We start from the raw sequence: 72,089 nt of genomic DNA, 5'->3' as shown, positions 1-72,089 counted from the left end.
TGGGCCCCAGCAGCAGCACGCCCCTGGTTGTTTCAAGTTAAGCACAAGAACATTTTGTAAGGGGACACAGCTCCTTTTTATACACCAAATCCTTTGTTCTCAAAGTTGCAGGGAAGGGGCGAACCAGATACAACTGGTTCCTGAGCACTTTGTTTTGCTCAGCCCCTCTCCCTATTCACAGCACAGGCCAGGGTCATCAGTCGCACCACAGGGGGTGGAGCCAGCATTGTGTGGGGAAAGCCCAGCCCTATTCAGGACCCAGGTGTACACCTCCCACCCATCTAGCTGCTGATCTCCCTATTCACCACTGGGTGACTCCTCCTGACTCTGGGGATTCCCTAGCCCGTCACCTGACCTCAGCCAGCCAATCACCAGACAAGGCACTCATTTCACACTGCACACAGAACTGCCCACTTCTAGAAGTGGCACTTCCACACTAGACACATGCACGCCGCACACATCATCGCGCAGCATTTTATCACACGAGTCCGTACATACCAAACTCGCACCTGCACTCCCCATGCATCAGGAACTACCAGGGAAACATACATTCCTCCATGCATTCCTATGGGAGGGCAGGCCAACCTCACTACTCGCACGCACTTTACCCTGGGACACAGTGGTAAAGTGCACAGAAACCAAAAATCACTAACACAAGTCACAGTTAAAAAGCAAAAAGTTTCAGGGGTGAACCTGCCAGAAGGGCCAAGTCCAACAATCGTCGATAGGGTGAATGCTGTTGCACCCATCAGAAGGACCAGGACTGAATGCCAAGCCAGGTGGTACGATCTGCGGAGAGCGGTAAAGCGCAAAATGAATGATGACTACACCCAGAGCAACATTACTGGAGGTGGTGGGCCCCGCAGACCAGTACATTTCCATCCCTGGGAGGAGAAGGTGATGGCCCTGCTTCCGCCGGTGGGAGTACATGGACTGCAAGGAGTTCCAGAGCCTGGTGAGTACACAAACAACTTAGGTAACATGGGGGTAATGGCATCCACACCCCAACTACACCAAATGCATGCACGCAACTACCCCCAAGCCCTCACCGGCCAGAACCACAGTAAAAAATAACGCTAATGCCACTAAAATGTGTATGCCCCATTGAGAAATCAAGGCCATGCTATGTCACATGCTACACGAAGCACCAACCCAAGAATGGATGTCTGGTATGCTGGGAGGGTGGGTGGCACAAAACACATTGTTGAACTCCTAATCAGACACAATTGCCCTCATCCCATATGGCCCAAGTACATACCCATGCACCATGCGCAATGCACAGGGATTGGGAAAGTACTGACAAGATACCTCACACTCGGCCCGGGTGTAGGCAGCACAAGGCTCTCCTGTGACCAGTGCAAACACAAACACCAAGACAACAAGGTCAGATATCTAGGACAGGAACTCCCACTCACTGTCATGGCAGCATGCTCCTTGGGGGGACAGCTACATCACCTGGGAGCCCCAGGGCCAAATTACACTACACACACCAGCAGGCCCTGCCACACACACCCCTTACACAAGCAGACACCCCCGGGACAGGCAATGGATTTACCCACTGTCACAATGGACATGTAACACAGCAAGACCAATACATAGCCGAAGAAGCATCCAAGACAAAAATCTACATGTCAAAGACTCAGGAGAACATATCAATCTGTCCCCCACAACATACCCATCCACAAGTGAACATTGAGGAGAATGCTAGGCACATACAACTACCTGGAGGAACAGTGCTAACTTGAAAGTGTATGAAACATGCATGTTTCATGAAACAGCATTAACATTGTCTGTCTCTCACACACAGGGCAACGTGATGAATCTCCCCCCAACAATGGGGGGGAAGAATCACAGTCCCAGGCTCAGGAGGAACCTGATCCCACCGGCAGCGACGCCTCTCAACACTCCGTGGATGACCCCGACCGACCTGGACCCTCTGGTGTCCAAGCCCCTGCAGATCCTGGTTCAGGAACATCTGTGCCAACCACCGCCCCCATTCCTGCCACATCCCAGGAGACACCGAGGAGCCCTGCCCTTAGTGAACAACTGAGCCAGTCTGACCAGGGGGGACAAGTTCGGCGGGCACCCAGGAGCAGGCAGACAACACCGCCACTGCCATCCCTCAGGGGTCCCGTAGACCCGATGTGCCCACAATGGCAGGCCAGGCTCGTGTGGGCAGGGGTGGTGGGAGTGGAGGCAAGCGGAGGCAAGCGGAGGCGAGAACCTGACCAGCCAGCTGAAGGGACCGGTATGTCACACATACACAACATCATGCATGCGTGACACCAGGGAGTTCAGCCAGGTAGTGGTGACCCTCACAGAGATCAAGAACCAGCAGGCCCAGCAACACTCCAGTCAACAAGAACACCAAGGACGGATGGAGGCAAGACTGGTTGAGCTCCTGGCGGTGCAAAGGGACATAAGCCATTCACTCCGTCGGATCGCCGACAACATGGGCAACCCTCCCTGTGCCACCAGGCGAAGACCACCACCAGCCACAGGGAGGGAGGAGGAGGAGGATTCGTCCGACGGAGCGTCCCAAGCATCGTCAAGGCCTGCATCAGGGTCCCCCGAGGAAGGTGGGTCGTCCACGGAAAAGACTGTGAGAGGCAGCGGCACATCCACTTCTCCCAGGTCACCTGGCCTGGCACCTGGCCTTCATGTGCAACAGCATCACCTCATTGACTGACATCATCTGCCACATGGACTTGCTGGTCACCAATTATGCCAAACACTGTGGTCTGGACTCTGATGACTTCAAATGCCAAGGATCCCATCTCCCCCTGTGAACTTTGGATTCTATGGACCCTGCATTGCACCTTTTTCTGTGCACAAATCATGCCCCAGAGCTATAAATTAAAAATTAATACATGAAATTTTATGTTGCAGTCATTTAGCATGAGTCCACAACATACGTGTGGGGATATGTCAAAGTATGCCTCAGTGTGGAACTAACTCCAGCCATCCATACACTTGGATCTGAGTCCGGACGAGGACACACATGGGTCACAATGTATCACAAAATACAGACATGGAGCCCAATACTCACCCGTGATGGGCTCAAGCTGCTGAGGGGGGGCTTGCAATACTGCTCAGACAGACCAATTTGGAATAGTATCATTAACGTGTAGAGGTCATGGGTCATGTTGAGGTGCCCGGGGAGAGAGTCCCAGGTCTGTTTGGCGAAGTGGGAGAACTATCTCCTGCATGCAGTTTTTATGTGGATGTGATGAATGGTGGCCAGGGCAAGGTGGGCTGCATGGAGTTGGGCCAACATGGTTGTTGGATGCCAGACGTCCAAGGTAGGTGTTGGGTCTGGGGTTGTGGACTGCCTCCTGAGTGTGGTTGAGGAGTCTGAAGGTGATCCTGCAGCAGACAGTGAGCCATTGTAGCTATCTCAGGTGGACGGTGATGTGGCTGGGGCGGGGGATGTTGAAGATGAGGTGTGCGGATGCACCCTGTTTGTGGACAAGTTCTCCTGCAGTTTTGCGGTTGTTCTCCGTAGAGGCCGGTGCTGTAGTTGAGCCGGCTGGTGTCGTGGACCTGGGGGACGGTCTGTCTTGCTTGGAGTGGATCTATCTGTGGATCATTTGCAGTATGTGGAGGTTTTTGCAGCATGAGGTACAGATGGTGGTGAGTTGCATGGTAATTGTGAGCGATGGGTCCATGATGAACACCAGCTTGCGTGCATGGCCACTGGGTGCTGGTGCCGTGCCCAGACCAGTGGGACACAAGGAGTTTACCCAGCCGTAAGGGGACAATCCTCAGATGATGACCTCAGTCCTGTCTAAGTCCAGCCTCAGGTGGCTGATGTTCAGCCATTCATAAACGGATCTCATGCCTTCTTGAAGTTTGTATCTGGGATTGGCTGGGTCTTTGGTGAGTTTGAGGAGCAGCTGGGTGTCAATGGCATACGAGATGATGATGAGGTCGTGTGCGCATGTGATGGTGGAGAGGGGGGTCATGGAGACATTGAAGATGGTCACGCTGAGAGAACAGCCCTTGGGCATGTGCCAGATGACCCCAGTGTACTACATGCTGCAGGGTGGAGGTAGACTCCCTGGGCCTTGCTGGTGAGCTACTTTCTGATTTAATCCTGGGCCTCCTCTGGATACCAGTGTTGGAGATGTGTGAGCTGACAGTGTGTTAGCACATAGTGTAGAATGATGTGGAGTGGTCAAGGGGGGTGGTCTCACCATTGTTGAGCAGGGCAAAGTTGTCGTTGGTGGTGGCAATGATGACGGTTGCAGTGGTGTGAATACTGTGGAAGATGGTCTGGTGACGGTTGCCTGGAGCTGGTCGCGTGGAGGAAATTTGTCAGTTGCTTGTTGAGTGTCTTCCTGATGAAATTTGCTGGGTAGGGAAGCAGGGTGATGTACCAGAATATCCTGCTGTACTGCCGTCCATTATTTAAGAAGGGCCTGGGTCTCTGCATGCCTCTAGCACCCATGGAATGTGGCAAACTCTAAGGAGACATTCATGACGTGCTGGACGTGGGCTTCAAGGATGGGGAATGATGTGGTTGAGATGTTGTGTGGGAAGGGGCCTGATGGAGAGCCAGAGTGGATGGTGCACATCAACAGGTTGTGTAGTTGCTGCTGACGGGAGTCCAGAACCTGAGGGGGGGTTTGTCCTGCGGATAATAGTGCTGTCTGCCTCTGTGTGCCAAGGCTGTTGTGTATGGCCATGAGCTTGCAGTGGTACAAAGTTGCAAGGGATGTGATCTGCCTTGCAAGGGTGGGGTGTCTTGGATGGAGATCTGCTGTCAGTTCACTCACAATGCTGATGAGCTCATTGATGTCGTGTGTTTTGTTGTCTCGGCACTATCTGAAGGATCTCCACTTGTCCTTGCAGATTATATGGTGAAGGCTGGGGGCCCGATTCACACAATTAACTTAAGACAAAATCCTAAACTTACTACTTTTGGTATTCACAGAATGCACTTACTACTTTTGGTATTCACAGAATGGATTTACGACTACTAACTTTACGTCTGCACTCGGGCGGCCTGGAGGCGGAGCTTCCGGCCTGGAGGCGGAGCTTACGGCCCGGGGGCGGAACTTCCGGACCAGAGGCGGAGCTTCCGGCCCAGAGGTGGAGATTTCGGCCATGGCTAAATCTTCGCCACCGGCCGGAATCCCCACCTCCGGCCCGGAACATCTGCCCCTGGGCTGGAAGCTCCGCCTCCGGGCCAGAAACTCCGCCTCTGGGCCAGAAACTCCGCCTCCGGGCCGGAAGCTCCGCCTCCGGGCCAGAATTTCCGGCCCGAGTGCAGACGTAAAGTTAGTAGTCGTAAATCCCTTCTGTGAATACCAAAAGTAGTAAGTGCATTCTGTGAATACCAAAAGTAGTAAGTGCATTCTGTGAATACCAAAATAGTAAGTTTAGGATTTCGTCTTAAGTTAATTCTGTGAATCGGGCCCTGTGTGTGGTGTTTTCCAGGGCTGTAAGGTAAATAATGGCTCTTTGTGTTGCAAGGTTTGCACAAGAGTCCAGCTAGGTCTGCCTTGTCCCAGGTGCCTTAACTGTTGTTGTGCTTCACATGAAAGTCCGTCAATGTGGCAAGATTGTTGGATCAGTTGCTGATCCAGTGCGTGAGGGTGCAGGGTGTGGCGGTGGTGTTGTTTTGAGTGTCCCACACAGCTTGTCTATGGTGACTTACATCAAGCATCTTTGGGGGATCGGTAGCGGGGGTGGGGCAGTGTGTTGCTTGATGGAGACGTGGATTCAAATGTTGATGGACCAATGATGGATGATGGTGTGGTTCTCCTCCAGCAAGAAGTTACTGGCCCCCAGCAACATGTAGCCTGTGGAGGTGAGGGTGTGCGTGAAGATGTACGTGATGATGGCTTGGCGGAATTGTGGATGTAGGCCGGGAGAACTGTAGATGAGTGTTACTCTGAGGGTTGCCACGGAGTTGCTGCAAACCCGGAATTGTGACTCTGAGGGTGTACCTGTGATTAAATTGCAAATCATCCTCCGTGATTGTTGTTGCCGTCCCTGCGGGTGATCTTGTATCCATCTGAGATGGCAATGAAGAAGTCGTGTGCTGAGGATCCCTTTGTCCAGTTTACTGTCATGAAGGTGATGTGTGGGGCTGTTGTGTTGATGAGGTAACAGAGTCCAATGTCGTGCTGGTGGACGGAGCGGGTGTGGAGTAGGAGGCACATGACCTGGTTGTTCTGACAGGATCTGGTAGGCTGGGCAGCGCTGTGCAGGCAGTTGGAGGTGCACACTCAGCATGCGAAGGTGTCGTGTGTGCGCTTAGGGGTTGCCTGATAGCAGGTGGATGATTGTCTGGAGGACAGTGCTTGGAGGTTGGCTGCAGCATGAGCCTGTTGTGTGACGTGGGTAATGCAAAGACCAGAGGGTCGGGCACTATGCACGTTGCAGGCGCAGATGGTCCTGCCTTTGGCCTGGCGTTGGCTCAACAGTGGCACCGAAAAGCTGCTGGCTGCATTTGGAATGGGTGGTGGGGGAAGGGCTGAGCATTTTGGAGGCGTGTGGGGTGCAGAATCAGGGCACTCGGTGGGGCGGTGCCGCAGGTGAGGCAGCATCAGGTGGAAGGGCTGAGAAATTAGGCAAAAAGTAGCACACAAAGACAAGGAGGTCAGAAAGGCACAGTGCAACAGGGGTATGGAAAGGAAGGAGTGTCAGGTTACTCATGGGTCACTCCGAGAAAATGCATGAACAATCACCAAAAATGACAGCCACAGGATCAGGCAACAAAATGCGGAGCTGCGCACAGGAGACACACCATCAGCATGCGTTCACGTCCCATTGTGGGGAGCAACCTGCACAAATACATACACAACCAGGTACTTCATGCACAATAGATATTATTAGCCATGAAGAACTGCATGCATGTTGCCGAAGTACACATACACACATATGCTCAATATTTGACAATTATGCCATAGATGACGCATGCAAACTGAGAGAGCTGCAGTGACAGAGATGAGGCACTTTGGATTGTGCTGAACACCTTTATTCCACATACACACACAAAGGTAAATGCATCCATATGAACAGACTCACAGGTCAGTTGACAGAACATGTGGGACATACGCTGGACCCCCCCTTCACAACACGGATGATGTCAATCCCAATGAACTGGCACACAAGTTAAGGGTATAAGCCAAACACATCCTGCTGCACACGGAGAGGCTGCAATTCCCCATTGAGCCTGTTGTTGTGATGTCCCACACTATGTCCACCCGTAGCATCCGCAATGTTTCAGAGGCAAGGTTTACACACATTGATGCCTTCATCAGACCCCACACTCCACTACAGATGACTGTCAAGAAGGGTGACTATCATGTCATGGGAGTGATGCTACATGTCATATGCTCCATGTTGAGAAGACATGTATGCATGTTACCACAACATGCACAGAAGCAGGCCAACACATTCCCAACCTGTACCACCACCAAAAAGCCTTGCTGCAATCCTTACCCAAACTTACATTTCCACATGTCCATGCATGGAACGCTGATTCAGCACACGTTGCAATCCTCATGAGGAATAGCAGGAGGACAACGATGACACGAGCAGACAACAGGCGCAAAAACTTGGGAATGACAGACACACAAGAAGTCACCTAAAACAATGCTCGCCGCACACATGGACATTTACAAAACATGAACAATGTTGGACACATGTAAATTTCTAAGAAAGTCTCTCCGCAAAACTGTGTGGAATGACATCATCACTCGAGTGACACATCAGAAGTTGAACACACATCAAAGTCACTTTGCATTCAGTCAGCTGGACACACACATTGCAACACATGCCACTCAATGCTACAAACTTGCAAACTCATACCCAGTGACTCACCATTATGAGAAGAAGTTGCATATGAGCTGACTCCGGATATCTCCTCCTTCTCCTCCTCATCACTAGCCTCGTGACCAAGCCCTTGATCCTCCACGGGTGGATGTTCCTGCTCATCCTGATCCAGGAGTGTGGACTGCCTTCTTAACTGCCATGTTGTGCAGCATGCAGCACACGAGGAAGATTTGGCAGACCTTCTCCGGGGCATAAGGGAGGGACCCGCCTGTCTTGTCCAGGCACCGGAATCGGCTCTTCAGGAGTCCAAACGTCCTCTCAATCACTCGCCTGGTCTACCTGTGTGCATTGTTGTACCGGTGATCTGCAGCTGTTCTTGGGTTGCGGAGAGGTGTCAGCAGCCATGGCATGTTGGGATAGCCAGAGTCCCCTACATGGAAACATCATGTAAATAAGTGGGTCAGGAGATGCCGTAAGAGCCAAAGATACCGCAACACACAGGACAAACAGAGTATACCCACCAACAAGACATGCTCTTTCGTTGTGCAGCCGCAGCATCATTTGTGGCACCCTGCTTCGCCTCATGATGTAGGCATTGTGTGTTGATCCTGGAAAACGTGCACAGACATGGGAAATCAGCATGTTTTTTTTTTTTTGTTTTTTTTTTGGTTCCTCATCTCACCACTGACGAATGCAACTTTTCTCCTGTGGCACAATCTTATCCTGGGTGACCCGGGCCGGAGTTCTTGCTATCGCCTGGGGCCAACCTGGCCTGCCTTTTTATACCAAGGCATGGTGTTAATCATTGGACCATGTATTATAACAACCTCATTGCAGTTCGCCATTCAAAAAAAGGTTCCCAAATAGTACTATTCCTTCTGTGGATTAAAAGTGTTTCTAAGCGTGCAATTCTCAGTGTGGCTCTCAACCAGTTATCATATGACGGGGGGTTAGGATCCTTCCACATCTTACAAACTTCTCTACGAGCGATCAAAATGAAACAAAAAAATAATGCGACGTGTGATTCTCCAAATTCAGCAATAAGTTCTACTTCCAACCCAAACATGACTCTAGCTATGTTCAAACAGAGTTTTGATTTGAGAATACTCTCTATAGCCCGTTCCACTCTACTCCAAAAGGGGCCTATTATCAAGCATTCATAAAATATATGGATTATCATCCGCTTCTATCAGCCCACATCTTGGACAGGAAGGGGGTGGATTTACAAACCTCGCAAGTTTTTTTGGTGTATAATATAATCTATTTAGAGTAAAAAAATGATTCTTTTTTAGAGATACAGTTCTCACATGTTTATATAGTATTTTTAAAGAATAGTCATATAGAGTAGCTGAGTCTACCTCAAGTTTCGTTGAGTTCCATACCCTATTTGGTGCAGGAGAGTGCATTTCCTCTACTTCCAGCATCTTCCTATACCAGAACCCAACTTCTCTCTTCCTGGGCCCTGGAAATAAAAGTGCACTCTCAATTTCCCAGTTTCCTCCGATGTTCTCTTCTTTGGCCTTAAACCAAGAGCAAAGTTGGATGTATTTAAACTTAGAGAGGGAGTCCCCAATCCTGGACTTCAGTACCTCCCACGGGAGAACTCCATCCGAAGTTATCAGATCTGAACAAATATTTATTCCTGCTCTCCTAATAGGGAGGGACAAACTGTCCCTTAAACATAGAGGTTGGCCTGGGGATTCCCAAATTGGGGCAAACTCAGAGTAATACTTAATCCCCCATCTCTCTTTAGCTTTGATCCAAACTCTAAGGGCCGATTTTAATACCTTTAAACATACTTTTTTGTAAAATTTGACCGCTCCAAATTTGTACAGGAACCCAAACTCTCCGCCCTCTAGATCTACCATTAAGTTCAAGATTCTCCCCCAATTAGAATCATCAGGGCATGACAGTAAGCACCTGAAATTTTTTAGCTGGAAGGATAAAGCATACCAATTTATGTCTGGGAGTGCAAGCCCGCCTTTTAATAGTCTTCTTTTTAACTTTTTCCATGATAACCTGGATTTTTTTCTCGCCCATATAAAGCTACCAATCTTCCCCTGAATGTTTGCTAGAGTTTTATCAGAGAATGAAAGGGGGATTGAATTAAACAAATAGGTCAATTTAGGCAAAATAACCATTTTGACCAAATTAACTCTACCATAAATTGTGAGGGGAAGGTTCTGCCATCTAGAAAAAAGCTGATCAATATCCTTACTTACTTTCTTAATAGTGAGTTGAACTAAATTGTTGATATCTGGAGTAATGATAATTCCTAGATATCTAAACTGACTACTACAAGGACCTACCCAATTATCAATCCCCCAACACATGATTTCTGTTTTTGAATTATTTATTTGATGCATCCCATTGCGCCTTAATTTTTTGATCTAGTAGACCTCTATAATCTAATCTAAGGAGTTCCAGCTCTTCAGATACTTGAGTTAAATTTGATTGTTGCTTTCCCAATAGAACATTCTCTAACAAGATTATTTTATTCTCTAAAGTTTTAAACTTCCTAGCCTCCTCCTTATTTTCAGAGCATATTAGGCTATGGAGATAACCCCTAATATTTGCTTTCCAAGCGTCCCATACGTAATCAGGAAAAGTTGAACCATCATTGTCAGTGAAGTAATTGTCTATAGATGATCTAATGGAGGTGACTATATTTTGGTTAGATAGTGCAGACCTTTTTAACGTCCATCTAGGACGTGCCATTTTTGAATTCCCATTAACGGCTACCGAAAACATAATAGGAGCATGATCTGATATAATAATAGGTAAAACTCTCACATCTTCCAGAATCTCTAGACACTGCCTGTCTACTAGGATATAGTCCAGTCTCGATGCATGGCCATGTTTTTTACTAAAATAAGTGTATCCAGGAGCTGCCCCCCCTTTAGCCTTCCACACATCGATAAGCCCAATCTCATTCATCATGTTGACCATGACACGCCTGGACCGAATTGCAGTGACATGCTGAGAGTGATTAGAGCGATCCTGTCTTGGATCCAGAAGGATATTAAAATCCCCCCCCATGATAATAGGTGAACTAACCTCAACCAAATTAAGTTGCACTTTGAGTAGGTGGGTAGGATCGTCTGTGTTTGGCCCATAATATGAGACAATAATATGCTTTTCCCCATTAAGATCTACCTCAGCCACAATCCATCTTCCCGTATGATCTGTTGTTGTCGATCTAATAATACCACCTACACCAAACTTTATCAAGATTGCTACCCCCTTACTTGCAACTGACTGCCCAGAGCAACAAAACGCCTCAACCCATCCAAGTTTGCGAAATAACTCATTGCCCTCACTAAAACTTAGATGGGTTTCTTGAAGAAGAAACATTTTAGCTTGAGATTGCTCTATATACTTCAACACTAGCCTTCTTCTTCGCGGGCAGCGTAACCCGTTGATGTTCCAGGAGATAAATAAAACCTTATAACTAGTCATAAACTAGGCCCCTTACCCAGTATCCATACCCCCCTATAACTGTTAGATAATTCCGCCATAGGAGAACATGGTAAATATGATGAGGATTCAAACTTTTATTTTTTTTTACCCCTCCCAACCCTCCCCCACCCCACCCCCCCCCATCAACCTACACCCCCCCAAACCCCACATGCTCCACTTTCTTCCCTGGAGGACCCTCCCAATCTTCCTGGGCATAAGCCCTTAGACGGGCCCCCCCCCCCACTCGTGCATGGTGATGAAGAAATACCGAAAAAAGAAAGAAACTAAGTTAAATCCTCACTAGTGAATGTGCTCTAAACTAAATACTATTAATTATGTAGTAAGATATGCTAATATATATTTTCCAACCATATGTTGATAACAGCCTTAGCTTACTTCCCGACTACTTCCGATACTTCCGATGCTCTAAATTTCCACTACTTTCTTCCCTCGCTGCCTGCCCTTATGCTATCAATCAGGATATCTGCATCCTCCACCTGGTGTATAATATGCATGTGGTTACTCCACATCACACGTAGTGAAGCAGGAAACTTCAGCTGAGCGCGGGCCCCCAATGAGTTGAATATTGCCACTCGCTTGCCCAATTCCCATTGTCTAACAGCTGTTATAGATGATACATCTGAGCGTATCGTGAATGAGAATGGACTGGCGAAAGAAGATGATTTTAAGTGGCCTGCTTTAAGAGCCAGTGTTAGAATCTTTTCTTTGACGGCATATGTTAAAAAGTTAACCAATATCTTTCTTGGATGATCTTTGCCCGGTCTCCTCCTGTAAGGATCACGATGGACCCGCTGAATGTCTGCTGATAGATCCAAGTCTGCTTCCGAAGGTTCATTTAGCACCGTTGTTTTGAGAAGGGTTATTATAAATGTCTTGATATCGCTACCTTCAATATCCTCAGGTACATTCATAATTTTTAAGTTATTCCTTCTCGTGTAATTTTCTAATCTCTCGATATCATCTCGCATCTCCCGATTCTGCTGAGAGAGTTTATCATAGGCCGCTGTTGTGGTTCCTAATGTCTCCCTGATTCTTGGCAACTCCAATTCTAACGCATCCGTCCTTGACGCAACCTCCTCCACCTTCCGAGTGAGCGTCTCGCATGTAGCCTGAATCGCATTTTGATTTGCCTCCGAAATAGAGAATCGCTTAGCAATATCCTCTTTTAACCCTAAGAGTAAATCCGCCAATGTACCAGGGGCGTGCAACACATCTGAGGTTATAGAGGTATTGTCTATATGAGACGGTGCAGACGCGCCCTCTTTAGACATTACAATAGCCGTGCTTAACTCCCCTTTACCTACGATATCCTCCCCACTTACTCGACAGTCCTGCTCAGCCTCATCATTCTGATCCTCATCTTGAATGGCCAATGCTGAAAAGCTGTTAGACAGCACTATTGTTGGATGGACTATATCCTGTATAGGGGAGGATGTAGGATGGGGTAGCGGATTTATAAGGTCTGTTGAATCAGGAATACCTTTCACAAGAGGCAAAGAGGGTGAACAAGCAGTAATTGGATTCTCCTTAGTCGCACCGCTGATCGTTGTTGTAGCGCTTGTAGTATTTTTTGCACTGATGACAATATTATTTCTACCAGATTTGCTAACAGTGCCCACCGCGCCTATGGAGGTTGCAGCGCTGAGATTATTTGCAGTACCAGCAGTCGCCATCTCTTTCCCTCGATCTACACCGCTAATAGATAGCACTTTGTAATATGATTTCAGTGATGGTGTGACCTTAGGGAGGCCAGATATCCTTCCAGACACACCGGCTCTCACCTTCTTGATCTTCCCCTTTCCTGGAGGGGTGGTCTCTTCACCAAGATTAATCTTGCCTTTCCTAGCTCCCACCTTCGGCAATATCACTGGCGGAGAGATTGTCGTTGCTGTCGCCGTGGCAGTGGTGGTGCTCGCACCCCGATTTCGCAATGTATATCGAGTTGGCCCAGCCTGAAAGGGAAGGGCACCAAAATTGCAACTGCGGTTGACCCAGCAGCTCCTTGATCGTAAACCGATAGAAGCAGTAGCTGTATCTTGTTCGCCGTGTTCCCCCTCCTCCATACAGAGAGCCTGATCCAAATGGCTATGATATATATATGTTGCCTGCTCGCCCTGGATGAAGTTGATTGTTGAGCTCGTACAATTACTGTTGCATAAAGTATTGTCCAGGCACCGGAATCGGCTCTTCAGGAGTCCAAACGTCCTCTCAATCACTCGCCTGGTCTACCTGTGTGCATTGTTGTACCGGTGATCTGCAGCTGTTCTTGGGTTGCGGAGAGGTGTCAGCAGCCATGGCATGTTGGGATAGCCAGAGTCCCCTACATGGAAACAGCATGTAAATAAGTGGGTCACGAGATGCCGTAAGAGCCAAAGATACCGCAACACACAGGACAAACAGAGTATACCCACCAACAAGACATGCTCTTTCGTTGTGCAGCCACAGCATCATTTGTGGCACCCTGCTTCGCCTCATGATGTAGGCATTGTGTGTTGATCCTGGAAAACGTGCACAGACATGGGAAATCAGCATGTTAGCAAGACACACCACAAGGGCATTTATCAAGTGGTAATGTTTTCTATTGCGATAGGCTTGTTCCTGTGCCTGTGGTGGTACCAAAGCCACATGTGTACCATCAATGGACCCAATTACATGGGGCATCCCTCCCAGGGCATAGAAATCACCCTTGACATCTGGCAATTCCTCAGGAGTAGGAAATTGGATGAATTCATCAAGGTGCTCCAACATGGCTGCTAAAACATCACGCAGGACACGGCTGAACATTGTCTGTGACATCCCACCCACATCAGCTATGGTGAATTGATACGTACCTGTGGGAAAAAAATGTAGGGCTGCCATCACCTTCATCTTGGGGGTCAGAGCAGTAGGATACCTGTGTCGCGGTTGCAGGTGTGGTGCCAGCTTGTCTGTCAAGTCCTCAATCAAGTGGCGAGTGAATCTGTAACAGCGGATGCAGGCACGTTCCCTCAAGGCACCCAAGTCTGGCATTGTTCTTGGGACAGGCTGTGCCCTGCAAGACATTGTTTGTAAGAATGAAGAGTGAGAGTCTGCCAATTTCCATGTCAATGAACATAGCACATGCTACACTGCTGATACACATCAGGTAACTATGGAGTCGGGTGTGTGCAATACATACAGGACACATATGCCAGCTTGCTGGCACTCCTACTAAAAGCCAGATACACCTGTTGATTGTCAAGTCTACATGACATGCCCTGAAATGAGCTGAGTTCCAGTCTGAGTGAAGAGCCACAGATATCACCGGAGTGACACACAACCACATAGCTGCATTGGAAGAATTTCATCTCATCCACACAGCTGACTGCAAGGCACACACACAGGTCACATGGAATGTCAAATGTACATTTCAAACACATTGCGATGAAGGGGTACACGTGACAACATAAAGACACAGCCCTTGAGACAACGCAGACATGTACGACTGGGAAAATATGATGTCCGATGCACACAGACCCTACAGCCGTGGGAATCCACATGTGGCATGGTGTGCGTAGATGTGTTCCATGCCCATCTCCACACAGACACATGTTGGATGCACAAACAGCAGATGCAGTTGACGGAACACTGACATCAAGCTCATGTGAACACATGACACACATATGACATAGTCACAAAGGGGCACGCTGATCGAGACATGGCATCAGGAGACAGGTGCGGGTGTTGATGACTGTGCCATCCCGCTGCTGCTGTGCATGACACAGTTGGACTACAGACACCCATGTGGCAAGTGGCAAGGTGATGTGAGCCACATTGTGCCCCATCACACATGACATGTGTCCACAGGTCATCACACATCAATTGTGTAACTAGAAGAGATGACCTGTGCAATATCACTGGCTGCCACACCTAGGGCCTGCACATGAAAGTATGCAATGACAAGAACTTGATGGACATCCCTGTGCGACTCGTAGCCCTCCATTCCTGGCATGTGTATGCCTGTATTACCATTGTAAGCGTGTGAAATGCGTACCCGTATGTGTACTACTAGTGCGTACACGTACGTGTACTACTAGTGGTTCCAGTATGTGTACTAAGGTAGTCCACGTACGTGTCAAACGCACTGTACGACTAGTGCGTACCCGTACGTGAATTAAGGTAGTACGCGTACGTGTACTACTAGAGCGTACCCGTATGTGTACTAAGGTAGTACACGTACATGTACGCACTAGTGGTACACGTACGTGTCAAACGCACTGTACTACTAGTGCGTACCCATACGTGTACTACTAGTGCGTACCCGTACGTGTACTAAGATAGTACATGTATGTGTACGCACTAGTAGTACACGTATGTGTCAAACGCACTGTACTACTAGTGCGTACCCGTACGTGTACTAAGGTAATACACGTACGTGTACGCACTAGTAGTACACGTACGTGTACGCTCTAGTAGTACACGTACGCGTACACACTAGTAGTACACATACGTGTACCACTAGTAGTACACATACGTGTACGCACTAGTAGTACACGTATGGGTACACACTAGTAGTACACGTACGTGTACGCACTAGTAGTACACGTACGGGTACGTATGTGTATGCACTAGTAGTACACGTACGTGTACCACTAGTAGTACACATACGTGTACGCACTAGTAGTACACGTATGGGTACACACTAGTAGTACACGTATGTGTACGCACTAGTAGTACACGTACGGGTACGTACGTGTATGCACTAGTAGTACACGTAAGTGTACCACTAGTAGTACACATACGTGTACGCACTAGTAGTACACGTATGGGTACACACTAGTAGTACACGTACGTGTACGCACTAGTAGTACTACACGTATGGGTACACACTAGTAGTACACGTACGTTTACGCACTAGTAGTACACGTACGGGTACGCACCAGTAGTACACGTATGGGTACTACTAGTAGTACAGTGCGTGTGACACATACATGTACTACTAGTGCGTACCCGTACGTGTGAACTAGTGCGTACCCGTACGTGTCAAACGCACTGTACAACTGGTGCCGTAGGGGTACGTGTAAAACGCACCGTACCTGTGTGTGGATTTCAAAATTACATAGGGGACACATAAGGGACAAGTCTTAGGCCCTAAATTCATGCTGGTTATCATGGAGACAGAGTTTTCAGTTGAAAAGTGTCGATCGGGTGTCCTGGAACAGTCAGTTGGCCACAAAATACAATGTTGCAAAGTGGTTGTTGACTTGACATGATGCTCAATGTCAATGTTTAAAGGGATTGGAGTAAACGTACGATGCTAATGAGTCTGACCAATCACTATGTACTCCTCAAAATGAATGCCCCTCAGCAAGACAGATATAAGGCAGCCACAACCCATGAGAGGGCACTTGCCTGCACAGCTTTCCAGTCGACCACACTGCTGCTGTCTCTGCTTCCTCTGGACCATGTCATATACTGTGGAGAGGGCCCAGCCTTTCGCCCAGGAGGAGAATGAGGCCTTGCTGGACTGCCTCCTCCCACAGTACACCAAGCTGTATGGGAGACCAGGGGAACAGGTGAGTGCTGAGTCCACTACCTTTGCCTATGCACCTGTTGTGTGACTGTCAATATTGTGTCCATGTGGGACAGACATGCAATGTTGTTTAGAGTGGGTCCCAGGGTGGGGACATGCTGATGTCTCTCATGCAGAGCATGATGTATTTCCTGTGTGCACTCCTCACTTGCATTGTGCTTACTGTGACTTTCACTGCATAGTGCATGACACATTCAGCCTGGCAAATCGTTGTTGGCTTTTTTTCCTATTGTCCTGAGGTGATTCAGTGGTCCCCCCGGTGTGACAGGTGACTGTACCCACAGATGTGTATGAGTTGAGTGGACCTGTGGTGAGAGTGTCCAAATGATGTGTATGACCTCATGGACATTGATGTGTGTGAATGTTCCTTGTCATTTGGGTGAGTGTCTATGTGAAGTGTTGCACCACAGCTGCATGGAGGAGGCAACAGATCAACCCATCTGATGTGACAAGTAAGCCGTGCTGTGTGTCTGACTTGCAGAGCTAGCATGACACCTGTGACTCCCCACTGGAAAGGGGCACATGTGCAGAGTGAGGGTTGTATCCACTGTTGTCAATGACAGGCGAGTGATCTGTGCTTGGGTGTGTGTGTCTAGTATGCTGAGGGTGCGTCAGTGGAGTGGGACATATGACTGCTTGGCACATGCTGGCCATCAGCCTGCTGTTGCATGTGCTGCACAGTGTGTGGCATGATCAGTGAGTGTGTCGCACCCCTCATTCCAACCTGTTGACTTTCAATGCCATGTAGTGCATTGGGGCTTGCACACAGGCCAATTTCTTATTGTGTATGATGTAATTCCTGTCTGCATCCTATGCCTTGTTCAACATTTCTAAGATGTTCAAATGTGTGTCTCTGGGACATGGAGCAGGTGTATTGATGTTGTGTCACTTTGTCATCCTGACAGGTAACTGCCTACGAGAAGGGGGTGATCTGGAACGACATCGTCAGGGCCGTGAGATCTGAGGGAGAGCGTAGTCGGCAGCTGCCACAGGTCCGCATGAGGTGGCAGGACATCCGGTGCTGGACCCGGCGGATCGCCCGGGTCCAGCTGGGGCTCGACCTTCCTCGCCCCCACGGCGGCCGCCGACGCCTGACCCCCCACATGAGACGTGTCCTGGCAGTGGTCTTCCCTGACCTCGATAGGCAGTTACAGGGGAGACTGCAGCAAGGAGGGGGTAGGTACATGGCCGTTTGTCGTGTTATGTGTCGCCAGCTTTTGGAAGTGCTCTGTAGCCTGGATACACTCCCAGAGTTTATATGTGCAGTTATGTTATGTTATGTTATAGGGTTCTTATATAGCGCCTATCACCACCGGTCTCTAAGCGCTCAACAGAAAAACCACAAACATACTGACGCCTCAGTGCCCGCTGCCTGCTCCAATTAAACTGAAGATATTACCTTTCCAAAAAGGTGTGTCTTCAGTTTTTTCCTGAAGGAGAGTAACTGTGAGTCTTCCTTCAGACTGGCCGGAAGGTCATTCCAAAGTTGGGGAATGAGTACTGAGAAAGCACAGCCTCCTTTGGTTTTTAAATTAAATGTGGGTTGAGCCAGATTGGAGACAAAACCAGATCGTAAGAATCTGCCGGGAACATACTTCCTCAGGCGTTGCTTGATATACTCTGGGGCGTTGCCAAAGAGAACCTTGTGGGCCATGCAGAGACATTTAAATTGGACCCTAAACTTCACAGGCAGCAAATGCAACTTACGAAGAAGTATGGTTGCATGTGAGCTTCTCGGGAGAGAGAAGATCAGCCTGGCTGAGTCATTCTGCACAACCTGTAGTTTCCTCAGCAGCTTATGCGATAAGGTCAGATACAAATCATTACCATAGTCAAGCCTCGAGATAACAGTCGCTGAGACGATAGTTTGCAGCGTAGAAGCTGAAAGAATGGTGGTAAGCTTACGTAACTGCCGCAACACGGCCGTGCAGGAACCCACCACAGCCGACACTTGAGGGGCCATGGTAAGATCCGCATCGATCTTTAGGCCGAGACTCTTCACTACTGTGCCGGGGATGGGAGTTTTACCGAGTTCTGGGGGCCAGTACAAATCGTCCCAAGGGTTGGCCTTGTTGGTAAGTACCAACACTTCCGTTTTCTCGGCGTTCACTTTGAGGAAATTATTGGTCATCCAGTTGACCGTAAATCTAAGCAGGTTCCTTACTGATTCCTGGGCTTCTTGTGTTTCTTCCAGCTGCACCAATAGCTGCGTGTCATCCGCGTAGTTAAAGATCTCGCAATTTCTACGCGTGAGTTCTTCCATCAGAGGTTGCAGATAGATGTTAAATAGTAAGGGAGATAGTGCGGACCCCTGAGGCACCCCCCATGTCACATCCTTAATCCCGGACAACTGGTCCCCCATCTGAACCCTCTGAGTGCGGCCTGATAGGAAGGATTCTAACCACTTGAACGCCTGGCCAGTGCATTTTCTGTTCCCCAATGTCACCTGGTGCTCTTTTTCATCCCTTCCCCTCCTTGACATGTGTCCCCTGGTCTGTGTGTAATCACATTTGCACATGGTCATCTAGGGTGCCATTAAATCTAAGTGCACATTGCTTTCTGCATCATGTGGGAGGGTGGTCTGTGACTTGTGTTGGTACCTTGCCTGTGCCATAACCTGTTCACTATGTGGGGGGTCCATATTTGTTCAAAAAAACAATAGAGAGAGTGAGGGAAATGAGGATCCCGAACCCCCGGTCTGGATATGAGTATAAAACAAAGGAGGGAGAGAGATGCAGTCGAAAAAGATTCAATCGAAAAGAAGGGGGAGAGATAGAGAAAGGAATAATTCAGGGCAAAAGAATTTCCTATTTGGAAAAAGACCCATCACTCATCAACCTGGTTGGTGACATGCTTCATCATCTGGGTCCCACCCTGACCACCGAATGCCGTCAGGGTGTGCTTCGATGCCTGGAATTCCAGCGGAGCGGGTTTTCGTGTGTGTAGGTGAGTGAAAACGTGAATGATGAAAAATAAAAGTGATATATTAAAAGTGTCAGCGGTGTGCTTCCTAATAATTTAATATGAAGCCACTTGGCACGATCAAAACCTGTGAATAGATATCGTAACTGGTATTAATGGCCAGTGATATCAGTGTTGGTATGTGTGTGTGGTCAACATGTTTCAACCTTTCTAGTAATTCTTAGGTTTTCGTCAGGACCAGGAATTTGAGGAACGGGGGGTCTGCACTCGCTAAGGTGCACCCACACCCTGAACCTCTGTGTACTACACCTTTATTAGAGAGTAGTTTGTTGTGCCTTCAAGCCGTTCTTGAAGGATGATTCGGATCTGTAAAAGTAAAATCCGAAAAAAGAAACTTTCTATTGGAATTATTCCCATTAACTCTCCACGCTCACTTATTATGGTATGCGACATGCAATGTGAGTTGTTGCATGCAATCTATTGTGGGTTATTGAGGGTGGTTTTTGCATGTCTCAATCCATGTATTGGGCATGCATTGTTGATTTGGCGAAAATAATTATTATTAATATTCTCGCATTAGTTGTGCCTGTCTGTTGGCAATACAAGAAGGGCATACGTGATGATTCACGCTGCTATCAAACATTTCTAGTGCAGTGCGCGTATATTTGTAAAAGTTTAGACAGAGACAAACAAATAAAGAGCGCTCAAGGACTCACCGTAAAAAGGCTAAATATAAAGCCTCATGGTTCCCGTGGGGAACGTGGGCTCTGAACCATTGCTGTGATAGAAAAGGAAACAACATTTTCAGCTTGATTTGTCTTACCTTGATCTTGTAAGGCCCTTCTATAGTTGGAGTAGGGATACACTTACCTTCTCTCACCGGTACACCCGTTTACACACCTACTTCGGGGTCCCACAGTTACCGAATGCTGGCGCCGTGTCTATCACGATCGGTATTTAGGAGAAAATGCTTCTGCCCTTGTGACTTGGGGTGTGGTTTAATTGGGTCATAGGGATCAAGGTAAAATTCTGTATTTTGTGAAAAGTGATAAGGGTTCTGCAATAAAGAGGTGTTTATTTGCAGATGTTTGCTGAGTCATAGGGCTCAGCTTAAAATTCAGTAACCCGTGTAAATAATAAGGGTTCTGCAGTAAAGAGGTATATTGCAGAGAAAAGGTAACAATGGATTCTGATTGAAACCTTGGTGTGTGTTATAGCAATAAACTGAGAAGAAGAGATAACAGAGACCAAATTCATCTACTAAGTACTGAGTTCCATGGTATATTGTCGTTCAGCCCTGTTATGTGGGTTGACAGACGGTACACCCATCTTTGTTCCTTTTCAAAGAGTGTATTCTGACTTTCCACAGATTCAATAACAGTCCAAATCATATCATTTGGAGTGTGGTTATTGCTGATAAAATGTTCAGTCAATTTAGTAGTCGCTTTCTTGCATCGGATAGTACTACGATGCTCTGTTATGCGTTGTTTAACTTTACGAGTGGTCATGCCTACATAACGTAGATTACAGGGGCATGTTATGAGGTAGACTACATTGCAACTGTTGCAATTGGTATGTTTTTTTTGTGTCCAGATCTTGTTGTTTTCCAGTGTCAGTGTTTTGGTGTGTGTAGTGAGGTGACATACTGAGCAGTTCTCACAGGGATAGTGACCTGTAACTTTCGGTAGTCCCCAAAAGGTCAGGACTGTGGCTGCATCAACTGCAGTGATTTTCTTCGGTCGAGTGTTAACCAGTGAGTCCTTTAGACTTCTTGCTCGTTTGTTTGAGAATAAAGGCTTCTTCCATTGCAGATTGCCAGTGTTTAGGATTGACCATCTTTTTCTGATGGTGTTCGTCACCTGATTCGACATAATATTATAGGTTGTCACACATGTGTGAGGTGGTTTCTGTGTCGGTCTACTGGTTTCTTCTAATAGGGCATCTCGGGGTTGGTTTCTCGCCCGTTTTTGGCCCTTGTCCAAGATATGCTGAGGGTAACCTCTTTCTGAAAGCTTTTTGGAGAGAGAAGAGGCCTGTGTTTTGTAGTCTGTCAGTTTGCTACAGTTCCTTCTTAATCGAAGGAACTGGCCATAGGGTAGATTTTCTTTTAGTGCTCTCGGGTGAAAGCTATCATATTGTAGTAGATTGGTTTTGGATGTTGGCTTGGTATAAGTTTTTGTTTCAAGTTTGTTGTTTTCATTGTGGATTTCCACATCTAAAAATACCATAGTGGTTTTATCAATGCTGTGTGTAAATTTTAGATGGGGGTCACAGGTGTTGAGCCAAAAGATGAAATCTTGCAATGTTGTCATTGGGCCTTGCCAGATTGCCAGTACATCATCTATATACCTTCGCCAAAGTTTGAGGTACTTGGAGAAGGCTCTGTTAGCCCAGAGAATAAATTGTTCCTCAAAATCAAAAACATAGAGGCCCGCTACACTAGGAGCAAAAATGCTCCCCATAGATGTACCTCCTGTTTGGAGGTAAAGTTGACCTTCAAATTCAAAGTAATTCTTCATTAGGGCGAGTTCTGCGCATTTGAGGACAAAATCTCTTGGGACATTATGGTCCCAAGTGGCGTTCTCCAGGGCTTTTGCTAAGACTGCCAATGTAGCCTCTTGAGAGATATTAGTATACAGGCTTTCTATGTCGAAACTGACAAGGATAGTTTCTTCATTAGTCTCGATGTCTTTTAATACATTGAGGACATCTTTGGTGTCTCTCAGATATGTGGAAGTCTTCTGTATCATGGGTTTGAAGAAGAAGTCACTATATTCAGAAAGGGGTTGGAGGACAGAGCCTATCCCAGATACGATGGGTCTGCCTGGTGGGGGAGATTTATTTTTGTGCATCTTAGGAAGTACATAAAAGTAAGGTATTTTACCTTCATTGCTGGTTAGGAAATTAGCCTCCTGTTTGCAAATATACCCTCTTTCCTTGGCGCTGTTGACAAGATTGGAAATTTCTTGTTTCAGTGCAACAGTAGGGTCTGAGGTGAGGGGTTTATAATTGCTACGATCTTCGAGGAGTCTCCTACACTCAGCCTGATAGGATGTTTTGTCCATTATGACTATCCCACCTCCTTTATCGGCAGGTTTTATGACGATGGTGTCGTCATTACGGAGCGCTATTAGGGATTCCTGTTCAGTTTTAGTCATATTCATAAAAGGTTTTTTTGGGGAAAGTTTTTCTATGTCATTGTAGACCGCCTGTTCGAAAGTTAGAACCTCAGGAGGAGTAGTATGGGGAGGTGGAATGAAAGTAGATTTCCCTCTAAAACCAGTCACATTAGGATTAGTACTGATGGACGTTGCGTCAACCTCTTCCTTTTCAAAAAAGGCTTTTAATTCCAATTTTCTAAAGAAACCTGCTAATTCTGCATGCAACTTGAATCTATCAAGGCTAGGGGTCGGTACGAACCCCAATCCTTTGTTTAGAACACTTTGCTCGGACTCAGTCAGGTTTCTAGAGGACAGGTTAGTTACTAACTCTTGCTTGTTCCTGGGCCCTGCCCCATCGTTTTGCTCCTGGTATTTTTGCCTACACTGTTGTCGTCCTCCCAGTGCACCTGTGTGTTCCCTCTCCGTCTTCCTCTCCCTCTCCCTTCCCTCTCTAAAAAAGGAGGCCTGGAGGTGTTTTGTGGGAAAAACGGTTGTTGAAAAGGTGGTTGCCAACCATACATTGGGTAGTGCTGTGGGGCAGGAGGGTAGGGATTTTGGTAGGGATTCATTTTGTAATTAGTGTTGGGCCACTGGTTTTGTCCTCTGGCTCGTCCTCTTTGTCTCCCTCTTCCACTTCCGGAACTGGAGTCACTGCTCATGGAAGAATCATCACTGGATTGATCCGTGTTCCTGTCTTGTTTGGAACTAGCTACATGGTCTGGGTCAGAGTAGGGGTATGCTTTTATATAAGAAAATGTTTTAAGGTCTTTCTGAAACTTCTGTATTTTTTGTTGTGTGAGATTTTCTTTGTATTCATTAAGATCCTTATTGATTTCCTCTAGTTTCTTTTTATACCCTGTAATGGTGGTTTTTATGTGATTTTCTGTGAGTTGTATTTCAACCATTAAGGCTTCAGATAGTCTGACTGCAGTTTTTATAATGAGCACTAGCCAGTCTCGTGTGCAGTGCCAGGCTATCTGAGCCCAATCCTTTCTGAAGACTGGGTCGTCTAGAAAGATACGTGGGGCGTTGGTTACCAAGAGGCCCCGGGGAGCAGTGTTGTTGCGAAAATATTCCGTTAGAATTGTACCGTGTAAAATGGTTCTAATTCTGTTTCTCTTCTTCTCAGAGAGTGTTTCCCAGTCAGTTGACTGGGAGATGGTGTGGGCAATGGTAGGGTCTGCAAATATTGATGATTCTGCTAATATAGCATCCACATCTTCAGCGCTATACGTGAGTCCTTGATTATCTCCCATTGTTGTGCCGTCACTGTCACAGATACATACACTCTCGCAGCTGTGCGCTGCTAAATCATCCAAAAAACAATAGAGAGAGTGAGGGTAATGAGGATCCCGAACCCCCGGTCTGGATATGAGCATAAAACAAAGGAGGGAGAGAGATGCAGTCGAAAAAGATTCAATCGAAAAGAAGGGGGAGAGATAGAGAAAGGAATAATTCAGGGCAAAAGAATTTCCTATTTGGAAAAAGACCCATCCCTCACCAACCTGGTTGGTGACATGCTTCATCATCTGGGTCCCACCCTGACCGCCGAATGCCGTCAGGGTGTGCTTCGATGCCTGGAATTCCAGCGGAGCGGGTTTTCGTGTGTGTAGGTGAGTGAAAACGTGAATGATGAAAAATAAAAGTGATATATTAAAAGTGTCAGCGGTCCATATTTGTTGTCACTGATGATGATTCTCAACATAGGAGTGTAAGCTTTCAAATGAACACCCTTGCAGCATGCATGACCAATGTTGTGGCCTCAAACATGATGTGCATGAGTGGGAGATATGCATAATGCCATGACGGTTGAACATGGTGCAGTCAGCTCATTCCAGGACCACGGAGCAGTGTGCCCACTACAGTCCCCTGAGACACCCTGGCCTCCTAATCATGTGTGTCATCCAACACTGTGCACATTCTCTGTGGGTTCAGCATAGGTCTGCCTCTGTGGCATTGTTCCCTGGCCTCGTTTTTATTTTACAAATGTGTGCTACATGTGTCCACTGGACAGGGATACACCATTTTGCTTGTGCATACTCACACTGGGCAGTGCTTGTGTGGCTATTCACAACAATCTGTTGATGGTTGTTTGTCACAAATATGTGTTGCCAGCCCCACAAGGTGATGTTGTGTAAATGAAGCAATGTTTCTTGCACAGTTATTGTAACCCTGAATAAGAGGTGTCACTTCTTGATCTGTATCAATCACATTGACTCAGGTATGGGGGGGTGCGGGAGAGGCATACATGTGCAACCCTGAATTTTCATTGCCAGGTCTGACTTGTGTGTGAGACTTGGCTGTACAAAGATTCACCGTGCAGTGCCCCTGTGATGCTGGCCAGTGCTTAATGTTCGTGCTTTGCAGCCTTTGTCAGTTTTTTAAAAACATGAATCCTGCTCATACATTTTTGGCACCTGTGTGTGGTTCAGATGCAACGCAGTTTGGAATTTGTGTGCTGACATCTGTGTGTACATTCTGGCTTGCCATGAGCGTGTCCCCACATTACAGCTAGGCTTTTTTTCTACCCAATTGCAGGCCCATTAGCTTATGCATTGTCCTGGGTGTGGACATGTGTGCCACTCCAGATGACAGGCAGTAGGTCATATGTGTAGCCAACTGAGTAATGAGGTTACGGATGGCCATGTGACAACTGACATAATTCAAGTTGTTACTCAAAAAAATTGTACCTTGGCACTCACAGCACTTGTCAACAGTTCTTCATGTTTTAAAGGTTGAATTTTTATGATTTGTGTTAAGAACACTGATGTGCCTGCATGAAAAAAGTCTCCCAAGGAAGAGTACACCAAACGACATTTGCACTTTCATGGAACACGCTGGCACCTTTTCAAAGAAGCCACAGTTAGAATTAGATGGTGTTGCAGATTCTCCATATACATGTTCCCACAGTGGTCTTGATTTTGTAAGACTCCTTTGTTGTTGGTGATACAAACTAACGAGTCTCAAGACATCAAGACCTCCGTGGGCCGATGTATATGTACTTTCTGCAACACCATTTATTTCTAACAGTGGCTTCTTAGAAAAGGTGCCAGCTTCTTCAATGACAGTGTAAATGTACTTTTGTGTGCACTGCCTTGTGCGATATGTTTCATGCAGGCACATGAGTGTTATTTTCAGGAAATGGCGAATTGGCACATTCAAAACATGTCGATTGTGTAAAGTATTGTGAGTCCCAAGGTAGCAACATTTTTTCGTTTTGTGTTCCAAAGTACTTACAGGTCTCTGAGTGTGGTGACACCTTGAGTATTGAGGTGTGTTAGTTTACCTTGGGTGCACCACTACTGTTTCTTTCTGGGTAAACAAGAGGTGACATGACTTCATTGTATTGCTGTGCTCACCGGTTCACAGACACTAGCTTCTCAGTGTATTTCTCATTCAAGTTGTGGCCTTTTGTGTTCTTTTTTTCCTGGTGTCCAAGTGGCATAGTGGGTCTACCAACTGGGCAGTACAGGGCTTACATATGTGTGAGTAATCTAGCTGTTACTCATGATGCATTTCCTGATATTCACTGTGACCAATTGTTCTTGTGCTCATGTGTCAGATGTATACAGGTGACTGTTGCATTTCGGTTTCTTCTCCTTGCCCACAGCATCATCATCCGCAACCGAGGGAGACACCTGCACGGACCTGGAGGAGGGATCCAGCGACAGTGCCACCAGTGCTGGGGAGTCAGAAGGAGCCAGTGGCACGGAGGGCGAGGGGAGTCAGTCGGAGGACCTGTCTGGATTCGAGAGCAGCTACGATGCCGACGGGTCCGAGGCTGACCTCCCTGAGGAGGCAGAGGCTGCAACACCAACTGACAGCATCCCCACATCTGTCCCCGCCTCCTCCATTACCATCTCCGCCCTCCCAGTTGCTCCCGTCCCTTCTGTCCGTGCAGAGTCCCACCATGTCTCCTTCGGCCCAGGCACTGCACCCCCTGCTCCTGTCACCCCTGCTGCCCTCAGTGAAGAGTCCGTGGACATACTGTGGCAGTTCCAGGTTGGGCAGGCATCGGTGCTGACTGTCCTCCATGGACACACTAAACTGCTCACACAGATGGTGTCGTTCATGGAGGGCATGTCAGCAACGTTATCTGACCAACTCAGGTTTCTGCGGTCCATGGACTCTTCCCTGATGGCAGCAGTTTCTCTCCTGCAGCGCTCCGTCCCCCCCCTACCCTGGACCCATCCACACTGCCCTCTCCCATGCCTGCCCAATGCACACCCAGACAGTCACGGGCACACACCCCAACAGACACATCCAGCACACCCCCAAGTAAGGAACACCGCACACCTCCTAGCACACACACTCAGGGGGATGTAGGCACACCCACAGGGTCTGGGGGCAGACGACATACACGCAGCCACAGTCGCAGTCTGCAGTCCTCACAACCCTGTTCCTCCAAAACCACTCCCCTTAGCTCCCCTCCCAAACTCTCACCCAAGGAGACCTATATGGGTGACCTGGGCCTCGCCCCCCACTGAGCCACCACCCCACAAGCGGGCGAGCAAGTCCCCGGGCACGGGAGTTGAGTCCCCTACCATGTCCACCCCCTCCCCCAAGAGCGCTGCACCCCATCCCTCGCCCACCACACCCTCCGTTGGCCCTGGGATATCTTCAGGTGCAGGGGTTAGGATGGAGGCCCTAGCAGAAGTGTGCAGCGCCGTGCTCACCTCCACCTTTGGCACTGCCCCACCCCCTGTGGTGGAGACGTCCACCCCTGCACCCACCACACCTACCCATCCCCCTCATGTCCCTGTGGTGCCTGGTCCTGCCACAGATGATGCCCCACCCGGTCGACAAACCTTGAGGTTCCTTTGTGCAGGCAAGGTAGGGGTGGACGCGGTCCCCTACGTCCACCCTTGGACTTGAGAAATGGACTGGCCATTGGCCTTTGTACATAGTGTCTTTTTACTTTTTTTTTTTTTGGTGCTGAATAAAGCCTTTTCTTTTACTTTCAACACTATTGCATTTCAGGTACTTGATGTTGGTGATGAGGCTCCTGGAGTTGGTGTTCTGGTAATATGTTAGGGTTCTGAGAAATGTTTTTGTATGATGGTCATGAGGTGGACCATGGTATCTGTGTGCCATCACAATGTCTCTGCAAAGAATTATTGGTAGTGTGTGTTCATCTTGTTTGGAGACATTGTCCCAAGGAGTGTTGCTTCCTCTGTGGCACCTGACATCTTCCCTGCAAACAGTTGCACAATTGTTGTGCTGACCTGTGTCCACATTTCCTTTGTTGGTGAGGGATCCCTTCAACAATGGCCATGCCTGCTCACCGATGTCTCCTGCTGAATCATCTGTGCCATCCTTGCTAGTCACTGTACTTGTGTTTTGGGTATGTAGGAATGCCTTCAGGGACAAATTGACCCTTTTCAGCACTATGCATGTGTGTAATCACGGCCTACCACACAAATGGTACTTGTTATGCAGGGCATTTGGGCACCTGACTCACAATTGTGGGCATTGTATCTGGTGGAATTGAACCCTATTCCTTCCATGAGCGACAAAATCTTGGTGGCTGGACCAGCACCTGAACATTCCTATCACTCCTGGGATGTGCGTGACAGTGTGTGTTCCCTTTGGCTATCTTAGTTTTGTATGCAGTTACATGACTATACAGTCTGTTGGCATGAAATCAGGGTGTGTATTGTGCTGCATCCGCCATGGGTGGGTATGCATGTGTTATATGTCCTCACACCCACATGTGGTGTGTCATGCAGTGTGTGAAAGACATCCATCCTCCTGGGAGTGGGACACTGCTGTCAGTGATGTGTTGTAATAGCACTAAAATCATAGTCCAAAGTTAGGGATGCGTCCATACCACCATGTAGGTGTGGTCATCTGATAATGATTTACACCCCCCCATATATCTGTCCACTGCTGGGAGTCCTCTGCACCCACCCCTCATATGTTTGTCCACTGCTGGTAGTCCTCTGCACCCACCCCTCATATGTCAGACCACTGCTGGGAGTCATATGCACCCACCCCTCATATGTCTGGACACTGCTCGCAGTCATATGCACCCACCCCTCACATGTCTGTCCACTGCTGGTAGTCATATGCACCCACCTCTCATATGTCTGTCCACTGCTGGTAGTCCTCTGCACCCACCCCTCATATGTCTGTCCACTGCTGGTAGTCCTCCGCACCCACCCCTCATATGTCTGGACACTGCTGGGAGTCCTATGCACCCACCCCTCATATTGCAGGCCACTGCTGGGAGTCATATGCACCCACCCCTCATATGTCTGTCCACTGCTGGTAGTCATATGCACCCACCCCTCATATGTCTGGACACTGCTGGGAGTCCTATGCACCCACCCCTCATATTGCATGCCACTGCTAGTAGTCCTCTGCACCCACCCCTCATATGTCTGTCCACTGCTGGTTGTCCTCTGCACCCACCCCTCATATGTCTGGACACTGCTGGGAGTCCTATGCACCCACCCCTCATATTGCAGGCCACTGCTGGGAGTCATATGCACCCACCCCTCATATGTCTGTCCACTGCTGGTAGTCATATGCACCCACCCCTCATATGTCTGGACATTGCTGTGAGTCCTATGCACCCACCCCTCATATTGCAGGCCACTGCTGGGAGTCCTCTGCACCCACCCCTCATATGTCTGTCCACTGCTGGTAGTCCTCTGCATCCACCCCTCATATATCTGGACACTGCTGGGAGTCCTGTGCACCCACCCCTCATATTGCAGGCCACTGCTGGGAGTCATATGCACCCACCCCTCATATGTCTGTCCACTGCTGGTAGTCATATGCACCCACCCCTCATATGTCTGGACACTGCTGGGAGTCCTATGCACCCACCCCTCACATGTCTGTCCCCTGCTGGGAGTCCTCTGCACCCACCCCTCATATGTCAGGCCACTGCTGGGAGTCATATGCACCCACCCCTCATATGTCTGGACACTGCTGGTAGTCATATGCACCCACTCCTCATGTTGCAGGCCACTGCTGGTAGTCCTCTGCACCCACCCCTCATATGTCTGTCCCCTGCTGGTAGTCCTCTGCACCCACCCCTCATATGTCTGGACACTGCTGGGAGTCCTATGCACCCACCCCTCATGTTGCAGGCCACTGCTGGTAGTCCTCTGCACCCACCCCTCATATGTCTGGACACTGCTGGTAGTCCTCTGCACCCACCCCTCATATGTCTGGACACTGCTGGGAGTCCTGTGCACCCAACCCTCATATTGCAGGCCACTGCTGGGAGTCATATGCACCCACCCCTCATATGTCTGTCCACTGCTGGTAGTCATATGCACCCACCCCTCATATGTCTGGACACTGCTGGGAGTCCTATGCACCCACCCCTCACATGTCTGTCCCCTGCTGGTAGTCCTCTGCACCCACCCCTCATATGTCAGGCCACTGCTGGGAGTCCTCTGCACCCACCCCTCATATGTCTGGACACTGCTGGTAGTCATATGCACCCACCCCTCATGTTGCATGCCACTGTTGGTAGTCCTCTGCACCCACCCCTCATATGTCTGTCCCCTGCTGGTAGTCCTCTGCACCCACCCCTCATATGTCTGGACACTGCTGGGAGTCCTATGCACCCACCCCTCATATTGCAGGCCACTGCTGGGAGTCATATGCACCCACCCCTCATATGTCTGTCCACTGCTGGTAGTCATATGCACCCACCCACGCACCCCCTTGGAGCAGTACACTGCTGGCCAGGACCTACACACACACCAATATGAAGGTAACATGCTGGGCCAGTCCTCTAAGCCCACATTCCTGGCGTGTGTACGCCTCGTATCCAAAATGTACTGGTGCCGTAACGGGGTACGTGTGGTACGCACCGTACACACGCATTCATTGCGTGTGTACGGTCCGTATCACTGTTCTGCTGTGCCGTAGGGGTACGTGTGGTACGCACCATACCCACACATTCATTGCGTGTGTACGGTCCGTATCACTGTTCTACTGTGCCTTAGGGGTACATGTGGTACGCACCGTACCCACGCATTCATTGCGTGTGTACGGTCTGTATCACTGTTCTACTGTGCCGTAGGGGTACGTGTGGCACGCACCGTACACGTCCACTTCCGTTGTTTGCGGTACGCTGGGGTTGCTGGACACGCCCCCCCAAGTGACCAGACCATGGTGGTAATGTATGGCCTACATATTATAGGTTTGGCTTTGAGTATGGGCTATGTTTCCTGCCCCTCACCCCCACCCTGTACCCTGGGTGTTGTTCTCACCTTCTGCGGCGTGTGCGTCGGGTGCGGTGCACAAGGTCGTAGGCCAAGAGAACCGGGATGACACGTACGACGGGGTTCATGGCGTGTACGTCGCGTACCGGGGCTCCGTTGCGTTGCGGTTCGCGTGGGACTCTGCTTTTCCGGCTGTGTTTGGCTCCCGTAAAAAAAGAGCCGTGCGGAGCGACGTAGGGACGATTCATACTTGCTGGGCCGGAAACCGCTGCCTGAATACGTCCGGACGTCGCGTACAAGCTGTTCCGGATCAGAATCGTAGGTTTTTTTGACCCGTACGGGCTTTTGTACGAAACGTACGGAAATAGGCTTTCTGTACGAATCGTACTTCCTAGGTTGTATGGAAAGTTTACCGGGTACGAGTCGTACGGGGAAAACGCTCCGTACAATGATTCGTACAGCCTTTTTCCAGGATTGTTATCGGCCCCTTGATGTACACAATCTTGTAGATTGTCTGCCAACCCCCTTCATGCCCAACAAGAGAGGTATGCTGTTCCCCCAGTCGGACAACGAGATAAAAGGATAGGTGGAGGGAAGTCCTCCTTGTCGGAACTAGAGTCCTCACACACCCAGCAAGCTAGGTGTCATGCTTTATCATTTGGACTTGCTCCTCGTCGGGTCGGCGCTGCAATACCTGACGGGCACCCATAAAGGGGCACTTTAGCGGAGATCTTTTGTTCCTGCCGTTTGGTGCATGGGTGTGAGGGCCCTAGAGAACAGTGTAGATGTGGTGCAGGTGAGTGGCATTAAAAAAGGTTGGATAGTCCACATAAACTCTTTATTCAGATGGTAATCCACCTACTTAAAAGCAAACAGAGTGGCTACTCTCTGGCTCTATGGTCCAGTGGAGCTTAGCTCATTTCATTTTGTGTGGTCGACATGTTTCATGCATCGTGGTCAATATTGATCCATTGCATTTCATCAGGACCTTGTGTTACAATACTATCTACACATGCTGGTGGTGGGCAATGTGACTCCTACCTACCATACTTCTTGGTAGCGAGCGTGAAGTCCCGCCAATCCAAGTGGTAACCTACACAAGGAGGATGACATAAGGAGACAATATTCAGTCACTAGATACTTCAATCTATTTATTTTATTTATTTATTTATTTAGCAGATTTGTAGCGCGCATAGCTGCCCCAGCAATGGGGCGTCCCAGCGCGATCAGAGACACGGGAGAGTAGTATGTCAGAAGGGCGTTTATACAACAGGAGGGTAAAGCCAGGTCTTAATCGCCTTGCGGAAGGTTAAATGAGTCTGGATCTCTCTAATAGAAAGAGGAAGCCGGTTCCAAAGTAACGCCGCAAGACAGATATACATGGCCCCCCAAAAAGAAGGGGAAGAATAACACCCTTATCTCAGCTGTCCAATACACGGTCAAACTTAGTATTTAGTCTCACTCACAACTCACTCCATACAGTTTATTGGGGCTTCAGACAACAAATTCAAGGTGTCCTGTAGAAAAGAAAGCAAGTGTAAGGAATACAAAGTAAGGCTGAGCCTGTCATGTGTGACGCCAGCCTCATAGCTCTGGTCACCTGCCCCAGTATTGCCTCGGAGCAGGGCTGTAAGAGGCACGCCTGTGAGGAGAAGGTGGGAACACAGACCCTCGCATCCCATGTCATTCGAGGCTGTGTGCTGCGTCCGCCCCCAAGGTAGTCCCCATGAGCCCGTGGCAGCGGAGACCCACCAACCGTGACCGAGCAGGGTGTAAAACGGAAAGTGAAGGTCCCCCCTCGCCACCAGCCGTGAAAACATACCGGGAACCTAGCAACCCTGTGGCGGCCCACATGTCAAACCAATAGCCAGAATACTGGGGTGGGTGGTGCATCCCCAACCCTCCCCCCATGCCTAGACCCACTTAGTCCACAGCACACTCCTGGCAATTGTACCTCCACCATCCCAAACCAACAACCTCACTCACCTGTCTTCATTGAGACGTGCACCGGTACACCTCCCGCCCGTGCAGCCACAAGAAACCGGATAACCTGGTTGCCATCGAAGCGATGTTTATAAAGGCGATCCGGAAACAACTCAGCCCATCACGTTGGTGGACAACGTCATGCCACCATGCATCATGTGGTAGAAGGGGGGTGTGGCCAGGTCGCGTAAAGCTTAAGCGCCGAGATAGAGCTGTGGCCATCTTATAGTGTGGTTAAGGGCGGAATTCGCACCAGTAATCCCCAGTGTCACAGCGCGACACTTCTGCCCTGGGGTACCGGCATCCAGGAAAGCAAGGGAACACAAGCCAGGTCGATCGCATAGTAGTGATAATGTCTTGCATGTATGAACTCGCCATGCCATTAGTTAAGTACTGCACCAGTTAGGGAGCTCTCCTAATAGTAGGGGAGTGCGGACAGGGCAAGGGAACACAAGCCGGGTCGATCGTATAGTAGCGATAATGTCTTGCATGTGTGAGCTCGCCATGCGATTAGTTGAGTACTGCACCAGTTAGGGAGCCCTCCTAATAGTACAGGAGTGCAGACAGGGCAATAACTACTATATTTCACAGCAGAGGTTTATCGGCCCCTCAGATACCTGAATTGTTCAAAAAACGCTATCCTAATCATGTGTCTGGTATGCGGCTATGTAGGAGTGTTAGACAAAGATCGTGTGCATTGGGTTTGAAGTGCGGACCACACTCCACCGACATAGGCTGATAGGTAGACCCACCCCGGGCCAGAGGTCCTGTTAACTATTGTGGGGTGTCTATCTCCTAGTTAGGGCGGCCCATGGAATATTTTCATTAAAACCATGCATGCTGGTAGAGAGGGGTTGTACCCACCTCTGTTCTATCTTGAAGAGGACCCTCTGTGTGATCCTAGTATGTGCCTCAAGAACCACCCACTTAAGGGATTCTGCAGAATGTTGGTGGTCTTTACAGTGTGTAGACAGTCTGGTAGTCGTTTTCATGCATCTAACACTGCTTTTATGTTCTGTGATGCGCACCTTTACAGCCCTCATTGTCATCCCTATATATTTCTTTTCACAAGGACATGTCAACATGTAGATGCACTTGGGTGTGTTGCAGTTGGTATGTCGCTTTAACTTCCATGTGAACGTGTCAGTCAGTGGGATTTGTTTGATTATTCTAGTTTGCTCACACACTGCGCAACAGCCACAGGGATAGTGCCCAGTTACAGGTGGCAAGTTCCATATGGTCCTCTGGGTCAATGATTCCTTGAGCCTCGGCCTGGTGTGCATCAGGATGTCTTTTAGGTTTTGCGTGCATCTAAAAGCGAACCTGGGTTTAGGGAGATGTAGTTCTCCTGTGTTTACTATGCCCCAGTGCTTATTGATGATTTTCTTGATTTGTGTAGAGTGTGGTGTGAATGAAGTAACACACGTTAAGACATCAGTCTGTTCTCTGGTCTTGGCTTGAAGTAGGGCTTCCCGCTGGTTATTCAGGGCCCTCTTGTAGGAATTCCTGCCATGACGTGCTGGATAGCCCCTTTCCCTAAGGTTCTGTTCTAGGTGTAAGGCCTCCGTTTTGTAGTCAGTTATTGTACTGCAGTTCCTCCTGATACGGAGGAACTGACCGAATGGTAGGTTATTCCTGAGTGACAGAGGGTGGTGGCTGTCATATAGAAGCAGACTATTTCTGTCAGTGTCTTTCCTATATAGGGTTGTACTCAGTCCCTCACCACTCAGTCTTATCCTGAGGTCAAGAAAGGGGATACTTGTGTCTGATATCGTGTGGGAAAATTTGAGGAAAGCATTCTGGGTATTGATCCATTGACAGAATGCCTTGCACGTCATCATGTCTCCCTCCAGAAGATGAGGATATCATCTATGAACCTCTTCCACAGGGTCAGGTTGTTTCTATACGGGTTAGTGGGGTTCATGATGACCTCCTCTTCAAATGTTGCCATGTACAGGCAAGCCACACTAGGGGCGAAGGTACTCCCCATAGAAGTACCCTGGGACTGGTGAAATTGTTGTTTCTCATATTCAAAGAAGTTCTCAACGTAGCACATCCCATTATGAAGGAGACCGGAGTAGGTGAGTCCCATTCTTCCCTCAGCAAACTGGCCTCAACGGCTGCTAGGAATGTTAGTATATAAGGCCTCCAAGTCAAGTGTTATCAGGAGATTGACCTCATCCATACTCACAATGTTGTCAATAATCCGAAGGATATCTGTAGCATCCTGTACAAATGATGGTATCTTCCTAACCAGGGGCTGAAGGAAGTGGTCGCAGAACCTAGACAGTGGTTCTAGTAGTGACCCTATCCCCGACACTATAGGCCTCCCTGGGACCGGTGCCGTGTTTTTGTGGATCTTAGGGAGGGTATAGAAGTACGGTGTTATTGGGTCTTTGATCATGAGGATATCCGCTTCCTTCTTGGTGATCCAGCCATTGTTTTCAGCCTCGAGGACCATTGTCGCTATCTCAGATGTGAGTCTAGGTGTAGGGTCCACTGACAAGGGTGTGTAGTGCCGGGTGTTCCCTAACTGACGTCTGCACTCTCTGTCATAGTCTGTAGTGAGCTGGATAACTGTTGCCCCGCCCTTATCGGCCTGCTTAATAGTAATGCTGGTGTCATTGGCCAATGCCATGGCAGCATCCCTCTCTTCATTGGAGAGGTTGTGGAATTGATTGGTCCTGTGGGGCCGGACAACTCTTTGAGTACGGCCCTCTCAAAAGTTAGAATTTCAGGAGGGATCATGCTGTTATTGGGTGTGAATGTTGAGGGGTTGCATATGCCTGAGTCCCCAAGGTCAGGTGAGACCCTATCTTGAAAGAAAGCCTTGAGGCGCACTTTCCTGAAGAATCCTTGCACTTCACACATCTCATTGAATTTGTCAGGCTTAGGAGTGGGGACAAATCCCAGGCCCTTTTCCGGGACTCTTTGTTCTGTGCTTGTCAGGTTCTTGTTCGAGAGGTTGACAACTAAGCCCTTTTTCCCCTCCTCACACTCTGGGTCTCTACGGTGTGGAGTCTGATCTTGCCATTGGACACCCTTCTGTGTTCCTCTTTTTCGCCCTCTTCCTCTGCCCCAACCTCTGCCTAAAAAAGGGCAGTTGTTCATGGGGAAGTACTGTGGTGGGCCCTGACGATATAGTGGGTACTGCCAAGGTGGTGGAATCGTTCCCTGAAAAAACGGACCATTGTTGTAGTTAGGGTGAGGCTGGTAGTTAGGTCTATGTTGGTTGTGGTTACCCCAGCTACCAGTACTTGAGTCACTGTTAGATGACCCCCCCTGCTGTTGTCAGAACTATCTTCAGAGGAGTAGCTATTTCTCGGTGCAGCATAGTCATCCTTAAAATAGGGGTACACTTTCTCGAATGACATGGGATGCGAGGGTCTGTGTTCCCACCTTCTCCTCACAGGCGTGCCTCTTACAGCCCTGCTCCAAGGCAATTCTGGGGCAGGTTACCAGAGCTATGAGGCTGGCGCCACACATGACAGGCTCAGCCTTAATTTGTATTCCTTACACTTGCTTTCTTTTTAACAGGACACCTTGAATTTGTTGTCTGAAGCCCCAATAAACTGTATGGAGTGAGTTGTATCCCTTCATTAGGTGAGTCATCTCCTGCATGCTTTGACTCCTCTTCTGGGCAATACTTTAACAATGTTTTTGTATATGATCCATCATCATGCTCTCCATTTAACCGGTTTTAACCTTGTCTGTAGTCCAGTCTTATTATTTTTAATTTTAAATGACTGTTTTAACCCTAAGTACTCCTTTTTGATCAGGGGTCAGACTAAATACTAAGTTTGACCGTGTATTGGACAGCTGAGATAGGGGTGTTATTCTTCCCCTTCTTTTTGGGGGGGCATGTATATCTGTCAGCTAGATTGAAGTATCTAGTGACTGCATATTGTCTCCTTATGTCATCCTCCTTGTGTAGGTTACCACTAGGATTGGCGGGGCTTCATGCTCGCTTCCAAGAAGTGTGGTAGGTAGGAGCCTCATTGCCCACCACCACCATGTGTAGATAGTATTGTAACACAAGGTCCTGATGAAATGCAATGGATCAGTATTGACCACGAGACATGAAACATGTCGACCACACAAAATGAGATGAGCTAAGCTTCACTGGACCATAGAGCCAGAGAGTAGCCACTCTGTTTGTTTTTAAGAAGGTGGATTACCATCCGAATAAAGAGTTTATGTGGACTATCCAACCTTTTTTAACGCCACTCACCTGCACCACATCTACACTGTTCTCTAGGGCCCTCACACCCACGCACCAAAAGGCCGGAATAAAATATCTCCGCTAAAGTGCCCCTTTATGGGTGCCCGTCGGGTATTGCAGCGCTAACCCGACGAGGAGCAAGTCCAAATGATGAAGCATGACACCTAGCTTGCTGGGTGTGTGAGGACTCTAGTTCCGACAAAGAGGACTTCCCTCCACCTATCCTTTTATCTTGTTTTCCGACTGGGGGAACAGCATACCTCTCTTTTTGAGCATTGTTTGGGCACGTATGCAGGACCCTGTTATCAAGCCCTTGAGTCCCTACTTGTTGTTAGGGGAACCCCCTCCATGCCCCCATGTAATGTCCTGCACTCTGGTGCTTTTTAGCTACTTTTGTGCTATATAAGTACCAATACACACAGACATAAAGGAGCTCAAAGATAGTAAGGGGCTGATTACGATCTCTTCAGGAAGGCCATCCCAGAGCCGTCCGGAGGCGAACCATCCAACTGAATCGTGCTGGGACCCGGTTTAAACAAACGACGCAGTACGATGCCGTAAACCCTTCACTTACCGAATGACTCGGTCACATCGAATCGGTCTTAATTTTCCAAGCGAGAAGCCTCCGGATATGTACAATCGAGTCATCTGGAGGCATTTTGACAGGTTGACTCTAAACACCCAAGTACGATGCGTACTTCCTCTGCGCTGAATCGGTCGCCACAACCAACACGTCAGAGCACCCGGAAGGAGAGTATTTCAGGACGGAATCGTGCCACAACATGATTCCTGCGAACGAGACGGTGCAGCCATGTATCCGATCGCTCACGTCATCCCTATACTATACGCCTACGGAGAATACAACCACCCCAACCGACGCGATCGTCGCAGGAGGTAAGTCCGACACCTATTCATATACAATAACGTAACTACCCCACCAAAGACAACAGAAGATGAAGCAGTGTCGAAATTACAGTTAATTTGGGGGTGGAGGAATACTTGCAGCAATGTAGAGGCAATTGGGGTGGGGGCAATAGTTCCAGCTATTCAGACACAAAGGGGGGGCAGGAGGCTCATACTTCCAGCAATATCCTTCCAATATTGGTAGGTGGAGGTCTAACACTCACAGCAATGCAGAGCAAAAACTGGTGTTGAGTGCAAATACCGTCATCAATGATTAGCCAAATTATTGAAAGTGTGGCAAATACCCCCAGCAATGTTGAGGCAATCTTGTCATTGGGTGGCGAATACCCCTAGGAGGGTAGCTGCAAACATGTTTTGTACAAATACCACCAGTAATCTTGATGCAAATGTGGGGTCTGTGGTGCAAATACTCCCAGTAATCTATCTGCAACATTGGGGTTTGTGGGGCAAATACCCCCAGTAATCTATCTGCAAAATCGCGTTTTGTGGGGCAAATACCCCCAGTAATCTATCTGCAAAATTGGAGTTTGTGGGGCAAATACCCCCAGTAAAGTGTATGCAAAATTGGGGTTTGTGGGGCAAATACCCCTAGCAATCTACATGCAAGATTGGGGTTTATGGGGCAAATACCCCCAGCAATCTATATGCAAAATTGGGGTTTGTGGGGCAAATACCCCCAGTACCCCACGTGCAAAATTGGGATTTGTGGGGCAAATACCCCCAGTAATCTATTTGAAAAATTGGGGTTTGTGGGGGCAAATACTCACAGCAATCTATATGCAAAATTGTTGTTTTGGGCCCAAACCACCTAGTAATATGTATGTTAACAATATAACTGGTGCACATGCTAAGTGACTCAATACCTAGAGGTTGAGTACATACTGCTGGAATGCATAAATAAACAAACACAAAAGTAGTTGCAATACAGAGCAAAAATTGGTGTTGAGTGCAAATACCGCCAGCAATGATTAGCCAAATTATTGAAAGTGTGGCAAATACCCCCAGCAATTTTGAGGCAATCTTGTCATTGGGTGGCGAATACCCCTAGGAGTGTAGCTGCAAACATGTTTTGTACAAATACCACCAGTAATCTTGATGCAAATTTGGGGTTTGTGGTGCAAATACTCCCAGTAATCTATCTGCAACATTGGGGTTTGTGGGGCAAATACCCCCAGTAATCTATCTGCAAAATCGCGTTTTGTGGGGCAAATACCCCCAGTAATCTATCTGCAAAATTGGGGTTTGTGGGGCAAATACCCCCAGTAAAGTGTATGCAAAATTGGGGTTTGTGGGGCAAATACCCCCAGCAATCTATATGCAAAATTGGGGTTTGTGGGGCAAATACCCCCAGTACCCCACGTGCAAAATTGGAATTTGTGGGGCAAATGCCCCCAGTAATCTATATGCAAAATTGGGGTTTGTGGGGGCAAATACCCACAGCAATCTATAGGAAAAATTGTGGGTTGTGGGGCAAATACCCCCAGTAATCTATTTGGGCTGACACACATGACTGGGGTCCAAAGACCATACAGACCTATGAGTGTTGAGTCCAATCAGAAAGTGTTCAACATACCCTTGGATTGGCAATGATGGCAATTGGGCATTGGATGATGGGCTGGTGCACCAGGGTCACCTGTGGGCCAAGATTGATGAACCTTTGTAAACCACACAAAGAGACTGACTCACTTACACAATCACCAGCACGTCTGTGCAATGTGGTGACAGGGTTTTCTCCGATCACCAGCTGTGCCGTAACTTGAGGCCGGGGGACAGCCTTTGGAGCTTAATCACCTTGGTGCACTGCCTCACGTGCCTTGACAGAGGTAGTGTCATCTCCCACACACAACCATCACTTTCAGGTCATTGCAGGTGCAGGGAGGATGCGTTGTATGTAGGGACCTTGCAGGGTTGGAAAGTCACATCTGGACAGTCTGACCTACACATCACCCCCTTGATCAGCAGCAGTGTGCTTTGAAAAAAAATGACAGGTAAAAGCACAGAGGCCAGAATAAAAGAGATGATAACAGATTGTGTGCCAATTACTTTCTGAGAGCCTGAGCATCATCGTGATCCCAATTAGAACATGAGTCCATAGCATGTCGTGTGTGGACAATGAGGGAATGTCATCATCAGGTAGGTACACTTACCATTTACTAGGGGAAACACACATTTTACAGTGGAACAGGAATTGCCATGACCACACATATGTATGTATCACAAACTGAATGCATTACTCCACAACAACACACACTGAAACATCACAAGGCAACTGAACTACAATGTTTCACAATAGTATGTCATTGTGATGCGTCTGTGTGCATTAAAGCACAGAGGATATTGGCCATAACAACACACATTTCCACAGACCAAGCCCCTCTGTACTGATTTCTGTGTCTCAAAATACAACAACACAAAAGTGGTTTTGTCACAGTTGTCATGGAAATTGTTGTACAAAATCCATCTTGGATGTGAACAATGCATGAGCCAACAAAAATGTAGGATACAGTAACCATGTGTGGACTGATGCTGCTGCACACAGCTCACAATCTGTATGCGTCTATGGTCATCCTTAGATAATGTCATTCACAGCAAGTCAGCATCTACCGTATCAGGCTGTAGTGTGTGTTTCTAAATAATAAGCACATTGTAAATGTTCAGAGTGTGCATGAGTCTCATGGCTTACGACTCACAAACAGTGTTGGTGTGTCTGGTGCACAGATCATTGGGTAAGATAAGCTGCAAGCACGGGTGAGGATGTTGGGAGTGTGGCTCAATCTGTGTCTCACCTACACAAGTGACATAGTCATTTTCAAGCCAGGGGATATGGGTACATCTTGTGAGGATGAAGGACATGTGCAGAATGAAGTCTGCTTTGTATACATTTGGCACAGAGACACTGTCAAAAAATAATGGAAACATCAAGGAGACCTTCAACAAACACATAGTACCATGAGGGCCTGGGACAGTATCAATTAGGCACAATGGAAACACACATGGACATACATAAGGGCTACCCTTGCAACAGATCAGAGGAATACAAATTTAGAGGATGCAAACACTTATGGAAGTAGCTATACTGTTCCAGTGTCACGTGTGTTTGCTCGCAGTGCAATGTGTTTTCCTCAGCACAACTAGAGATATCATTACAATGATTCCATCTCACTTGCTGTCCCCTTACCACAGACATTCAAAGTCAGAATGCCAGCAATACCAATGCATGTGTAGTAGTGTACTGGCAAGTGTGGCAATGCGTTTTGGAGTATTCAGACCCCATGTGGCACAACAACACACATCCATGACTTGAACATTGATGGGGCTGTACTCCTCTAAGGAATAGACTGTCATCCAATGTTCTGGAATCATGACATTTCAAATTTAGCAATATCCACATCCATCATAGGTCAGTTTTCAAGGGCAAAAATGAACAGTAACTGAGTATAAACAAGTACAATGGGTGAATCACCACATATGCTAACACACAACTCAGATAAGGCAAAGCTAGGGAGAGCATACTATTCCAGCGATGCCAATAGGTCTTGCATATGACAGTGTACTCAAAGTGACCATTAAAACAATCAGTCATGAACATCCATTGGCAGACAGCAAGCTGCAGACAACATATTCTACATCTTAACATTTACTCAGGCAACAGTTTATGACGACTTACATATACCAAATCTACACATATGTACAAAGCAACCTTATCTCATGGCCTACATGAACTCTACTTGTGCATGCATAGCCCCTCTCACATCTATCCCAAAGTACATGCTCAACTTTCAATACTAACATACATACAAACCTCATAGGTACACTCTGGTGCAGCTCGATGGAAAAACATGTCTGCCACAGAAGCTACAGCCTTGTACTCAAACTCTTCAAACAACATTATCACAATCTCACACTGGCGCTGCACTTCTCACATCCACCCCTACATGCACAGCACCATTCTTCATCACTATGTACACAACAACTCTCACATACCTGACATGCATGCAATGTAATGTACTCATCACCGCCTCAGCAGACGTCAAACGTAACATGTCAAATGGACGACGCTCCTAACCAGTTTCACCCTCAATAAGTTCTTGGAATACAATCATATCACAACTTGCAGCATCACAGCACACTCTGACATACACACTTCAAACATCACCACAACTCACGACAAGGCACTTACATTGCTAAATGGATATTTCCTCAGTTATTCACAAATCACCACACACCCACCATACTCTGCTTAAGTTCTACAGATTGTCATGTCTAAAACAGATGCATAAACTGATGCAACAAAAAACATACATAAACTAGACAATAGCTAACATTTAACCATTCCACAACCTAAAGTACACAAATGTTGTATACCTTTTACATACACTTATCCACTTTGTCACATATGAAGGGCCCGATTCACAGAACTAACTTAAGACAAAATCCTAAACTTACTACCATTTTGGTATTCACAGAAGGCACTTACTCATTTTGGTATTCACAGAAGGCACTTACTCATTTCGGTATTCACAGAAGTTAGGAGTCCTAACTTTAGGACTCCTAAATGCCTTCTGTGAATACCGAAAGTCTGAAAATTAGGATTTTTCACAGTTTAGTAGTAGTATAGTTAGGACTCCTAACTTTAGGACTCCTAAATGCCTTCTGTGAATACCGAACATCTTAAAATTAGGATTTTTCTCAATTTAGTAGTAGTAAAGTTAGGACTCCTAACTTTAGGACTCCTAAATGCCTTCTGTGAATACCGAATGCCTTAAAATTAGGATTTTTCTCAGTTTAGTAGTAGTAAAGTTAGGAGTCCTAACTTTAGGACTCCTAAACTGAGAAAAATCCCAATTTTAAGACTTTCGGTATTCACAGAAGGCAATTAGGAGTCCTAAAGTTAGGACTCCTAACTTCTGTGAATACCAAAATGAGTAAGTGCCTTCTGTGAATACGAAAATGGTAGTAAGTTTAGGATTTTGTCTTAAATTAGTTCTGTGAATTGGGCCCGAAGAGTTTAACATTGTCTCGCTGTGGCCCTGTCACATACACACATGACTCCCATGCACAATAACCCCATTGAATTATGCACATTAACAATAAACCTCACACTTCGGAAATGCACTGCTCCACTCATATCTCACAATAGTGCTAGAGAGTACAGCTCTCATCACCTGCCATAATCCAATCATGTCTAGCTGGATATATCCATCTCACCTCAAAGTATTCCTACCATACATTGTTCAGGATTAAAACAGTGTTAGGAGTTTGCATACTCTGATTCACATCCCTGCATGAAACACCAATCACAATGTGACAATGTGGCTACTTCATGTCTCATACACAAGACCTGCTCAAAAACTTAACACATACCTTACACTCCATGACAAATGCAAAATGTGTGCTGGTTCCATTACTTAGGAGTCTCCAATCCATATCAAAGTAGGAAACACCAGTCGCTCTCACCTCATTACTTGTTTGAGACAGCTTAGCACATGCAATGTCAGCCTTGCCAAAATCTTATGCAGCTAAGCTTTCCAACATAAATACCACCTACTCCCCTTTGAGTCAACTGAGAGCATGGCTGTGACACTGGCTCCAGTGGCATCTGCATGGCAGACAGAACAACAACACTCCTGTGCACTCACTGTCCACTCAGCTTACCACATGTTGCACAGGGCAATGTGACAGACATTACAGCACACCTAGGTCAGCTCCATGTGAACTGAAACAGGATGAAGCATAGCTCTAAAACACACCATTGTCAGTCATGCACAAAGGACAACCTACACACAAATCATATGCTCAACTGCTCTGTGGTTTAAATATGATAGGTAAGCTTGGACAAACAAAAAACACCATACACGTGATGTACACAAACAAAAGCAGGATGGCATGAAAAACATTTATTTTGGAATACAATGAACTATTAGGACAACACAAACATTGACTAACATTGATCACTGCAGAGAGTGGAGTCCTTGGAGGCAACAGTGTCTGAAGACTGTGAGAATACTGCTCACCTTACACTCACCATGGTCTCAGAAAATATATCAGATGAATACACAGCCATGAAATGTACTTACCTATAGTGGCATGCCACCGGTGGCAAGGTTGACATTGCCAATAGTCTCCCAGATCTAAAGGAGACACAGACACGGGTCCATCACTATCAAGTCACATTCGTGTATTGTATCATTACTCTGTGTACATGGGTGTGTCTAAAGTCACTACCATGTACTCACATTCCATAACTACCCAGATGTATCGATGAGACAGATATCTTTATGTACATCACAAACATGTGCAGCATGCTCCTCCTAAACTGTAGTACTTAGTGACCCTTGCACTATGTTGACATATGAAAGCATGACCTATGTGCACTTCTTTTTTTTTAACAATTCTTTTTATTTGCAACTTGTTGGTCATTACGTATACAGAGTCACATTTTCGTACATTGCGGCAATCACAGATTCGTATACACACCTTGTACTTAAGATGGCTTAGCACACATGACCTATGTGCAATTCTGATGTGAAGAAGTAAAGGTTTGTAACTTCATGTCACACACATAGTCAAAACTGATGTTGACAATGACACCCATAAAATGTAGACACCAAAGTCTGGAACACATACTGTCAAAGTGCACATACTCCATGGACCACATGCAATCCATGCCATACTAACATCATTTTAGACTTACACTACTATTTGTGCATGATTAACAGTTGACTTAAAGAACAATTTGATGACTAAAGAAATCTGCAAATGCAAATTTGAACCTGCTTTAATTCAGCATGATATGTTAAGAAAATAGATAACACAAGGCCAATGGCCAGTCCATAAAATTCCATATGCCCAATGGGCACATACAACTTGCCCATTGTCTCTTGCCTGCACCAAAACTGCAAGGGGTCACCTCCCCTGGGAGGGGCATCTAGGGGGCATGCCAGGCACCAAAGGGATACAACTAAGGAGGACTGGGTTGGGTTATGGGAGGGATGGGATCAGGAGGGATGTGTGGGTCCACTGAAGTGGTTGTGTCCGATTGAGGGGGTGGTGTGTCCACTGTAGTGGCAGGCTCAGACTGAGGGGGGGACAGGTGTAGTGTGAGGGCTTATTGGAGAATGGGAAGGACTTGGTTTAACCATTATGGGGATGGTAAACCCCTTAATGGCAGGTAGTAAGAAAGGAAGGGCACAGACTGTTTTGGAGGGTTTTTTCGGGTGCGGGAGGTACTGGGCTAGTCTGGGGAAGTACGCGTTGGTGGAGGGGTTTTGAACTTGGGAGACCTGGCAGATTTGTGGATGGGGGGTTTGGGGCTCGACCTTTTAGAGGGGGTGGCAGTTGTAGATGTCATTGCTAGGGGGGTGGGTTGTCTCTTCTTCTTTGGAAGGGGCTTGGATGGGTCCGTAGGGAAGAGGCCAAGGTAAAAAAGGAAGTCTTTCTGGGTAGAGGGGGGAACAAGAGAGGAAAAGGTAGGGGTTGTGGAGGGAGAGGGTTGTGTCGTATGCATGTATGTCATCAGCTGGTGTGTCTGTGATGGTGAGTGTGCTGTCTGTCTCCTGGGGGAGTGGGTTTGCACTTCTATCTGTGTGTCTGTATGCTGCGTGTGGCTGTTGAGGTTTGTGCATGTGTGTGTTTGCGTGTGCTTGTGACAGGTAGGGTAGTTGGGACTGTGGATGGAGAAGAGGTAGGAGGGGTGAGGGACTGCTGGAGTTCGGATACTGCTGCTGTCATTGTTGAGGCATGTGCCTGATTGGATCTGTGTAGGGCAGACAGTTCAGTGTGAATGCCCTCCATGAATGACAACATTTGTGTCAAAATACTGGTATGCGCATGGAGGACATTCAGCACTGATGTCTGCCCTACAGATATCTACCTCAGGATGTATATTGCCTCAACACTGAGGGCAGTGGTTGAGGCGGCAGGGGCAGGGGGTGAGGTACCTGGTCCAAAGGAGAGAGCTCCCCTGCCACGGGAGTGGCCACGGACAGTGGGATAGGGAGCAGCTTGGAGGATGGAGATGGGAGTGGGTGGATTCAGATGTTGATGAATCATTTCCTTGCTCCACCACCAGGGAATCATCACTTGGGCTTAACCAGTTTTCAGATGTGTCATGTGGACTCCCCCTACATCCGTGGCACTGTCTCCTCCTGTTGCCGGTGCTGATGCTGTGAATAAAAATGTAAACGAATCACATTAGACATCTGTATGTACTTGACACATGGGTGACATCACAAATCACATTTCAAACTACAACATCTGTTTCACTAATGCTATCTCCTCTACATACAATAACATACATGGCACTTTTCATTATGCAAGTCAACCCTTGCCCCCTCACACATGTAGTTTTCTGACACATTGGGTGTATCAAGATCATTTGACAGGTTCACAATGTCGACTAGTTCACTATGTAGCAGGTGAAGTATCGTCTTTTGCACCTGACGGTCTTGTGTCATGAAATACCTGTCCCATCATCTGCAAGGGAGTATAGTGCTCACAATGGGAAGAGGATTCACACAATTGAATTGAGACATTGAATCCATTCTGTGATACCTTTTCATCCAATTGAGTAACATTGGCTGTAATGTCACAGGTTAAATGACATCCTTGTAGAACTTAAGGCTTCCAAACTCTTTGCATGGGTCATGCCACACGGATAACAGTGATTGTGCTAATTTATCCTGCAACTTATGTTCTTCACTGTCATGTCACACATATGACTCTGATTGAGCGCAACACGGTAGTAGGCATAGCTAGTGTGAGAGGCACATGGCCTACTGTTTAGTGTCATCTATGCACAGTGTCAGGAGGATGAATCAGAATGTTGTGCACATTGTAAACAGCTCACCATTTTCAGATGTGCACAATGGCCAACACACTTCCAAGTTCAATAACTGCATCTTCACAGTGCTCCTGGTGGAACACAATGTCACTGGCCCATCTGCGTGCACTGTCTGTACAGACTATCAGTACTGAACCTCCATTCTTCATGAGTCCAGTCAACACTGTGTACCAATCCTGTCTAGACTTCAGAGATCCCCTTTTGTATGTCCCAAAACTGAATGTCCCTCACTTCCATCAGACATATTGCCCACTTCCAGCAGCTTAAATTAATCTTTTGTACCATCTCAGTGTTTATAAAACTACTTCAAGAAAATGCATATCTAACAACTCTCATGCTGACAGCGATGCATTATACACATGGTTGCCAAAGCCCCAAGTAGGTATAGCCAACAGCATTCACACAAATGGAATGTGTATCTAATATCAGAAACACATTTTCAAACATGAGTCAGGCAGTGACCACCTGTGTTTTTCACTGAATGGTATGTGTTGTCACTGTTACAGAGTCAGACACATGGACTCACTCTTTTGAATGGAGAAAATGAAATTTTCCACACAATCATGTGACAAGCCAGTGTGACAGATGACCAGAGTTAGCATACCTGTAATTGGCGGATGAAATACATATCATAACCCTAAGCACCACGGCTACGACCTAACAGTGGCACAATGAGCAAGCAAGAATCGCCAAGCCCTAAATCTTAATGTCAACTGCTGTGGGTATGTATAGTATGGCCTATTCACACTTGTTTGCTCCAATGACAACATGCCTCATACATTTGTGTAAACCACAATGAGAATAGGCCATACATTAGTCAATGTGCTGGCACAGGTTGGGCATTTGCATTACAACAAAACCTCCATGCACATGTTTATCTGAATTTTGATGATCAGATGAGCATGGCCCTATGGCCACTTACATGAACATAACAGACTCACATCTCCCTGATGACAGAGATGTACTTGGGCATCAAATTATCCCTCTGCATGTGCAACTTACAAAATGGATCAGTGGGTTTGGCTGACTTACACCCAGTAAAAGGGGCAGCAGGCTAAGCTACTGTAAAATGCATGTCTAACAAAGCTGTGCAACAAAACACATACTCAACCCCTTCTTACTGCTGTCTGGCTTTCAACTGCCCATCCAGGTCAAGGAAGACCACCTCTAATGCGGAGCATGTGTGGGGTCAATGTCCAGCTCCCACCCCTCTTGCCAGGACTTGGCAGGCCCAGCTGGACCTCAGCAATCTTCTTAGTCCAGCTACGAAGGTCCTGCCACCTCTTTTGGCAGTGATGGACGCGCCAAAGCTCCAACCCCACTGTGCGTACATTCCGGGAGATGGTCCTCCAAATGTTGGCCTTCTCATGGGTGTTAACCTGTAAGGATGACAATGTGACAGAACCTTAATGCACATACTAAACGTTTCTGAGTCAGACACCAACACACACTGGTAATGCTCTGTTTGGCCTGAATGTCTAAGGGCTATGCATTTGGCATGGTGTGCAGTTGTCCAGGGTCCTATGATGCCACCGTCCCATTATAACAGTGATGAGATGTTTCCCCCAGTACATACACTTCTACAGCAGTGTACCTGCCCAGGCCAGTTATCTACTCACGTTTATAGTTACAGATAAAATTTTACCTGATTGACAATGAGATTCCTAATGCTAGTAGTGCATGGTGTTTGCACATGGTCAAAGAAAATGCAGTGTAATCATCACTCACCTGCTCCTCTGGTTTGCCATACAGCTGGATGTGCAGTGGCAGGAGGGTGTCCAGCAGGGCCTTGTTCTCCTCACTGAAAGCTGGGGACCTCTCCACTGTCCGTGCCATTACCACTCCCAGAGGATAGGGTAACAGCAGCAGAGAGATGGGTAGATATAGGAATGTTGCAGATAGTGCAGGCATGTCAAGTCTCTAGGGAACAGACAGACTTATATATTATTTGCAGAGGCAGTCTCAAATCTAGGCAGACAAAGCGATAGGTTTGCGTCAGTCGCATTATCCGAATCAGTCCAATGCACAACATTGCCTGCATACGACACGCCTGCCACGATGTTCAAGCATTCATTCTCTGACCGCGACTGACTTTGATACATTGGTGATGAGAGGTTACAGAGTCATGTTCCACTCGATGATGACACAAACAGAAACACGCGTCGGTCAGCATAACAATCGTCAGCCACTGGCAGTGACCGAATTGGTCTTGATGCAGCTGACACATCCTTTGAATACTCACCCGCATCAGTCCCCATGTCAACCAACAACCAATGGTTGTGACCGAATCAGTCCGGATGCGGCTACTGTGTCCTTTGAATACACAACCATATCGATCAGCATTACAACACTGGAGCCAGCGTGACCACTGTCCGCTGCCACCTGGTGACCTCCGAACAGATCCTGCCTCATGTACTGTGCCCCGTCCGGATGGCCGACAACACCGAGAGCATGTGCCGGATGGCCCGGATTCCATTCGAGTGGGGAGGAGTGTCAGGCCTGCTGAAAGTGACCGTCCGCGACGACGCCCCGGTGGACTGCCTCCTGGGGAACGACCTGGAAAGTTCCCCCTGGGCCCAGGTTGAGCGCCGGGAGCACCTAGGGATGCTGGGACTGCCCGAATGGGCCTGTGCCACCACCCGGTCCATGTCCGCCCAGGCCCACCGACCAACCGTAGCGGCGGCCCCCGACGAGCCCGAGGGGCCCGAACCCCCACCTCCCTCTGGCAAGGAGGAACCCAACGCGGATGCCGGGCCGTCCGAACTTCCCCAGAACGAGATCGTCTCCCTCGGCGAACTCCCTGAACTTGCACAGTGGCGCCACGACCCGGGCCCCACAAGGGAACAGTTCCAGCAAGAACAGAAAACCTGCCCCTCCCTCGAGGGGACCCGACAGCAGCCGGCCGCCCAGGCCGCCGGTGACCAAACAGGAACGCACTGGGTCTATTGGGACAATGACCTGCTCTACAGCGAGCAGAAGATCACAGAACTAGGGGCCGGTCGAGTACTGGTGGTCCCCCTCCGATTCCGAGGTTTCCTCCTCAATCTGGCACATGATGTGCCCCTCGCCGGGCACCTGGGGCAAGACAAAACATACAGCCGCCTGGTGACCCACTTCTACTGGCCCCGAATGCGGAAGGACGTGGACAATAACTGCCGGACCTGCCGGACCTGCCAAGCCAGCGGGAAGACTGGGGGACGGGTCAAAGCCCCTCTCCAGCCCTTCCCGGCCGTCCACACCCCGTTCGAGCGAGTGGGAATCAACATAGTGGGGCCCCTGGACCCCCGAACCGCCCTGGGTCACCGCTTCATCCTCGTCCTAGTCGACCACGCCACCCGATACCCTGAGGCCATCCCTCTCCGAACTGTGACGGCCCCCGTGGTGGGCCGGGCCTTGATGGGAATCTTCTCGAGAGTGGGGTTCCCCCGGGAAGTGGTGAGCGACCGAGGTACGAACTTTATATCAAAATACATGTGGTCCCTATGGCAACAATGCGGGGTCACCTACAGGTTCACCACCCCGTACCACCCCCAGGGGAACGGACTAGTCGAACGTTTCAACAGAACACTGAAAGGGATGATCAGGGGCCTGGAAGAGCCCCTGAGGCGGAAATGGGACGTCCTGCTGCCCTGCCTCCTATTTGCCTATCGGGAGGTCCCACAGAAGTCTCTAGGGTTCAGCCCCTTCGAACTCTTGTACGGACACCCTGTCCGAGGTCCCCTCAGCCTGGTCAAGGAAGGCTGGGAGACGAACATCCGAAATGCCCCTCCCGACGTCTACCGGTACCTCCTGACCCTGCGGAACCAAACCCGGAGGTTCCGGGCACTGGCCGAGGCCAACCTCGAGGCCAGCCAAGAGGACATGAAACGCTGGTATGACCAGAACGCCTCCTCCATTGAGTTCGAGCCGGGCCAGCAAGTCTGGGTCATGTCGCCCGTGGACCCCTGTGCCCTCCAGGACAAATGGACCGGGCCCTTCAAGGTGGTGGAGAAGAAGAGCCCCATCACCTACCTAGTCGACCTGGAGTCCTCCAGGAACCCCCTCCGGGTTCTACACGCAAACCGGCTCAAACCCCACTTTGCTCAGACGGAACTAAGCCTGCTGCTAGCTACCGACGATGGGGGCGAGGGCGACTCCGAGCCCCTACCCGACCTCCTGAGAACCTCCAACCAAGACGGCTCCATAGAGGGCGCCAAACTCTCCACCACCCTGACCTCGGAACAGCGCCACGACTGTCAACAGCTGCTGCAACCCTTCGCTGCCCTCTTTTCCCTCACGCCCGGGGTCACCGGGCCTACAGGGTGCCCGACCGAGTGCGTGCCTGCATCCAAGCCGAGGTCGCCAAGATGCTAGCCCTCGGGGTCATCGAACCTTCCGACAGTCCCTGGGCCAGCCCAGTGGTCCTGGTGCCGAAGGCCGCCGCCCCAGGCACCACCCCGGAACTCAGATTTTGCGTGGACTACCGAGGGTTGAATGCCGTCACCAAGACCGATGCCCATCCCATTCCTCGGGCAGACAAACTAATCGACCGCCTAGGAGCCGCCCGCTACCTAAGCACCTTCGACCTCACTGCCGGATACTGGCAGATCAGGCTCACCCCCGGCGCCCGTGAGCGATCCGCCTTCTCCACTCCCGATGGGCACTACCACTTTCGGGTGATGCCCTTCGGCATGAAAAATGCCCCGGTGACCTTCCAAAGACAAGTGAACAAGGTCCTGGCCGTACTGGAAACGTTCAGCGCCGCCTACCTGGACGATATTGCCGTATTCAGCAGCCACTGGGCCGAGCACCTGGGGCACCTCGGGGAAGTTCTGGCCGCCCTCCAGCGAGCCGGACTCACGATAAAGGCCAGCAAAGGCCAGTTAGGCCAGGGTTCCGTGACCTATCTGGGCCATCAAGTGGGGAGCGGCCAGGTGGCTCCCCTCCAGACAAAAATTGACGCCATCAAGGCCTGGGAGCCCCCAGCCACCCAAACCGCTGTCCGGGCCTTCCTGGGCCTCACGGGCTATTACCGGCGGTTCATCCAAAACTATGGGAGCATTGTGGGACCCCTCACGGAGCTTACGTCCAAGAAGCAACCCAAAAAGGTGAACTGGACACCCCGCTGCCAGGCGGCCTTCGAGACCCTCAAGACAGCAATTTGTACCGCTCCTTTGCTGCAAGCCCCCGACTACAGCAGGGAATTCATAGTACAGACCGATGCCTCAGAGTACGGAGTTGGGGCGGTCCTGTCCCAAGTTAATTCGGAAGGCCTTGACAGACCAGTGGCCTTCATCAGCCGGCGACTGCTGCCCCGGGAGCAGAGATGGAGCACAATCGAGCGAGAGGCCTTCGCCGTGGTATGGGCCCTCAAAAAGCTCCAGCCCTACCTCTTCGGCACCCACTTTCGGGTCCAAACCGACCACCGGCCCTTGCGGTGGTTAATGCAAATGAGAGGAGAAAACCCGAAATTGTTGTGATGGTCCATCTCTCTGCAAGGGATGGACTTCACAGTAGAGCACCGGCCCGGCAACGACCACGCCAACGCCGACGGCCTGTCCCGTTTCTTCCGCCTTGGCGAGGAGAACCCCCAAGGAGATGGGTGACTCTCCCTGCCTTCGGCTGGGGGGACGCCTGTTGGACCTGGCCTCATGGCGTGGTCCTGGCCCCCTTTTCAGGCCGACCGGGGACCTCTTCACCCTCCGAGGTCCCCCCAGGATTGTACACATCTACCCACACCAGCCGACGTGACCCGGCCCCCCCCCCGGCCGCGGCCCCAGCGAAACACCGACATCGAGGCACCAAGATCCGGCCAGGGGGCACCACGTGACCAATCCCCCGATCCCGGAGGAGGGGAGTGTCGATGGGACCCCCTACCCCCCCAGCGCAGGGGTGCGATCGCTCTCCGGCCTCCCTGGGCACTGGCGCCTCTCCCGCTGGGCGTCTGGCCTCTCCCAGCCCGGCCTCTCCGCCCCCTCCGGACGCAAGGGTCCGGACATCAAAGGGCTCCAGACCTATATCTGGGGCGAACCCGCACCAGGACAGCAGTTGTATCCTGGAGTCGAGAGCCCTGCTGATCGGATCGCGGCTGACCCTACGGAGAAAAAGACTCTTACCTGGAACTATACCTCGAGCCCTGCTGACTGCGTCGCGGCTCCACCTTGCTGAGACTAAGACCCTCACGGAAACCTCGGAGCCCTGCTGACGCCGTCGCGGCCCAACCTCGCTGAACTACCATCGGAGCCCTGCTGACTTCGTCGCGGCTCGAGCTAGCTGAACTGACACGCCGAGCCCTGCTGACTCCATCGCGGCTCAACCTCGTCGAGCTGCCCTTATGACCGGCCCCCGACGCTCCACTCCCGGAGTCCCTCCCAGCTTGAGGCTTAATACCTGGGCGCAGGGAACCCCCGTACCAGGCTGAAACTGAGACTGTCCCGCTACCCCGTCCCCACAAAGACATTGAGACTCTTTGCGGATCCCTCGATCCACCTGTACTTATTGCCAAAGAAACCTACGATACTTACCGATAAAGATATATGAGAACTGATACTGGTGTCGAGTCCTGTGTGGTGGGGTTGCTGGGCTAGTACGATTATAGGGGAAGGACCTCTCCTCGGAGGCTTCTCAGCGGCGCTCGGCTACTTCCTTGCAGTAAGGAGGCCCTCTGGGTGGTCCCGCCGACTCCCCAGCGGTCCGCCTTCTAACAAGACACTAGTCTTCCATTGATCCAGCAACATGTCTTACGGATTGTGTTATAACCTGGATGTGTCTACCTATCATGCTGCGACAAGGTACATTCACTCACAATTCAGTGGTCATTTTCATAAAGTGATTTATTACCAATGTTGCAGAGACTTTTTTCTTTGTGATTTTGTGCGTTATTTAAATGTGTACAATTGTGAATCAAAGTCACAACATGAGCTAGTATTTTCTGCAAAGTGATTTATTTTAATGCATTAGTTGATGTATTCATTCCACACCATATTGTTGTTATTATAAAAAGATAAAAGAAAGTGCAGATAGGAGTTGGCAGTGTTTGTAGATTAAATATTCCTTAGTAGATTCACAGGTATTTGAGTTCATAGTCCAACTTAGACCCTCCAGCCAATGTGGGAGAGTTCAGTGACAGTCAAAAAAGTGAACACTTGGCACACAATGGAGGATATCAGGAGCAGGTTGTCACTTCCTGGGGGTGAAGCGTAGTCTTTGGTCTCTCAGTGATCCTTCTTTGGACAACCCCTCCCACGTTTGTGGGGGGGAGCCTCAGGTACAGGCAGTGGCAGTGCTGGGGACTCTGCCAGAGTCCACATCCCTTCCAGTGCCTTGTGCAGATGTTGATGCACTGGATGTTGTGGGCACACAGGGAGGCATGGACATGTTGCTGGCAATCCGTCTGAGGCAGATAACAATGTCCCGCTGCCCAACAGCAATTTCATCAATTTTTGAGGGCTACTGTCCATTTGTTCATAGTGGGCTGACTGCTGCTGTTGCATGGTCCAGAGGATCCCAACGACCTGGTCAAAATCTCCAGTACAATCCTCATATGCGTGGAGGATTCTGGTTATCTGTGGGTGCTCTTCCTCATCAGCTGCATGATGTCACTGGTCCCCACAGCCCCTCCCACCATGCCTAACCACCCGAGCAGAACCAGTTGTTGTTGCACAGCCAACACTGAGCTTCCTTCTACATTGGCAGGGATTTTGTTGTCCGCCAACTCAGGAGTGCCCTGTGTTGCTGTGCTGTTGGTGGTGGATCGGGCTGCTGTGTCCAGGGGAGGGGGAGGTAGGGGTCATCTGTGTGTTGTCAGATTATGCAGGAGTGGTTGCAGAGTATCCGGAAGTAGGCACTACTGGTGCTGTGGGGTGACTTACACCTGATGGGCCAGGTCGTTCCTCATCGTCCGAAGAGGGTTGAGAGACCTCAACACCGGAGAGCTCCTGGTCGAGCAAAGTCTGGAACTGGCTGTCCTGGCTTCTTCCAGTGGTGTTTGCAGCTGTCCACTGCCCCACATTTAATACATAGGCCACTGAACACAATAATGAGTTATTGTACATAGATAGGAGTCCTGCATCCATGATGCTGGACTATGTCTGGGTAATACAATGGCATTTCGTTTTCATATGTGGATGAATTGACATGTCCAGCTATGTGCTTCACTGGGCATTTTGTTTTCTGTTGACATTACATGACCAGAGGCATTGACTGGTTTGTGACACCCTGTGAATGAGACAGGCGTGGTTGTTGTGCACATCTTTCAATTAACAGTCACATACGTACTCTTTCTCTCAAAATGTATGTACTAAATGTGTCCAGGGTACTTGCCTCAGTGCATGTCTTTAGCAGTCACATATGTGTGACTTCCAACACACTCAGTCTGCCCAGCTCTAGAGGCCACAAAAGCATTTGATTCAGCCGAATGGGATTATTTACTTGGTATATGACAGCGCATGGGAATGCCAGTGGGTTTCCTGTCTTGGGTGAGTCTCCTGTATCGACTCCCAGTGGCCAAAGTACTGATAAATGGGCGAATCTCTCAGGCATTTCCGATCTCCAGGGGAACTCGACAAGGCTGACCATTATCCCTCCTTTATTTGCTTTAGCAGTGGAGCCGCTGGCGGCCAAATTGCGACAGCAACATCAGGACAAAGCATTACGATATCCTCAGCGTCAGATATTTATCTCTCTCTACACAGATGACATCATGCTATACATTAGGGATCCATACCAAAATCTAAACCCCATTCTGCGTGAATTCATTGTCTTTGGTAGACTGTCGGGGACTCACATCAATTGAAAATCTCAAATATTCCCTCTCACGGCCGCAGCCACACAATTCCCTCTTGGTTTTCCCATAGAGTGGTGCAACTCGGAAGCTAAATATCTAGGTATTTATATCGCCAAAGATAGGGAGGAACTTATGCGGCTAAATTATGGCAAGACATAACCAACTGCATAACACGTTGGATCTCACTGCCCTTATCAATGGCTGAAGAGTTAAGAACAATGGTTCAAGGATGGCCCAAAAGGGTCCAATAGAAAAGGTGACCCAGGCAGGGTCACTTGTTTTTTAAGATAAGTGAAATCAATTCCGTAGGGAGCAGGAGACAAAGTACGTAAAGGGTCATGTAGGTCAAAAGATAGCAGGTATTTATTTAAACAAAGTCAATTTTAGAATGCTCACAAAATAAGAAAAGTGTGGTGTGAAATAGTGATAGTAGTTTTAAAAAGACATTGCATTGACAACAATATAGTAGTTGAATTCCATAGTTGATATTTACAAGTTATAAGGAATTCATGTTGTGGGGTGGTCGACGGCGTTTCGAACCCAATTATTGGGGCCCCTGCCTCCCACTTTGGAGACTCTAGGAACTTTACGGGCAGTTTAACTTCAAAATACATGCTCACCACTGTCCTGAAGATGAACCCCAATAATTGGGTTCGAAACGCCGTCGACCACCCCACAACATGAATTCCTTATAACTTGTAAAGATCAACTATGGAATTCAACTACTATATTGTTGTCAATGCGATGTCTTTTTAAAACTACTATCACTATTTCACACCACGCTTTTCTTATTTTGTGAGCATTCTAAAATTGACTTTGTTTAAATAAATACCTGCTATCTTTTGACCTACATGACCCTTTACGTACTTTGTCTCCTGCTCCCTACGGAATTGATTTCACTTATCTTAAAAAACAAGTGACCCTGCCTGGGTCACCTTTTCTATTGGACCCTTTTGGGCCATCCTTGAACCATTGTTCTTAACTCTTCATTATCACCCCAGGTTCACATATCGGGGTACCCTTGTCTCCTAAAACCTTATCAATGGCTGGGCGCACCTCTCTCATTAAAATTGTAATACTGCCAAAACTACTATACTTGTTTATGAACATACCATACAACCCAGGCCAACACTTCTTTCCTGCCATTCGGTCAGAACTGATTAGATTGACGTGGGGAGGTAAACAACCAAGGCTACAGTGGGACATCATGACACGACCATACTAACAAGGGGGATTTGCTGTCCCAAAAACTTGGAATTGTACTACGTCTGTACCCAGGCTCACTACCCCTACTACTGGTTTCACCCACCCCATATATGCCACAAGTAGCAGTGGAACAGTGGCTTGCTGACCCCATCCCCTTAGCGGGAATGATACTCAGTGCACCCCAGTTTCGAGCTAAGGAGACCACAACAGTTACATGCACAGCTACAACGTGGTGCCGTATCACCATGCGCCTGCGAGCCCCTATCCCTTACTCCCCTTTGCTCCCCCTGCTTTATCATCCGCAACTGCAACTATTGCAAGAAACTGCTTTTAAGCAAACCATGGCGAAAGCTAATATGGCGCACTGGGGTGATCTATATCGTGAGGGTAAATTCCACACATTAGACCAGATGTTTGGGCAACTCACACCTACACCACTTGAAGTATTTCTGTACATACAGCTTAGATAGGGTCTCAGGGCGATTACCCCGGAATACCCAGCAGAGCCCCCCACATTAGCCCCACTGCACCGGTTACTGCAGACCACGTCCCCTGGTCATGCTGTCTCTACACTTTTTCATACCATACACACTCAGAAACAGCTGTGACAATGCCCCACTCTGGTACAATGGGAGAGGGACCTGGGAGACACTGTTTCGGACTAACAGTGGTCATATTGCTGCCTGCAGATAGAACAAGTATCTGCTAGCAGCAGGCTTTGCATCATTCACTTTACATTTTTGCACAGGATATACTATACACCAGCCAAAATGCATAAATGTAATCTGAGGGATAATGACAGGTGTGATAGATGTAGCATGCCCGATGCTGATTTCCTTCATCTGGCATGGCTATGCCCGGGTGTGGGAGATTTCTGGTGGCAAGTCTTCATGGCGCTGGACGAGATGACAACACTAACACTCGGGCTGACACCACTTCAGGCCTTACTGAGGTACACAAAGCTGGTTGCCAAACCCTCCCTTAGATTTGTAACTCTGGGGGAGAAGGTCGAGCTCCCAAGTTTAAGGAAGTTTAAGGAACAGAGACTTGATTTACTGTCAGGAACAAATGCTCACCTATGCAGAACAACTTCCCCTGTCATCACGCCCTAAAGATATTTGGGATCCTTTGAAAACCTATCTCCTCGCTCATCCCTCAGATAACTCAACCAGGATTGCGAATGACTAGCGCCGGAGACAATAGAGTTTGAAATTGAAATATAGCAGTTACAAATACGAAGTATATTGCCTGCTTGTGCTTCCCAATGTGATATGTACCGGCCCGTATACTAAATGAGAATAGCTCATGAATCTCACTATTGTGTGGACTGTCTACGGTGAACTGTGCCCTATGATGATAATGTTGAGGTATACGTCATATAGAGGAATTTTTCCCATCTGTAGCCTCCCTTAGAGCTAATGTCATAAATATTTGATTCTTTCAAATTGCAGCAGAAGATGGTATTGCTGGTACTTCTCTGAAACATGTAAATGTTCATTGTCGATAAATGCGGAAAGATACGTTGATTGTAAGACCTTGTTTGTTTAATGCAAAATCAAATCAATAAAGCTTTAGAAAAAGAAAAGTATGGCACACACCTTCTCCTCCCAGGAAGTGAAGTGCATGGGTGGTTCAGGAGGGCACCACCAGCCTGATGACTCTGGGCGTGTTCTCTGGCCATCAGCTTTTTTACCCTCCTTTGCACATCATAGTGCCTGTTCCTGATGTCATCCATTGTACGCATGCAAGGTGCTTGAGCGTTCACCTTGTCGACTATCCTCTCCCACATCCTATTTCTCTGGGACAGAGGGGTTGGTTGGACTTGGTTGCCAAATAACAGTGGCTCTACTCTGAGTATCTCCTCTACAAGCACTTCCAACTCCTTATCTGTGAACCTTTGCTGTTTCCTTGGAGCCATGGTGGGGGTGAGGGTGAATGTGAGGGTGACTGTGAAGGTGAGGGTGAGTGTGAGTATGAAAAAGAGTGTGTTTTGAAGATTTGTTCATTATAAAATCTGTACAAGTTGTGGGGTGGGTGAAGTGTGAGTGTGTGTGTGGCAGAGAGGCAGAGAGCAGTGAATGTGGGCAGACTCCTGATACCTGGCAGCAGTTGTGTTTGAGCAAAGGATCATGGTAATGTGTTTGGCCCTTTATATAGGTTGATTGGTGGGTGTGGCTAATTTTTATTTTGCTGTTGGTAATGCTTATTTGTGTTATTTGTGTTATTTTCCACTTGGCATTTGTGACACAAACAGATACTGTACAGTAACTGCGTGGGATGCATTGTCATCTGTTCACGGGGTTAACCGAGTCTAATTCCTACCAGTACTGTTATTCTATGACGTTTCCAAACGAATCGGTTGCTTTGGCCTTGTTTCCGGACGATGCGGTCGGACGGATTGCGTTCTGGACGATTCGGTTGGAATTAATGGGCATCGCATCATTTTTGCACGATCGGTCAGCTCACGGTCGGGTCGTTTGGAAACCATTCCGGGACCAGGTCGGCAGCAGAGACTGTTGAAGTCCATGCATACAGAGATGTCTACTTTTAAAGCCTAACTCAATAAATCTAAAATGTGATTGGAGACTGTATAAGCTAAGGCTCTATAAACCCAAAACAGTGGTGATGCTGATATCTGAAGCCTGAAGACAAAAATCACAGATCTTAACGGTAGGAGCAGAAGAGGCAACATAAGTGTGTAGGGGGTTCCGGATGAGGGAGACATATCTTATCTAAGAGACTTAGGTAGGTAATATCACTGCTGGTACACTAGAACCAAGCTGGGTTTGTCCATGGTCACTCAGAGAGGAACCATAAACACACATTACTACACTTCTTGCGGGAATCTAGAAATGAGAAGGATGAGCGGGCAGTCCACAACCTCAACGCATAAAAGGCCTTTGATAAAGTGGAGTTAATCAATCAATGAATCAATCAGGATTTGTAGAGCGGGGCTAATCACCCATGAGGGTATCCAGTATTCTGTAAAATTCTGTAAGAGAGGATGCTGTTCAGAGGTGGAGGGGAAGGTCATTCCAAGCCTTGGTGGAGAGGAAAGAGAAGGAGCTTCCTCCACTGTGACTTGGATGCACGGAGTGTGAGTTAGGGTGACGGAGGCGGAGTGTAGGTGTCTGGAGGGTTGGTGGGAGTTCAGGTGTTGGTTGACGTCTTTGGTCGTGGAGGGCCTTTTAGGCACATATCGCCATCATGAATTGGCATCTTTTCTGGACGTGGAGCCAATGGAGGTTCATGATGTTGGAGGCGGTGTGGGTCCATTTGGGGAGATTGAGGATGAGTCTGGCAGCTGATTATAGTATCATCTTAGTGTCTTCAGGAGTTGGGTTGTGATTCCTGCAGAGAGTGTGTTGCCGTAGTCAAGTAGGCTGGTGACTAGGGCTCGGGTGATGGTTTTCCTGGTGTCGACAGGGAGTCAGCTGAAGATCTTTCGGAGCATGCGAAGGGGGCAGAAGCAAGTGGAGATGAATGGCGCTTCATGGTGAGTTTTGCTGTCCAGGATGCCAAGGTTGCGTCCGTGGACTGTCTGTGTGGGTGTGGGTTCGAGTTCAGAGGGCCACCAGTTGCCATTCCAGGGGGATGTGTTGTTTCCAAAGGTCAGCACTTAACTCTTTTCCATTGAGTTTCAGACATTTGGGGGCAGATTTACAAGCCCCTTGCGCCACTTTTGAGTCACTTTTAACATGGGAAAAGTGACGCAAAAGTGGCGCAAGGGGCTTGTAAATCTGCCCCTTGGTCTTTATCCATTCGATGACACTAGTCATACAGTTGTAAAAGTTGGTCCTGGTGGTGGAGGGGTTTTCTGAGAGCGAGAGGATGAGCTGGGTGTCGTCTGCCTGTGTAGGAAATGATTTTGAGGCCATGGGTTCTGATAATGTTGGCCTGGGGCACCATGTAGTTGTTGAATAGGGTGTGGCTGAGGGATGAACCTTGTGCAACGCAGCAGATGATGCTCTTGGGTTCCGACGTGAAGGGTGGAAGGTGGATTCTCTGGGTTCACCCTATGAGGAAGGATATGATCTATTTGAGGGAGTCTCCCTGCATCCAGATGTGGCAGAGTATCTCGATGAGGGTGTGGTGGGAAACGGTACTGAATGCTGCTGATAGGTCGGGGAAGATCAGGGCTGTGGAGGAGGAGGGTTCTGATGTCGTCGGTGGCAATGATCAGGGTGGTCTCAGTGCTGTGGTTGGTGTGGAAGCTGGTCTAGGAGGTGTTCAGGAGGTTTTTGTTCTCCAGGTGTTCAGTAAGTTGTTGGTTGAGGGCCTTCTCGAGGACTTGGCAGGGAAGGGGAGAGAGAGATGGGGTGGTAGCTCTTAAGATCTCTGGGTTGCCGGGGGGTTTCTTGAAGAGGGATCTGACCTCTGCATGTTTCCATTGATCTGCGAAGGTGGCCATGGTGATGAATTTGTTGAGGATGGAGGTGAGTTTGATGCTGATTTTCTTGCTCTGAGGTTGAAGAAGAGGTGGGGGCAGGGATCTGTGAGTGCTCCAGAGTGGATGGAGTTTATGATGGCTGTGGAGCTCTGCGAGCTGTTCCCATGTGGTAAGCAGTGGGTTGTGGGTGGCATCAGTTGGCTGTGAAGGTCTGTAGGTTGGAGGATATCTTGTTGTAGAAGTCGCCTACCAGGGTGATGTAGAGTTCCTCGGATGGGGTGATCATGTTCTCGGTGGCTGACGGGCAGGAGAACTCTCTGACAATGTTGAAGAGTTCCTTACTGCAGTTGGAGCTGGCTTTGATGAGGTCAGCCAGGGCACGTTTTTGTGTCTTTTCAGCATTGATGGTATTTGTGGAGGGCTCATTTGAAGGTAGCTCACTCTGTGGGATCTTGCTGGTGCACTATCATCTCTCTAGACATTTGTTGGTGCGTTTCATGGTCCTGAGTTCTGATGTGTACCAGCTGGCTTGTTTGGTGGATCTGTTGGACTTGGAGGGTTTGATAGGGGTGAATCTGTCGGCGCATTGTTGGCTCAGGTGGAGAGGTTATTGACAGCCCGATTGAGGTTAGTTGTGGGATCAGGATGGCTGGTGTTCAGGTTGTCCGTCGATTGGGTCTCTGTCACTTTGTTCCAGCTACAGTGGTAGTAGCACAGTGGTAGTAGCTTGGGGTCTTGGTGGTGGTGTGTGGTGTTCCTGCGATGGTAAGGTGGACGATGGCGTAGTCAGTCCAGGTGAGTTCAGTGATATGGTGGTGCTTGACTCTGTCACTGGCAATGAAGATTGGGTCAAGCATGTGTCCTGCACTGTGTGAGGGGTTGGTGACCATTTGGGGCTACTTGTTCCCCATGATGACCCGGCTGGGGGTAGATCTAAATTTCATGGGAAGACCAAATGGTTATACACAATAGTGAACTGTAATAGCTTATACTGAATACTACATATGCATCCCCGCAGGAAACCTTAAACAAAGGTTTTATGCAGATGATATTTTACTCACATCAACTTGAACACATTCCTCAGTACCGAGAATAAAGATAATTTTTTTTTAGTTCACTCAATTCGATGGCTACAACATAAATTCATCCAAGAGTGAGGCAAATCCATGGCAAAGCATACAATGGCTAAGTATTTGCAGGAGCACTCATTTAAATGGGTCCAATTTAAAATGAAATACCTGGCCACATTGATCAGTAGTAATATTATGGTATGGTGGCCGATAATATGAGAATTGTACAGGATCCAGTACAGAGACTTGGCAGGATGGGGTAAATTGCAACTTTCCCTTTGAGGCAGAATTCAAATGATTAAAATGGTTGTCATACCCTGCTTTATCTATGTGTTTAGCATGATACTTCTCAAGGTCCCCTTCTCCCTGCTTTACAACACTGCCACTCAACTCATAAAATACATCTGGAAAGGAGACACGCCCAGGTTGGCTTTATCTAAAACCTATGCAGCTGCATCATCAGGAGAACTATGCTTACATAATTTAGAACTTTACCACGCAGCCTAGACCCTTTCTATTTCTGCTCAGAGTTAGAGACCCCAGATTGGGTCGTTCTGGAGAACAAAATACAAGTGAATGACCTGCAACAAATCATCCACAGGCACTCATTAACCAATAACGAGAGAATCACCAATCCAATAATGGAAGGCTCCATTAAAGTATAGTCAGACTGTCATAAACATTTGAAACAAAAGGGCTTTTTTACATCATTGTGCCCCTTCATGGATCAATGCTGATCTACATATTGGAGGGAGCCTATTCTGTTCACCTGCTTGAATTCAAAAAGGTGTTTTGCATATTGAGCAAATGATTTCAGACAATGCCTGAAAGTCCTTTAATGACCTGCATAGCAAATTTCAGCTGGCTCCTTCTCATTTCTGGGACCACCTGCAATTCAAAACCTATCTTTAGAATAATTTGGACAAATACCCTTATGTTCTGGGAGAATCACACTGCCATACCCATATAGAATGATGGAAAGACTATAAAAAGCTGGTTTATAGTCAATATGAGACCTTAATTGATAACTTATTCTCCAAACCGACTAGAAGCTCCTCTAGCTAAAATGCCAGTTGTCACTGAAGAAAACCTACATTGACATGGAGTGGTTGGATCTCGTTCACAATCATGGCAGAGGGAGGAGAGAGGCCGGTTGAAATTCAGCTATTTCAATACTATCCATGATTGGTGTCAGTCAACCAACAAGATCTATAGGGCAAAAATTATTGAAACATCTGGAGATGGAGTCAAGAAAGGGGAGCTATGATGCATATTCTCCTCTGGCTTTGCCCAAGACTCTAGCTGTACTGGGAGTCAATTTGAAATCAGCTTCAATTTACTAGTGGCCAAAATATAATCCCTTCCTCCAACTGTACATAGAAGATATTATTGGCATCACCACTCATCAGAAAAGGTGGCTAGCCTCAGCTCTTGCAGTAGCACAATTGTGTTACTCGGTCGGTGAAAGAAGGATTCCCCACTGGCCTGTCACCAATGTACAGAAAACTTTAACTTTCTTCATGTCCGCACTTGGGCCAGATCTCTGCCCTGAGTTCGGACATAAATATGGTATTCGTAAATGCCCTGTTTGAATTCCAAAAGTCGTAAATTTAGATGTTCTAAGTTTAGACCAAACATCTAAGTTTACCTTTGTGAATCAGGCCCCCAGCATGGTTATTTAATTGTTTAAGGTTCGCCCACTTAGGGCGCTAAGGTCTTTGGTATTAGATAATGCTCTATCCGATGCTTGGCATATTATCCACCCAGACGAGCCTGGTTTCACGTTTTTTTCTGCCCCGCATAAGAAGTATGTTCGTATTGACTATTTTTTTTTATCCCAATTTTTTTGGGATAAAATAGGGGTGGAAGTTCTGCCCAGACTATTATCTGATCATAACCCTCTCTGTCTAAAGCTCAGTTTTCCGTTAGCTGGACTGGTACATAAATCAACCTGGACATTTCAACGGAATTTACTTTTACAATCAGATTATGTTCAGTTTATGTCTAAGGTTATTCAGGAGTTCTTTGAGATAAATAATGAATCGGCCTCAGTTCCAGTAGTTTGGGACACATTTAAATCAGTTATTCGGGGAGAGACATTAAAATATGCCAATTCTCAATTAAAGGATAAGCGGAACAAATTTAAAAACGACTGTGATATGGTTCTATATGCAGAGAAACGGCTTGCTGAAAGTTTCAAATTGAATAGAGACATAGAGGAATCTCAACAAGATTTATCGATTAAACGCAGCTCCGTTTATGCTTATATAGCCGATCAGGTAGCCTCACATCATAATCAATATTGGACTGAAAGCTATGAACTGAGCGAACAAACGGGGAAAGTTTTAGCACAAAGATTACGTCAAAGAGCCATGGCTAATGAGATTCTTAAAATTCAAGATCTTCATGGGGGCTTCAAAACCTCTAAAGTAGATATACTGGCAGCATTTAATGAATTTTATCAATTGCTATATCATCAATCTGACAGTGTATCTGATCTCGACATTAAACTTTTTCTTGATAAGATTAACATCACAGAAATGCCACCAGACTATGTAGAGTGTCTTAGTACCCCAATCACTTTGGAAGAGATTGAACTGGCTATTACTGGTCTTGCAGTTGGAAAAGCCATGGGTCCGGACTCTATTCCTCTAGAATTCTATCAAGTATTTAGAGGAATTTTAAAGCCAGAGCTAATGAAGATTTTTTGTTCCGCCTTTGCTGATAGTCCACCGGAGTCATGGTCTCATGCTACCATAGTAATTTTTAGAAAGAAAGGTAAAAATAGTGAAGAACTTGGTTCATATCGACCTATCTCCCTGATTCCTACTGATAGTAAGATTTATTCAAAAATTCTTGCCAATAGACTTAATCCATTGATGCCGACCCTCGTGTCTATCAGACAACATGGCTTTATATTGAAAAGAGACACCACAGACCATGTTAAAAAGATAATAACATTACTAGACTGGGCTCAAACCTCTGAATCCCCAGTTGCTGTGGCCCTGTTTGACGCAGAAAAAGCGTTCGACAGGGTCTCCTGGGAGTTTTTATGGTCTGTCATGCTTTGGATGGGTTTTCCCATTGCATTTATTAACGCAATTAAAACCTTATATATTCAACCCAAAGCCGTTATCAGAATCACTAATTCTCTTTCTAGGGGTTTTGCAATAACAAGGGGGATCAGACAAGGTTGTCCTTGTTCTCCCTTGCTGTTCGCATTATACTTAGAACCATATCTTCGTAATCTATCTTCTGCGGCAGACATCATACCTGTACAAATTAACACTAATTTATTTAAAATCTTTGCATACGCAGATGATGTTGCTGTAACTACCATAGATATTAGACGTGCATTACCAAAAATTATCTCTCTTGCGGAAGAATTCGGTCTGCTATCTGGCTACAAATTAAATGTGGCTAAAACACAATTAATTCACTCTGATTTTGGTCGACCTAATGAATTAGTTTTTGATGCTCAAGCCCAATATCTGGGGATAACGATTTCCTCCAGGGTTGATCAGATTGTACGTCTGAATATTGAGCCTGTCCTGAATTCTTCTAATAAAACTCTGGAGAGATTAAATAATTTACATTTTTCTCTCTATGGCCGAGCCAATATAATCAAAATGCTAATTTTTCCTAAGTTTTTATATTTATTTCGAACTATACCTCTTTTGTTTTCGGCATCTTATTTTACAAAAATCGATAGAATGATCTCCAGATTTCTGTGGGGGTATCATCGCTCTCGTCGAGCGCTTAAGTGGTGTTTTTTATCCAGGCTGAAAAGGGGCTGGGGAGTCCCTAATTTTCGGCTGTATTATTGGCTTATCTCTATAAGATTCATGGGTACACTTCTCTTTTCGGATACTGTTACTGAAGAATCTGTCTATCCATCTGTCTATGAGGTATTATTGGGCAAGGCGGCTCCTCAATGCTTAGTCAAAATCATTGAACCCAGTTATTATGAAAAAACTAAATTAAAGATTATTTTAGCCTGTGCTGCAATTTGGCGACAATTTAGAAAAAAAATTCTTGGTCTGGATGAAATTAGTCATTATTCTCCTTTACTCAATAATCCTGCTTTACCTTCCATTTTTCATGATCAAATTATAAGAACATGGTCCTGCTTAGGAATACAGATTCTTGGTGACTTATATCAAGACACTCAATTCTCTTCATTTTGTGCTCTTCAAACTAAATTTGGTCTATCACAGCATCACTTCTTTAAGTATCTCCAGATTCGGAGTTTTCTAGAATCAAAAGGTCTTCTCATTCATTCCTGTATGAATTCTAATAAGATAATGGAAACCATTAGGAAAGCAAAGAAAATCGGCCTAGTTTACCAAATGATTATTAATCAATGTGAAGATGACTTACTCTATATTGAGAATAGATGGCAAAGAAAGCTAGATTTAGTAAATATTGATATGGGAAGATCAATCGAAATTTCCATTAAAGTACTCTTTAATGGATCTCTTCAAAGCCAACACTATATGTCCATTTTCGACCTTTATTATTCTCCTGCTAAGATAGCCAAGTGGAAGGTTGGGGGTGAGTCAAGATGTAATCGTTGTGAGGAGATGGATGCGGACTCCATTCATATGTTTTTTAAATGTGAGAAACTTTCTTGTTTTATTATTGATATTGAATTTTTTATTAATAATAATCTAGGGATTGCTGTGAAATTTTCTCCTGAATTGGTAATTTTTGGTGTACAAGCAGATCAGGCCGGAATAAGATCTCTGGCTGAAGAAGCACTTTTGTTTATATGTATGTCTATTTTTCGGTTCTGCATCACCTCCCGCTGGATTGATAAGGAACCCCCAACTTTTCATCAATGGCAATGTAAGCTACTCTATATTTATCATATAGAAATGGCCATGTATAGGCTCAAGGGGATAAAAAAAAAAAAGGCAAGGTTTAAAAATCTGGGACCCAATCACCAAATGGATTTAAGATTATTCCCCCTTTTTTTTTTTTTTGCATTATTGTTCTTTGTTTTTCATTTAAATTATTTTGAACTCTTCTTTATATTGCTCAATGTATGACTGTTTGTTGATATAAAACAATAAATAACATTTAAAAAAAAAATAAGGTTCGCCCACTTTGTTAGAATTGATAGTCATTTAACTTTTGATTTTTTAATAGCCTATTTGTATTTGAGATGTTTTTGTTTTTAAATGTTATTGTATGTTTTATGGAGCTTGTTTTCTGAAATAAACATATATGATGATGACGAGTAATATTCTGTTAATGCCGTACTGGTTTTCTTTTTTTTGTAGCACATTATTTGCAATATTTTTCTGCTCCTACTGTTTAACACTTACTGCCCTTTACAAAATTAATAAACGACTTGCAAGCACAAAAAAGGAAAACCCTTGGCACACTCAATCAGCTAGAAATTCTTCCATTCTGATTCTGCTAAAAACAATCAACTGTGGCAAATCAATTTACCAATGGAATGGTACAACCAATGCAGAGAAAGCTCTTAATAATACAAATCATCATTAGGTCTGAGCGAAATTTAAATTTCACCAAAGTAATGTACGTGATTTGTGGAATTTCAAAATACACTACTTACATGAAATTCTCAAACTTACACCTTTGCACTTCGCGTAATTAAGCATCATGCTTTGTTTACCTGCATCCTTGCACCACAAATTGATGACCGAATGCATTTCGTGCTAAAATATAGCCCAAAATGATGGATTTGCAGTTCGTGTAATTATGCTTAACTTTCTCACAGTTATCCAAAAGCAAATTACGTGAATTTTGCACAGCCATCCTAACCATGACGTTTATCAAGCATTCAAATAATGTAGCATGATGCAAGAACAATTAGATGTAAAACTTATTTCAAATTCAGTGCTGTCCCTTTCCTTATAGGCTCCTGTACACAATGGTGCCTGAATTCCTGGTCTAAACTGGAAGATCAGGATTAGGACAGTAGGCAGGATGGGAGGCAGGTCGCGCCTATGGAGCCAATGCAATAGGGTGCAAATGAAAAGCAGCTGGGCCTCCCCTCCCGAAAATAGGCAAGATTGCAAAGTCAAAGGCCTTAATTTAATATTCTAAAACAGGAAACACAATTTGTGCCAGCCTTTGCATATTTTAGCTCATCAAACCTTTTGTATGCGAAAGTATTGACGAGGAAGAACAATGAATAAGAGACAGATGAGAAAATGAATTAATTCAGAAGACGGAAGGAAAACACACGCATGAAACCTGGTTAAAACATTTAAAAAGTCTGCTGCATTAGAAAAAAAGCAACATTTTTTTTGGCTGTATAGAATATAGAATTTAATGTAGGGTGATTCGGTGTACTTTTGAGATCTAAAATAGTCTCTTAAGCACTGCATTATAAGGACCCAAATGGAGGTGAAATGATACTCAAAATAGCACATAGCACGAGGCAACTTTGTGACTCCTCTTGGCAGTCCCAAATACCATTGTATGTATATTTGAAAGAATTGGTAACAATAGGTCTTGCTATCATCAGCGCTGTCAAGCTACACCTAAAATTAGAAAGAGTTTAAGGAGACTCTAATCCCTTCAAGGGCTGCACGGCATTGAATTACAGAGTCAGAAGCCCAACCAAAGATGGAGGATTATTAAAAACAGGTTCAAAGAAGTACATTCAGTGAGGGGAGATCAGGTGCGGAACAGGGAACCCCCTGCACTGAAGTGGCCTAGAACCGAACAGCAGTCGCCCGTTCAGCAACGCTAGATGGTGGGGTGAGAGCCAGATGAAAGCAGATGCTGCCATGCAGTCCACAGAAGTCCAGAGAACTGAAAAAAATGGAACTATTTAAAGCAGCAGTCGGGCAGCACATCACCATTCATTGCCAGGACTGAATGACTGGTTCACGAGAATATCTATATTCAATCTATAGCAGGAGAAACCACTTTCCATCATGAACAAGGGAAGTGGCACTGAAGAAACAGGGAAGGAGACAGCAGATTGAGAAGAAACTAGTGCAGGTAACAGTAATACAAATGTTAAAAGGAGGTGATGTTGAAATACAGATGGCAGAACACATGCGGGCATATTATCCACGGCCAGCGATATTTATCGCTGGCCGTGCTTAGCGATAATAATATTATCGCAGGCTATCTCTGAAATTTATCGCCCTGGTAGCGCGTTATTAACAACGCTTTTCTCCAGGGCGATAAAAATTCCAGAGATAGCGAGGTTATCGCACTTTTGCAGGGAACATCGCAGGTTTTCCAGCGATGTTCGCTGCAAAACGGCAATAACCTTGCTGATACGACCCACAGGGTCGTATCAGCATAATCCACCCCCTATGTTAGGATTTTAGCAGACGTTAGATTTTGGCGAAAACTGCTGTTTTCGCCAAAATCTAACGTCTGCTAAAATCATGTGGACTGCCTTGTAAATATTGCGATGTAAACATCAGCGATATTTGCAAGGTAGTGCATCCAGGGTACGCCCAGTAATGCCCACTTTGCATCTCATTGGAGATGCAAAGGGAGGCGTTGGGAAAAAGGGTGCTAACATGCGATTATGCATGTTAGCACCCTCTTGTAAATAGGGCGCTGGCTTTATCTCTGCTTTTTTGGCTTTGTAAGCCAATAAAGCCCTTGTAAATATGCCCCATGGTGTGAGATGAAGTCTGAACACATGGTGTGCATGTACATGACTGCTACTTATACAGTCACATTCCTAAACCTCAGTTGTCGGGGTTTAACATTCCTGTGCTGCAACCCGACATATCTTGCCGTATGTGCCTCTGTTTTGACATAGCTAAAAGTTCTGGCCAGTGAACCCTTCAGTTCACATAAGCCTTTGGGCCAGATTCTCAAAGGTTTAGCGTCATATTAGCATTACTTTTTCAACGCAAACCGACGCTAACCCTGTTTTGGTATTTACATACCAATGATAATTGGTATTGGTGTTGGGTTGGATGTAAAAGTAACAAAATGCAGCGCGAAACACTGCTTTGCGTTACTTTGCATGAAGTGGGTGTTACATGGGTGGTATACATGGGCGTTCCCATGCAACCAACCATGCTTTTTGTTGCTAAACCCTATTCACTAACATTGGCAGAAAGGGTTTAGTGCCAAAAATAAACAATGCTGAAAAGCAGGCGTTAAACAGAGAAATGTTTTTTATTTTTCCCTGCTTTTTTCGACAGCACACATACAAAGTAGGAACAGTTTTTAAACTTGTCTATGCGTATTATTCCTGTACAAAACCTATGCTAGATTCAGGCACACACTCAAGCACTATGGCGCTAAGGTATGTTCCTGGTGCATAGTTGAAATAAGCGCCAGCGCTCGGGAGAGGGGAGGAGAGGGCCTTATCTCTGAGAATATGGCACTCTCCTGCACTCTCCCTATCACGCAACTCAGCACAGCATCTTTAGGTGCTGCGCTGCATTGCCTGACACCTTTGAGAACCTGGCACTTTGCGTTTTGTGTAAGAAATAACCCATAGTGTTGCATTTGCGTGTATGGAGTCTAAGATGTGAAACTGCAAGTATAAACTATATGAGCCATCAGGCTAACTTAAAAAAATATTACAAGGTAACAAACAAACTTTTATATGGTGATGCTCTCAGTAGCGGCTGGTGTCTTTTGAAAGTGGTTAGCGTTAAGGTTGTTGAAGAGTGTTTACTTCGAGGGATGATATCTCTAGTAATGATATTGGCATTAAGGAACTTGGGGGGGGGGGGGTTGTGAAGTTTTATGTAGGGCGAACTAGACCCAAAGGTTTCGGAGCGCTTTACATGAGAACCAGTTGCATTACAGACGGACACATTCATTTTGTTAGCATGGTAAGATTAAGTGATTTGCCACAAATCACAGGATGTTAAGCGTCCCTGCGAGACTCGAACCCGGTTCCCCATCTTCGAGGTCGACCGCTGTAGCCGTTCGGCCACATCCCCTCCCCGAGGGTGCGTAGCCTGTTCCACTTGAGCATCAAAGGCTCAATACTGTGAAATGATTTCATGTTACAGATCAAAGGTCATCTAAGCCTGTACACATGGTCGATGAGTGTCATAATTAATAAGTGTTAGTTATTTTATGAAATGAAATGAAATGAAAATGAAATGAAAAGATAATTTAGAAAGCGTGATGGCTACCCTGGGGCGTCCCAGCACTGCAGAGGTTGGGCTAGGCGGAGTACGCTAGACTTAAACGAAGTATTAAGATGATTTATTAAAAAGATGATTTATTAAAAAGCCAGGTTTTAAGGAGCTTTCAAAAGGTAATTAGTTTAGATTCTGATCTGATTGAGAGGGGGAGAGTGTTCCAGATCTTGGCTAGGTTGTAGGAGAGCGACCGGCCTCCACACCTGGCTCTCTTGATTCGGGGCACTGTGGTGAGATAAGATGTCCCGGATCTGAGGAGACGATTGGGATGATAGGCATTTACCAGGGGGCGGTTGATAGAAGGGCCTGTTCCCCAGTAGGAGCGATGGGCAATACACATGGCCTTGAATTCAATCCTCGATTTCACAGGAAGCCAGTGGAGATCTTTCAGTCGAGCTTTGACTGAGACTCGTCGCGGAATATTGAGGAGGGTCCTGGCGGCACAGTTTTGGACAATTTGAAGTCTATTGAGCGTGGA

Source organism: Triturus cristatus, chromosome 5_1, assembly GCF_964204655.1.
Source record: "Triturus cristatus chromosome 5_1, aTriCri1.1, whole genome shotgun sequence".
Classification (NCBI taxonomy): Eukaryota; Metazoa; Chordata; class Amphibia; order Caudata; family Salamandridae; genus Triturus; species Triturus cristatus.
This window is presented reverse-complemented; position numbering follows the sequence as displayed.